The sequence below is a fragment of the Capricornis sumatraensis genome, chromosome 8 (genome assembly GCF_032405125.1).
Source record: "Capricornis sumatraensis isolate serow.1 chromosome 8, serow.2, whole genome shotgun sequence".
Taxonomy (NCBI): domain Eukaryota; kingdom Metazoa; phylum Chordata; class Mammalia; order Artiodactyla; family Bovidae; genus Capricornis; species Capricornis sumatraensis.
Window position 1 is genome coordinate 18362 of NC_091076.1, and position 60948 is coordinate 79309.

A 60948-nucleotide genomic window follows, 5' to 3' on the forward strand; every position below is an offset into this window, starting at 1 on the left:
CCAACGGTGGGCGCAGCCCGCATGGTGGGGGGCAAGCAGTGTCAGAGGAAGGCCCCTCAGCAGCTCCCCACGCCAACACCTGCCCCCAAACCAGGGCAGGCCTGCCCTTTCCTGGGTCCTTGGACCCCCAACAGCCTTCTTGTGCCTCAGTTTCCCCAGCTCAGCAGTCTCAACTGGGGACAGGATCGAGCAGGTTCAGCTCTGCCCCTAACAACCTTTCTCCTTGCCTCGCTGTGCTGGCCCCGGCCCTCGCAGTCCCCTGCCTGTCCTCTGCGCTCTACCCTGAACCCTGCAAAGAGGAGCAAAGCAGAGTCTTGGTCCTGAGCCAGGCACGGTGTGGGTGGAGGTCCCGCGGGCTGAGGCCATTGTCTCCATCACATAGACAGTGATCTAGAATCCACCGTCGCACAGAGCCACATTCTAGAGCTCAGAGGCAGGGACACCTCCCCAATTCTTGATGCCCCCAGGGGGAGAGAGGAAGCCTCCCTCTCCACGCTCCTTTCCTGGAACACCCTGGCACCAAGGCTGGTGCGACAGGACCGCCTCTGAGAAGGCTCAGTCCACTGGTCGCTCTGAGTGCTGCTCCCAGACCAAAGAGGTGAGGGCCCCTCCAGAGCGGCCCCTCCCGACCCCAGGGCAAGCCTCATGCGAGAAGTTCCCCATCTTTGCCCACTGCTCCTTACCCAGCCACACTCAGGGTCCTCTGGGCAGGAGGAGCCTGCCCAGACCCCCTCAGAGCCGCTGTGGGCAGGTCCCCGAGCGCTAAGACAGCTTCATGGGCTTGTCTGTGAGGCTCTGATGCTCCTCCTCTTGGGGGTGGGTGCAGGAGAGCCAACCCACTGCTCTAAGCAGAGGCCCCGAGTGATCCTTGGTCTGGGCCCCAAGGCGAGACCCCACTGAGGAGGCACAGTGCCTGCACTTCTGCCCGCCAGTGCGGGCAGAGGCAGTGACGGAGTGGAGGGCCCAGGCCCTCCAGCACTCGGTCACCCTCCCATCCGTGGACAGAACCAGTCATGGCGGAGGAGGTATGGGTGGGCTCCTGGAGGCCCCATCGTCCCCGGGGGCCCATCATGGCCCTCTACAGCGGCCCTGGACCCAAGTACCTGGCTCCGCCCACCACGGGTAAGCCCCTGGGAGTCTGGGAGGGCGGAGCAGGGGAGCAGAAGCCAGGTCTGGGGTGGGCCTGCGGCGGGCCTGGGCTCCTCTCTCGCTCCTAGCCCATCAGCTCCTCTAGGGTCAGTGGGGGGCTGGGGGGAAGCGCAGGGTCTGGTACCAGGCCGCTCAGAATCCCTGCCCCACAGGCTTTGTGAAGCACACGCCCACCAAGCTGCGTGCACCAGCCTACAGCTTCCGTGGGGCTCCCATGCTTCTGGCAGAGAACTGCTCCCCAGGGCCCCGCTACAGCGTGAACCCCAAGATACTGAGGACTGGCAAGGACCTCGGCCCCACCTACTCCATCCTGGGGCGCTACCACACAAAGACCACACTGACCCCCGGCCCTGGTGAGGGCCCCCGGCCCTGGTGAGGGCCCCTGGCTCAGCCCCAGCCCTGCCCAAGCCTGCTGGTGGCCTCTGCAAACCTAGAGGCATGAGCACGTGAGGGGTGCAGCCGTCCTCACCCTCCCAACCCACCTTCTCCTCACAACAGGGCAACGTCAGGCCTAGTGGGGAGCTGGGACCCAGTGCAGCCTCTGAGACTCTGGCGCCCAACTCTGATTGAGGGCCTTCCTTGTCTGATTGAGTCACCACCCCAGGCTCACATCAGACTCGCTCTCCAGGCCCCTCTCTAACTCCTGCAACCAGAGTTTTCAGACCGGACACCCCTTGCAAAACTACGGTTGCCTCTCACTGGGGCCCAGAGGCCCCATACCTGCCACGTTGGGGGTCCTCCTGGAGTTGACCAGCGCCAGGCATCGGTTTTGATCTGTAGGATCATCCTTACCCTCCAGCAACCACATTTTCCCCCCACCCCATCCCAGGCGACTACTTTCCAGAGAAATCTACCAAGCACGTGTTCGACTCGGCGCCCAGCCACTCCATTTCTGCCCGAACCAAGACCTTCCGAGTGGACAGCACCCCAGGTCCGCAGCAGCCTCGGTGGCCCATGGCTGACTGGGTTGGGGGCCCTGGTAGGGTGGGTGGGGGGCGCCACCCTGACGGCTGGTCTCGTGGAGCCGGAAAGCCCAGGGAAGAAGCCAGTGGAGACTCGGGCACAGGGCCCCGTCCAGCCTGAGACTCGACGCTGGTACATCTGCAGGCCCCGCAGCCTACATGCTGCCCATGGTGATGGGCCCCCACACCGTCGGCAAGGTCTCCCAGCCCTCTTTCTCCATCAAGGGCCGCAGCAAGCTGGGCAGCTTCAGCGACGACCTGCACAAGGCAAGGGGCACCTGGCTGGGGCACAGCACTGCTTACCCCCTAGAGAGATGGCCCATCTGGCCCCTTCCCCTAGAACCCAGGGCCTACCGGCCTGACCCCCATCCTCCCGAAACTCCGAAGCTCTTCCTCCTCTGGGAGCCTGCCGCCTATCTGGCCCCACCCTCACTGGGCTACATTCCAGAGGTGAGGAGGGGCAGATGGTGGACAAGGAGGAAAGAGGTTAAGACTTGGCCAGGAGGCTGACAGTGCTGAGCAGTGATGAAAGCAACGGGTGTGTGGGTGCTGCCTGAAAGGCGAGGAGAGTCTGAGACAGCGCAGCACGCAGGAAGAAGCTGAGCAGAGGCGAAAAATGAGCTGTGACGTATTTGGGGGAGGAGGGCTCTGGCTCCAGGAACAGCCAGCACAAGGGCCCTGAGCTGCTTGGGTGCCTGGCATCACGGCACTGCCGATCTCACCAGCCCAGCCCGTGGCCCTTGAGTCCCCGGTTGGGAAGGGGCCTCTCTCACACACACTCATGGCAGGGAAAGCCTGGGACTGGCACAGACTGGGGTGTCACTGCCATGGTGAGGCTGAAGAGAGGGTGACGTCCACACGGAGACGGGCCCACAGCACTGGACCGTCGCCCCACGGTATGGCCATCGTTTGCAGCCAGAGGAGGCCCCAGACACACACACACACAGTGACTCGGGGCCTGAAACCCAGTGTCTGATGCCAGCCCCTGCCCTCGGAGGCCCCACACTCGGGCAGGCCGAGACTGTCTGAGCCTCTTTCACCTTGCAGACCCCAGGTCCCGCGGCCTACCACCAGACTGACGTGCAGGTGACTAAGTTCAAGGCTCCACAGTATACCATGGCTGCCCGGGTGGAGCCTCCAGGGGACAAGACCCTAAAGCCAGGACCAGGAGCCCACAGCCCCGAGAAGGTCTGGCAAGAGCACGGCCCAGACGGGTGGGGTGGGAGCAGGTAGGGGTGGCATGGCCCAGAGGGTGGTGCGGGGAAGGGCCTGCAAGCCGGCAAGGGCCATGGAGGCCGGGCACCCTGAGGGCTCGCGCAGGCAGCAGCAGCCTTCTCCCCCGCTGGCGGCTTTGGTTCCCAGACCCCCAGACACAGGACGGCGAGCGCTGCCGAGCACGCACCACACCCAGGCTCTGCAGTCACGCCTGGCAGAGTGGACTTCCTGCTGGTCACCTTGGCCCAGGGTTTCGGGGGTGCAGCAAAACCACTGTCAGCAGCCCCAGCCAGTGAGGGCAGAGCCTGCGGGGTGGGGCAGCGGTGCTGGCTCCTTACAGCCTCTCCTCTCCCAGGTGACGATGACCAGGCCCTGCGCCCCTGCTGTCTCCTTCGGCATCAAACACTCTGACTACATGACGCCCCTGGTCGTGGATGCGGACTAGCCCCGGCCCCACCCCCACGCTGGAAGCCTCTGCACATCGCCCCACTAAGAGATGCCCCGAGCTGAGGGCTGTGGGCGCCTCCTCCTCCAGCTGGGCTGCAGCCGGCCCGGCCCTGGAGGGCAGAGCACGCTCGTTTAGCCAATTGCAATCAGTTATTTTTTCTATGCGTTCCCATTTGCTAACCTTGTTTCTTGCTGTGCCCAGATATATAATAAAATCATGGATTCTACTAGCAATGGTCTCTCTTGGGGGAGGATCCAGCTTTTCCAGAAAGAGGCCCCCATAGGCGATCACGCCATCCCATGTCGAGTTCCAGGGCCCAGGGTCTGAGCCGAGAGGAGGGCTCGTTCTGCCTCCATCCCTGCCCTCCACGCTCTGTCGTATCCTCCAGACGGTCTCTCCAGGAGGTTTCTCCCTGTGAGACTGACTCTTCCCTGCTGAGACATGGAGTCTGTGCCCCTCCCCTGGATTCTAGAATAGAGCCTGTGGCCATCCTGAATAATCATGCTGCTGTTATTGACTTCTGAAGCCAGGCCACACAACATACAAAGGGTTTCTGCCTGGACAACCCCCTTCTTTGCTCATCCTCCCATCAGCCACCACATTGTGAGCAAGCTCAACACACAGCAAGGCAGTGAAGGCAGGTGGGCCCTCAGCTCACATTTTGCAACCACCTGCAGATTTGTGTTGAGCCTGCAGGGGGTGGTAGTGCCAGCCTGTCTCCAAAAGGCTGTAACTAACATCCTAGAGCAGAGAGAACCATCTCTGTCTCAAACACAAGTAGTCCCCATGAGACATAGTCCCCTGCGACGACACCTGAAGGTGATCTGTTATGCATCAAGCCCAGGAGCACAGCAGGGTGTGGACAGGGAAGGGGTGTCTGAGCTGGGATGAAGAGAGGTGTTTCTAGAGGGCACCCTGGAGTCCAGGGCCAGCCTTGAGGAATGATTCTGGTCTTCACCCCAGCCCTGAGCAGGCAGCCCTGTCGCGCCTGTGCCGGCAGCTGCACAAAGGACATGACCACTGCTGACCCTCGCTGAGCGGTGCCCGTGTCAGGCCACTTGTTCTAAGTACTCACGTATATTCCCCCAATCCTGGCGCAGTAATGCTATCATCTTTCCATATGAGTCACAGGAACCTGGGCAAACAAAGGTCCAGGAGCAGGAACTGTCAAGCCCACATCTGCTTGCCCAGGGGGATGTGTGAGCAGCAGAGTCAAGACCACCAGTGCCCGTGGCCAGCTTGTAGATCACGGTCAGTTCCAGACAAACCTTTCTGAAGCCCCCACAGAAATGGAAACACCAAAGGCCATGTTTACTTTGATGCTGTTTATTTCGAGTTTTTCTTGCTAAATGCCTTGTCTTTGACTTAAGGGATAGAGCCTGGCTGTCTGTCCACACGTGACCCCAAAGGTCCTCAAGTCCTTCTCTGCTTTATAGTCTCGGGCTCAACGTCAGCAAACCCCACTCACCCACAGGACTAGGCGCTCAGTGTACAGGGCTGAGGAGAAGGGTGAAGGCCCCACAGGAAACCCTCCTGACACAGCACAGCAGAGCTCCATGCCCACTTCAGCTGTTCATCTAACACAATGAGAAACAAACACCCAGACCCCGAATAGCTGGGAAGGCTACAGAGTCACAGAGATGGAGAAGCAGGGAGGCACAGACGGCAACCTGAGGCAAACCACACAGCAGAGATGGCGAAGTCCTCCTCAGAGAAGGGACTTCACCGACAGCCCAGTCGGTAGAGACCCTGGCTGCAGTGCAGGAGAGCTGGGTTTGTTCCCTGGGATGGAAAGACTCCCTGGAGAAGGGAAAGGCTACCCACTCCAGTATTCTTGTTTGGAGAATTCCATGAACTACAGTCCATGGGGTCAGAAACAGTCGGACACGACTGAGCAACTTTCACTTTCCTCAGAAAAGACCACCCTGAAACACGAACTCCAAATTCCTGGTCTGCTTTGGAGCGGGGCAGTTGAGGAGGGCTGCCCTGGCTGAGCCACTTTCTCAGGAAGCAAGGTTAGCAGGCCCAGAAAAGGCAGGGGCCACGGAGTTCAGGTCTGGGGGTATCTGCTGTGCCTGCAGTGAGCAGATGGAGACACTCTATGGGTAGCAGCTTTGAGCCTGGTGACCAGTGGACAAGTCCCTGTGACTAGGTTCACTGTGAGAGGGCAGAGGGCGAAGTCAAAGCCGTGGTACACAGAAGAATGGGGGTCAAGGCACGGCCACAGGGTCCTGTGGAGGGAGGTCAATGAGGACAGAGAAACACCCAAGCCCCAGGGACACAGAGGCAAGCGAGCCAACCTTACTGTGTGAGAAGCACGCACTGGAGGGATGCTGACCGCCAGGCAGAGCACTCAGGAGGCCAAGGGCCCAGCCAAGTGCAGTAGAGAGAAAAGGGCTCCATGGCAAGCGTCTGAGGAGAGGCCAGGCCTGCTGGGCAGGGAACCAGGGAGAGGAAGGGGAGCGGCAGGGCCAGAAGGCGAGGTCCGCACGGGCAGAGAGAGCAAGGTGGCGAGAGGAGCTGATACCCCACACGCGGCGCGAGTGTGCGGGCAGCTGGACGGTCAGGGTAAGGAGCGTAACCAAGAAGAGGGGAACAGGAACCAGGAAAGACACAGAGCCAACGACTTCTGACAAGTGCTTTTTATGGGAAGTCAAGGACACCGGGGACTCACAGGGAGGTACAAAGAAGCCACTGGTTTGGCTGGGCCTGTTAGTTCAGTCCATAGGAGCAGGGGACTGACCAAGTGGACACTGAGGGCCCAGGGAGAGGTGGGCAGACATTGCAGGGTTAGGGTTAGCTTAGTGGAAACTGCCCACAAACCCTCAAAAAGTGACCTACAGTTCCTAAGAAAAGTCATTATCCAGAAACCTCCCGCGTACACCGACAAAAGCCCCGCCTCACACCGGGCCTGACTCTGAAGCGTCAGATGGACATGTCTCTAGAGGTCTAGTCTCCTGGAAGCAGGTCTCTGGTGCTGGGCAGATCCTGAATCCCATGAAAACATTAGCTTCTGCTCCTGGATACATGGCTGGGAAATTGCCAGGATCTGGACCCCAAGTCTTCAGCCAACGCGGCAGTTCCTTCCTCCATCCACATCCCCCTGCCCATCCCTGGGGGTCTGGTTTCAGTTGTGGGATTGGAGGGCAGGAAGAGGCCACTCAGCAGGACCTTTGAATCTCTCTGGGTCATGGATGACCAGCAGCCCTGGCCAGAGAAACTGCAATCTCCGGGCTGAGGACACTCAGTTGGAGGTGACAGCAGTGATTTGAGCTTCACAGCCACACCCCCTTCCTGTGTCAGCTCCAGGCAGCTCAAACATCAGACACAGCCTCATCCAGACCAAGACAGCGCAGAGAAGCCTTGAGACGCTCAGAACCTCGAGGGCCGAGGGAAGGACTGCTGCTCACAGGCGACCGTGTCCAGGATTCCCAGATGCTCTGCTTGGACCCAACACTGCTGGGGCTGCTAGAGCTCAAGGTGGCAGAGGGAGCTGGGCCTAGGCTACCCCACACGGATAGGGCCCTTGCACACACAGAACCAGCTAACAAGAGCTCACTGGGTTAGAGGCTCCCAACCACGCAGAAAAAACATTCCTAAGCCATGATCCTCATTTCAAAGGAGTATTTTGAAAACAAGTTCTCTGGAGCCCAAAACACCAGACAGAGGAAGATCCTGGTTGCCCCAGGCACCCACAGAAGCCAGCTCCCATTGGCTCACGTCCTTGCCCTCGACAGGAGGTAGGAGAGGATGAAGAAGGCCACAATCAGGCCCACAGCCATACCACAAAGAAGCTTCCGGTTGTCTCGCCCAGATCGCGCCATTGTGGAAAACCGCTTCACACTCCCTGTGAGTAGACCCGTCATACTTGTGAAATCTGAGTCCTGAGGGAGAAATTTCAACATTGTCACAAAGGGACAGTGACTCCACAACACACACACACAGATGGGGGCTGCAAAGCAGGTGGTGGGGAGCTGAGCTGACCGTGACACTTGCAAACCGCAGGCCCTTACCATGCCGTCCAGGTACCGGTTCTGGTCCTCCGCATCCCTATCGATGTCCAGAGCCAGCTGGTCAGGACACAGAGGGGGCAGGGTCAGACCCGGACAAACAAGATCAACAGAAGTCAGAAGGTCCAAATGCCACCTGGGCCTCACACAGATGAGTATGCCACGGGTGGGACAAGGAGAACGGAACTACCTGAAACCCATCCAGGTCTTTACTGCCCGCTGACCCCCCCTCCAGATGCCAGGTGGAGCCAAAAGGAGAGGACCACCACTGACCGATTTGAGCCTGGTGACCTTGGAGGCCAAGCTGTCAGCCATCCGCTTGTTTTCTCGGTCTAGAATCTCCTCCACAGCACCAGGGCTCTGAGCTGTGAGGAGAGAGAGAGGCTGAAAGCATGACTCCGCTCATGAACATCCCCGTGACCCCTATACCTCGGCCCTTTGTGGCCTCCGGCCTCCAATCCCATCTGGCCCAGTCAGGCATCTAAGGGGACCGGGCCTCTGTGTGTCTGCTGAGCAGGCCCCACCCTCACCCAGGAGCCAACTTCACACATGAGGCGGACTGTATAAACAACAGTGTGTGTGAGCACAGGTCCTGTGCATGTACCCAGGCTGGGATGGGTGGGCGGGCACCTCCAAAGGGCTCAGTTCAACCAGTACTTTCAGACATTCTGTGACAGAACTTGTACCATCCCTCCGCAGGTGTCACTAGCAAGGTACACAGAACCTGTTCTCAAAATAAACCCCAATGAGCTCTGGTAAGACTTCCAGGGCTTGAGACTGATCCCACACAGGGTCTTGTGTGTCACCCAGAGCCTGGTACCCGCTGAGAACTGGCCCGAGACAGGCGCTGGACCTGGTGATTCAGAATTACCATCCTATCAGGCTGGTGAGAACTGTTTCCCACAAAGTTCAGAGTGCATATTTGCCTCGAGCCAGATGCCTCAAGGAGACTCGTCAAAAACGGGCACAGTCTAGGAACCATGGATATTTACAAACCCCAAAATAAGAGGTGTAAAGGTCCTACCAACCGATTGTACCCTTAATTCCTGAAAAGTCACAACAGCCCAGCGAAACAAGCATCAGCATCCCACTTCGCAGGTGAAAAGAGACTCCCAGAAGGCAAGTGGGGTACTAGGCATGCTTGGGCCCTCCTATCACGCGCAGCTCTCACTCCGAGGGGGTCTAGCCTCCGGGACCCGTCAACCAGGAGACCCGGCCGAGGTCCCGTGCAGAGTCATCTCCCAGGGACGAAACGGGTGGGGACTGCGGGCATCCGGACCCCGCAGTTTCACGCAGCAGCTGGGCAGGAGCGCCCAAAGGGACCCAGCGACTCATCCACAGCGCGGCGGGCTGCACCCTGGCCGCCCTGCCCAAACTACGCCCGCCCGCAGTGCCTTCCCAACAACGCCACCTAGTGCCGCGGAGAAAGGCGAAGGCGGTTCCTAAGAGCAGCGGAGTCGGCCCCTGCGAGCCCCGTAGCCGGCCCCTGCGAGCCCCGTAGCCATCCGCCTCCGCCCTTCCGCGCTCACCCCGAGCCCAGTCCGCCATCGCGTCCAGCTCCGACCCCAGGGTCCGTCACCGCTCGATTACAGCCTCCTCGGACGTGGCGCAGTCGCCGGAAGGGGCTTCCGGCCCCACCCCTTCCGCCTCAGGCCCCCCACTTCCGGCCGCGATCTGGCAGACAGACTCGGCGGTGGGAACGGGAAGGATCTGACGTTTCTTCCGTCGTTTGACTTGGGGATGGGGCTGGCGTTTGCTCTCGGGACTCCTGGATGATTTGTGGTTTTAGAGGCCACTATGGTGCCCACAGACACTCCAGCAGCCATTCCCGCCTAAGGCGGTGTCGGGGTCCTAACTGGGAAGAACACACGGGCCTTTCCCGGGCCAAAGAGGCTCCTCGCCGCGACCCCGCCGGGGTTGAGGCCCGGAGCGAACTCGGTGGGAAGCCCGGTTCCAGTTACTGCCGGCAGGACAAACGAGATCAGTGCCTGGAACGAGCGAGCGGTGCAGAAGTCGCAGGAGTGAAGCCCTCTGAAGAAAACAAGGAACCAGGAAGAGGGGTGGGAGCGTGAGGGGAGTGGGTACGGGAGGAGCCAGCGCTTTTTGACCTTGCACGCGGTGCTGACAAGGGGCCTGACAAAGTAGATGCTTAACAAAGCCTTCTTGCCCGGTGGATGGATTATATTTATAAGTTACCCACCCACCGTAATGGAGCAATTGCTGTGTCATGTACTCGACAATCCACTGAAATGGAAACTTTTATCGTCTCCGCTTTTCAAAAAAGGAAACAGCCCAAGCAGACGAGCAGGTGTGCCTGCTTACACAGCAAGGAAGTCACCGCACACAGTCAGACTTTGTCTTCATCCTGACCTCCCCCCCCACCCCCGTCTCTCTTTTCTCTCAGCTCCAACAGTGATGTTTCTCTCTCCCACCACGGCCATTCCCACCCTCGCACTGGCCACTCCTGCCTTGCAGAACCTTCCTTCGGAGCCTTTCCTGGCTCACTCCCTAGGCTCCGGTCTCAGCAAAAACTGACTGGCACTTCTTCAGATCTCCTTGCAGCCCATCAAGCCCCTTTTTTTATTCAATCACAGCACTATAGCTGCCTAACGTCGTCTTGTTTGCCCGTTTTAGTCTTCACATCCGGCACATAAGCGCCAAGAAGGCAGGGACCTGTGGGTTCTATTCACCCGCATCCCGGCTCCTCGTGTGCAAGTAGGCACTCAAACATCTGTTTAGAAACCAAGTGGTCCGGAGGTTGTAAACTCCTTTCCACCTCGACTTTTCCCTGGACGTTTCATTCGTTCTGTGCATCAAGAGCGGTGTTGGTGTGCATGTGATGGAGGGGTGCGGGGCTGCGGCCCTCTCCTGTCAGGAATCCTAGCCCAAGGAGTGAGGCTCACTGCTCGGTTCAGGGCGATTCCGGCCCATAGGTCGGACGATCACCGATCCGGAGTTTAAGGCCAAAGCTGACTCGGCAGCAAAGCCTTCAAGTTCTATCCAGCTGTTCCAGGCCTCGCCCCTTTAAGGCGCCACACACACCACACAGCTCTGCGCCCGCCGGGTCCCGGCTTCCCCGACGCGCAGCCCAGGCCACACCCTGTGGCGCAGCGCACGCCCCGTCCCGGCCTCCCGCGCGCGCAGCCCAGGCCCCGCCCCTTTAAGGCTCCGCGCAACCCAGAGAGCTCGGCGCCCGCCCCGTCCCGGCCTCCCCTGCGCGCAACCCAGGCCCCGCCCCGCGGCGCCGCGCACGCCCCGTCCCGGCCTCCCCCGCGCGCCGAGCCTGGGCGGGGCGGGCAGACGCTTGCCCGGAATCGCGAAGCCGGGAGCCTCCGGCCTTCCTGGCATCGGGTCCTGAAGGTGCCATGGAGCCCCGTGCAGTTGCGGATGCCTTGGAGACGGGGGAGGAGGACGTGGTTATGGAAGCTTTGCGCGCGTACAACCGGGAGGTGAGCGGGAGTTGTAGACTTGGGACGTGCAGAGAGGAGGTGGGGCCGGGTGGGGCCCGCGCTCGTAGCCGGCAGGAGGGGCGGCGAGAGCGGTGAGCGTGGCAAGGGGCTGAGGGTGGAAGGGAGAGCGATGGGGAGGAGCACCGACTCTCTGAGGAGTTGCGAGGGTGCTGGTGTGTGGGGCTGGGGCGCCATTTCTTCATAGAGGTGCCTTCGGCCTCAGGCCCCCATCCGCGGAACCCGGGTTCTGACGCGGTAGGCCTGTGCCTTCTAGCCTCTGGGTTTCTTTGCAGAACTCCCAGAGTTTCACGTTTGATGATGCGCAACAGGAGGATAGGAAGGTGGGTGCTCACCGGAGGTAGAGGGGCATGATTGGGTGGCCCAGGTAGAAGGACCTGGTGGAACGGCTCTTCTCCCTGCCCGCAGAGGCTGGCGAAGCTGCTTGTCTCGGTCCTGGAGCAGGGCCTGCCACCCTCCCGCCGCGTTATCTGGCTGCAGAGCATCCGCATCTTGTCCAGGGACCGCAGCTGCCTGGACTCCTTCACCAGTCGCCGGAGCCTGCAGGCTCTTGCCTGCTATGCTGGCATCTCCGCCTCCCAAGGGTCGGTCCCTGAGCCGCTGAACGTGGATGTCGTACTCGAGTCCCTTAAGTGCCTGTGCAACCTCGTGTTAAGCAGCCCCGGGGCACAGGTCCTGGCGGCAGAGGCGGGGCTAGTGGTGAGGCTCGCAGAGCGCGTCGGACTGCACAGCCGGAGCAGCTTCCCGCACGACGTCCAGTTCTTTGACTTGCGTCTTCTGTTCTTGCTAACTGCACTCCGCACCGACGTGCGCCAGCAGCTGTTTCAGGAGCTGCAGGGAGTGCGCCTGCTGACCAGGGCGCTGGAGCTGACGTTGGGAATGACTGAGGGCGAGAGGCACCCTGAGCTCCTGCCTCCCCAGGAGACTGAGCGAGCCATGGAGATCCTCAAAGTGCTCTTCAACATCACCTTCGACTCCATCAAGAGGGAGGTGGATGAGGTGAGGGCGGACCTCAACCTGTGGGTGGGGTTTAACAGCTTGGACATTTCCTGCACATGCTGCTTTGCTGGGTTCCTTCAAATTTCTGGATTAGGTGTGCTTAGCCAGTCGAGAGAAGCAGGGAACACCTATCTTGGACGGGTCTCACGGAAGTTTTCTGAGGGAGTTGGAGAGCATAACTGGCTCTTGCAGCCTGGCTGGAGGGCTGTGTGGTGTGCAGGGGAGGCTGTGAGATTCTTCATGGTGAGACTGAGTGGGGCTAAAGCACAGAGCAGCTGTGTGCCAAGGGGATCCATTGATTTTCTTAACCGAGAGTTCTCTTGAGGTCTCCTGGGAGAGGACAAGCACCAGGGTGTGCAGTAGAGAAGCGTAGCTGATGCGTGTGGTCTTGCAGGGGTGTCCAGAAAGTAGACTCTCAGTTGGCAGCAGTGGGGCCAGTGGGGCGCGCTCTCACAGGAACTCCTGTCTGTCTGGTCAGGAAGACACTGCTCTATACCGGCACTTGGGGACCCTTCTGCGGCACTGTGTGATGGTTGCTGCTGCTGGAGACCGCACAGAGGAGTTCCACGGGTGAGGGGGGTGCCTGGCATGCGGGGGGGGTGGGGAGGAATGGGGGTGGTTTGCTCACAGGTCTCTGTGGTGGTTCCCAGCCTTAGAGAGTCTTCATCCTTCTGGGTGAAACCAGACAAAAGTGTGTTTCTGGGGCGCTCTAGCACTTACGGTCTAGGATCGGAGGTGTGAGTCCAAGGCAGGACGGCGCCAGGGGGCCTTGGGTAGGGGCAGCGGGCGCTGTGGTATCAATAGGGTGGTGTGCTTTCTCATTTTCCTTCTTGGTGGCCTATGCCTCGGCCGGTTCTCAGTTTTAGCTGTGGTGCCTCAACCTAGATATGTGGTGGGTTGGGCATTTACAGGAAGTAGTACTCTTGGCTCCGGTACCTCGTTCTGCTGCTTGGGCCCCCAGACACTGGTTCATGGCATTTACGGCCCCAGCAGCTGGCAGCAGGGGTTTGTATTTACCAAGTGCCCCTTTCATCTGTCCCCAGCCACGCAGTGAACCTCCTGGGGAACTTGCCTGTCAAGTGTCTGGATGTTCTCCTCACCCTGGAGCCACACGAAGGTTCCTTGGAGTTCCTAGGAGTGAACATGGATGTGATTCGTGTCCTCCTCAGCTTCATGGAGAAGCGTCTTCATCAGGTGGGCAGGGGGACTGCTGTGGCTTTGGCCCAGGTTTTCCCAGCTACTGTGGTCACTGTGTTTTTGCTGTCCACGCTGGTGAGGGGAGATCAACTCCCCAGTGTGATTCAGGCAGCTCCTCCAACTTCATGGTCAAGCCAGACCTTCCTCCCTGAGAAGTCTGTGGGCTTCATCTCGAGGGCTGCTTGTGCACAGGGACAGTCTGAGTCCAGGGGCACAGAGAGGGATGAGGGGCAAAGTGCTTTCAGAATCTGGCAAAGGACTCATTTCTTAGACCTCTTTGTGAATCCTCTTGAGGAGTCCTGAGAAGCCCCCCACCCCTACCCCCTTGAAGTGCCACCACGCTCCCCATCCCTCTCTGTGCCCCTGGACTCAGAATGTCCTTGTGCACGAGCAGCCCTCGAGATGAGCGTCAGCTGTGCCATGGTTTCGCTCGGAGGACCCACAGGCCCTTGAGAGCCAGCGGCCCCCTGCTCCCTGCAGCTGCACCCTGGGACGCTGACCGGCCGGCACTCTGACCAGCTTTTCTGGGGGTTTGCCGGCGTCGTGCAGGCTGGAGCACGGCAGGCCTAAGATTCAGTGCTTTGGGAGCGGTCTTGTGTGCTGGTGGTTAATGACTTTAAACACGCTGTTTTCCACCCCTCATTTAAAGGTGGGGAAAGTACGTGGGGTTGCCCAAACATACAAATGGCCTTCTGAGTTAGGGTCTGTGCCTGTTCTTTTTGAAGCGCATACAGACACCCACGGCTCGCTCTTGGTCCCTCAGCTGGGGCCACTTCCCAAGTGCCTCCCACCAGGATCATCTGGGGCAGGTTCCTGGCCCCCGGCCTTGAGTAAGGGGGCCCAGTCCGGTGACCGAGGCTCCTCTGCAGACACACAGGCTGAAGGAGAGCGTGGCCCCTGTGCTGAGCGTGCTGACGGAGTGTGCCCGCATGCACCGCCCCGCCAGGAAGTTCCTGAAGGCCCAGGTATGGGGTAGACGGGCTGTGGCTGGGCCCTGGTTGGAGACCCTGGTCCTTCCAGGCCCAGGCTGAGAGACAGCTGCCTCCTCAGGTGCTGCCCCCGCTGCGGGACGTGAGGACCCGGCCTGAGGTGGGGGAGCTGTTGCGGAACAAACTCGTGCGCCTCATGACGCACCTGGACACTGACGTGAAGAGGGTGGCAGCCGAGTTCCTGTTTGTCCTGTGCTCCGAGAGCGGTGAGTGGGGGGCCTGCCCCTGCCTGCCCCTCCCCAGCTACGCTTCCACACTGACTTCTGCCCTGCCCTTCAGTGCCCCGGTTCATCAAGTACACGGGCTATGGAAATGCCGCCGGCCTCCTGGCTGCTAGGGGCCTCATGGCAGGGGGCCGGCCTGAGGGCCAGTACTCAGAGGACGAGGACACAGACACGGACGAGTACAAGGAAGCCAAGGCCAGGTGTGTGCTGAGACTCTTACTCAATGCCCCCATCCCTGTTACCACACCCATTTGAAGCTGCAGGGTGAATGGGATACGGGTGACCGATGGGTAAACCCTTACAGAATCAGGCCTCTGCTTTTAAGGGCGTATTCTGACACCAGGGTGTTCCATTGAGAACACAGGGTGAAGAGGTCTGAACAATGCGGGGGGTCAGGTGGTCCAGGCAGCAGGAGCTGTGACCTGCTGCTCCTGGAAGGAGGTCCTTCTGCAGCTCCTTTGCCTTCCCTGCACCCAAGAGAGTGAATTTCTTGCCCTTCCAAACCCAGGCAGGAAGATGGGAACTCCACCCACCCCACGCAGCCTTCCTGTCCTGGAGTCACTAATGCATTCCCCACACCTCTCTCTTGTGAAACAGCATAAACCCAGTGACTGGACGGGTCGAGGAAAAGCCTCCCAACCCCATGGAGGGCATGACAGAGGAGCAGAAGGAACACGAGGCCATGAAGCTGGTGAACATGTTTGACAAGCTTTCCAGGTGCGTGGCGTGGCACGGAGGGCCTGGGCCAGGACAGAGGAGGACCACCCATGCCCCATCATGCGAGCCGAGGAGGTGGGATCAGAGTGGGATGTAGGTTCTGGCAAGACTGCGTTACTGATGTTGGAAATCCTCTGTCTTGGAGAAAGTTCTCTAGCAAAAGAAGACTAGGACTGAGGTAAGTATTATGTTCATTTTTCAACTGATGAAAACTGAGGCCCAGAGACAGTAAGAAACTGCTTAAGTCTCAAAGTATAGGTAGCAGCGAGGATTTAGGCCTGACCAGGACAGTTCTCCTCCAGGGTTCCCCAGGCCACAGGAGCAGCTTGGGGGGGAGCAACACGCCACGGCAGGGGGACCCCTGCTCCGCCTGCCAGGCCCCCTTTCCCATCCCCACCACCTTCTTCCCACAGGCACAGGGTCATCCAGCCCATGGGGATGAGTCCCCGGGGCCAGCTCACATCCCTGCAGGACGCCATGTGCGAGACCATGGAGGGGCAGCTCTCCTCGGACCCTGACTCGGACCCTGACTGAGAACGGACGCTCTTCTGCTCCCCTTCAGAACCGGTGCTGCTTCCAGAGGCGTCCTTGGGGCCAGGACGTGGGGAAGCTACGCCCCTCCCTCCAGCTTGGAGGTCCCTTTCTCTTTACTTCCAGAGCTCTATTCATGATTTGCCTCTGGTCCATTTTTTTCTCTGCAGGACTGAGAGGCTCTTGTCCTGCTAGGACTCTGGGAACCCAGTCTTTGTTTCTGTAAATGAAGTGGTTTCTTTTGTGTGCCTGAGAGCAGGGTTTAACTGAATGCAAAGGTGTACATGCGTTTGGGAGGGTGGGACTGAGCGTGGGAACAGGCAGACAGCAGGAGCACAGCCGGCGTGCTGGCCCAGAGCTGGTGTTGAGCAAGTACCGCATTTCACAGGGCAGAGAACTTACTGGAACTTTATATGCTAATGCCAGAAACACACTTCTGATCTGCTGTGTTTGTCCCCACTGAGTGCAGAGCTGGTAGCCTCTTGTATTTTTTGTCCTGGCTCAGTGCCCAAGTTATCAGTGGCTCTGAGAATCTCAATCCTTCCTGTTGGCTTAGATCATTAAATATATGAAGGAAAATGTCTCTCCTGAAACCGTAAGTCTAGATTTCGGTTGTGTACCACAGAGCTTCATGAAAACGCCTTTTTGAAATAGAGTCCCAGGCGAGGATGTGTGCGTGCGCATGCGTGCGTGTGAATACGTGTGCAGAATAGAAAGGAAAGGCACGTTAAGTAGAAGCAGAATCACGTCTTTCTTAGAATGCAGCTCTTCTCCTGGATGACCACTCATGTATCAGGCCACCAGGTCTCCTGAGCAGTTTGTCAGTGAAATCTGCTCCAGGGGGCTCTAGCCTAGGGGTCCAGTGGGGAGGTAAGACTCCAAGGAGGAGGGAGCACTGAGGGGCAGGAGCTGCGCCTGGGGCAGCCCCAGACAGGGCCTGTGCCAAAGCAGGAAGACCCCAGTAGGTTCTGCCCAAACAGCAGTGTGGCTGCTAACAAGTGAGCAATGCCTTCTGTCTTAGAGGTTAATTCACGCAGCATTAATGGGAAAAGGCCTGGTTGCGGGGGAAGGCTGCTAGAATGGTCTGAAACAGATGAGTTTCTGGGGTTGATGTGAAAGGCCTCAGGGAAAAGGGTGTGTTGGGTGCCCTGAAGGGCCTGTGGATGTATTCAGGGACAAATGTTCTCGGTCCTCAGGCAGTAGAGGAGAAACACCCACACCTCGAAGTTTCCCCATTCCTGTCCCGTTTAGGTGACAAAAATGAAGGAATGCCCAGTTTCTGTATTAAAATTTATTTCATGCCAGAAAAGGACAGACTAAAAATAAGCCTACTAAAGAGGCCAGGGTGCTGGAAGACTCGAGTGCATTACCTGGGACCCAGACCCACTCCCGGGAGATGGCTGGGGCTGCTCGCCCCGGTGGACAGACGTTGACCCTGCCCTTCAGATGGATCCCAACTTGGGGTTCTAGGCAGTCTGAGTTCAAAAGATTCACCGTCAGAAGAAAGCTTTTGACATTAAGAGCTTCAGCAGAGTGAAGAGGTAAACAACAAAGTCAGCCCAGGCAGCGCCTTCACATCTGTGACGAGTGACCCTGAGTGCACAGGGTTTACGACCCAGGAAGACACTCCAGGGGCAGCCTCGGGTTGCGTCTTCTGGTTCGGCCTTAATTTGTAAATGTGCCCGAGCTGTTCCTCAGGCAGAAGTCTTCATCAGAAATGGGCAGTGACTCCCAAGTAACCTCTGGTGTGAGAGGCATTCCTCACAGTCTGTCCCAGCCATCAAACTGGAACACAAAGAGGAAATTGGTTACTGAGAACACACTGGGCACATGTGAGGGCCTGGAATCAAAGTTTCATTAAATGGAAGCTTTTCTGTCTGCAAATGCTATTTAACCAAGTTAAGACGATGCCAAGCAGGTCTGGGCAAAACTGGGTGGCTAAAAGGGCTTTGCTTAAGTAACCAATATAGACATACTGAGGCTCACGTGCTCAAGAACACTGACTATTTGGAAAGGTGATCCAACTTTCACTTCCATTCACCCCTTAGTGTTTACTCTTGGGCAGCAACTCTTAAAATAAACCCCTAAAATTGTACACTACACAGATTTCTCTGGAACTAGAAAATGGCTCAGGTCAAATCATATAGGACTAATTCCAAAAGCCCATAGCGGGTACTTGTGCTTATATGAAAGCAGGCAGTCAGTCCCTAGGTAAGGAAAGGCTCCTGTGTAAGCTGCCAAGTGGACATGACCAAGGCCTCTACTCCCCTGGGAGGGCGGCATCTGCTGCTGTTCCTCTGGAGATGCAAAGTGAAAGCGTCGTGTTAGCTGGACTTGCATCAGGTGATAAAGCCATGTGACAGGCATGACTATTTCCTCCAGTGAACTGAGAAATGACACCGCCCTGCAGCTTATCCCTAAGAGCCAGACTCTGGATTGAAGGGCAGTGACGTCTAACTCCATGAGAACAATGTAACTGCGAGTTCTCGTAGCCTTAAAAAGCCTCACGTTCTCACTTTGGTCCAAGCTGGTAAGAAAAGAGCCTGTAGCCAAAGGCTGGGGGCTTTTGCCAGTGGAGATGAGAGGAAAGGGCTGACCCATGGTGCTAAAGCCCTAAGGCAGGCACAGCCAAAGGCAGGAAGGTTTCCCGAGGCGAGAACAGGAGCATTCTGGTGACACCTGGCTGTAGTCGTAAACAATCCTCTTGAGAGACAGACTTCAGACGTTTAATGCTGCCCCCTGTAGAAAATCAGCCCTCACATAAAGGCTATACATGCTAACTGATTCTCGTGGGAAACTTCACTTGGAGGAGGTTTGATACCTAGAGCAATGAAGGCTCTGGCTTTCTACCGCCAGTAGATAAGTCAATGGCTCTCACACTGTCCTAAAAGCATCATCCCATACTGGTTCTAAGAACTTGAGAACCACGTCTTAGCCTGAAGCTGTGTGGTGCTCCTTCATTTTAGGGCACAGAGAGCTGAAGTGGGATGGCTGTGGAACGACAGCCCCGTGGGCCTGGACCCTCATCTGCCACTCGGAGCAGGCACAAGGCGGCAGTTTCTTCATGTCTAAATGGCGGGAATAACAATCACAGCACCTCATTAATAAGCACACAGACGGCCCGCACAGTGCCTGGTGCAGAGTTAACAGCAATATTACCTGTTACTGTTACAGTGTTAGCCAAACAGCGCTCTGCTCAAGGTCAAGCAGACCCCGGAGCAGAAGAGACCCCTCCTGTGACTCTGCAGCAGGCCATACCTTTCCAGTTTCCCTCTGGATGAGGTCCTGGATGTCATCTGTCCAGCCGAGAAGCTCCACCAGCCTTTTCACACCATGGACCACGTCCCCCAGCTGGACCACGTCCCTGCCCCGAGGATTCCTAGCCAAGGACCCCACCAAGTCCCGGTTGATGAGCAGTCGGGGCACCGAGCTCCGCACGGCATCAGACAAGCTGGCAAAAGGTTCCACCTGAAAAATTGCCCAAAGGTGAGGAGCAGGGTGCGCGCTTTCCCAGGCCCTCAGGACCTTTGCCACAGTCCCTGAGGCCCTGGAGGTGCAGCCTGACCAAGGCCAGACCTTGGGTACGGAGAAAACCCAGCACCGCTTCCGTTCCGCAGGAGCGCTCCCGCTGCGCGGTCTCAGCCCGTGCGTCCCCCTCCCCGAGCCTCCCTCTCATCCACGCCCGTCTCTCCTGCCTCTCCTGGCTCCTGCAGGTCCCCCTGCTGAAGTTCATCCACGCATCTCACCTGCCCTCCCCATCCACTCACCAGTGATGTGATAGCCCATCTATCTGTTCCTGCTCCCTGAGGGCAAGTGCCCGACCCCTCAGAGGGACCGCCACTGAGGGGCTCCTGATGCACCCGCTACAACGGGGCCTGGCAAACTCGGGGAAAACACACACAGCTCTGGGCCTCTGGCTGGTTGGAGGCCTGGGCACAGGTCTTTCTGGCTCCTCTGCCCCCGTGGTGCCTGAATCCAATCAGGCACAGTGCCTTCAGGGTCTCATCACAGCCTTTAGAAGCTTCCCAAACGTCCGGTCCAGATGCATCTCCCAAGCACCTCAAAACGCATGTGCAGAACTGAATTCGGCAACCCCAATCCAGACGCCTCAGCAAAGGCCCTGACCTCCCACAGGAGAGACAGACACCTCCCTCCTCAGTCCTCGAAGAGACGCCAGGCTCTAAGTCCAGCCCTCCTCCCCTCTGCCATCTCTCACAGTCCCCAAGTCTGACTATGCTCAGCCTCCTGGATATGTGCTCAATTCATCCAGTTCCCAGATCTCTCTGATCTCCAGGATGACCAGATACAGCCCTGGTCTCACTGCTTCTACAGAAAACCGGTCTCTGTGATAGATGCAGCCTTGGGAGCCTGCTCCTGCCTGACACCGTTGCCCTCACGCGTCGTGCCCACCCGCACTCTGGACACCTTCCTCCCCCCCGTCCTCCCATGCAGACTGCCGCTCTCTTGGCCTGGACCACTACTGCCTCCTCACATGATGAATCCACTCATATTCCAAAGGCAGGGCCCCAGAGTGTCCCACCAGCCCTCACTTCCTCTGCCTTGTCTCGCTAGCCTCCTCCCCACACATCTGTGCACCATTAGGCCTGCTGACGAACCTCCAGGGAGGTCCCAAGGATGAGCAGCAGGTCTGCCATGGGGAAGTCAGCCAGATGCAGCAGGAACCTAGCAGGCAGCGGCTCCCCGAAGAACACGATGTCAGGCTTCGTGACGCCAGAGCAGACGGGGCAGCGGGGGACCCTGTCCACCATCACGTCGGCCTGGGTGACACAGGGAGAGTGGTCTGAAGGAGCCATACGGCACACTAGAAAAGGCAAAACCAACTTCTTACTGAGCAAGTGTCAAACAGTCCCAACAGCTGAGACAGAAGCACAGTGACGCCCGTGTGTGTGAAGAACCCAGCTTCAGCAGTTACTAACACTCTGCCAGCTTTATTCCCTATAGCACCCAGAACCTGGGGAGGTGGCAGGATTTGAAAACAGATCTGGGATACCACACGACATCTGACACACTGACCACTATGCTCTGCGCCCTGCAGGAGTGCCTGTCAGAGGCGCTCAGCTGGTGAGGAAGCCCAGCTGACCCTCAAACAACACGGGGGCCGGGGCGACAATCCTTTGCACAACGGAAATCTGCACAAAATTTAGGTTAAGCCCTCTGTACACATGGTTCGTCCATATCTGTGGTTCTGTATCTGTGATTCAATCAGCTGTGGATCATATAGTCCCAGAGTTCACAGTTATTTTCTTAAAAATCCACATATGAGTTCAAACCACAGTTCAACCCACACAGTTCAAACCCATGTCCAAAGTCCACTGTACTAATTAAAGAGTCCTCAGCAGTGCTCTGTAGGCATCTGGCTTACAACAGGTGCTACTCAATGAAAGCAACAGTATAGATTTGTCCCTGATTTTAGCTGAAGTGATCCTGACGGGACCTTAGCCCTGAAGACATTCAGGTCAGCTTGAACTCACTGGCTGGACTTATGACTCTCAACACTATCCACAGACCTCCTACTTGCAGGCCAAGGTGAAGCAGATGTGAGTCATTATATCCTGCTACACTTGTTCAGATCATGAACTCCTTATTACCAAATTCAGACTGAAATTGAAGAAAGTAGGGAAAACCGCTAGACCATTCAGGTATGACCTAAATCAAATCCTTTATGATTATACAGTGGAAGTGAGAAATAGATTTAAGGGCCTGGATCTGATAGAGTGCCTGATGAATTATGGAATGAGGTTCGTGACATTGTACAGGAGACAGGGATCAAGACCATCCCCATGGAAAAGAAATGCAAAAAGGCAAAATGGCTGTCTGGGGAAGCCTTACAAATAGCTGTGAAAAGAACAGAAGCGAAAAGCAAAGGAGAAAGGGAAAGATACAAGCATCTAAATGCAGAGTTCCAAAGAATAGCAAGGAGAGATAAGAAAGCCTTCAGCGATCAATGCAAAGAAATAGAGGAACAGAAGAGAATGGGAAAGACTAGAGATCTCTTCAGGAAAATTAGAGATACCAAGGGAACATTTCATGCAAAGATGGGCTCGATAAAGGACAGAAATGGTATGGACCTAACAGAAGCAGAAGATATTAAGAAGAGGTGGCAGGAATACAAAAAGGATCTTCAAAACCCGGATAATCATGATGGTGTGATCACTCATCTAGAGCCAGACATCCTAGAATGTGAAGTCAAGTGGACCTTAGAAAGCATCACTACGAACAAAGCTAGTGGAGGTGATGGAATTCCAGTTGAGCTATTTCAAATCCTGAAAGATGATGCTGTGAAAGTGCTGCACTCAATATGCCAGCAAATTTGGAAAACTCAGCAGTGGCCACAGGCCTGGAAAAGGTCAGTTTTCATTCCAATCCCAAAGAAAGGCAATGCCAAAGAATGCTCAAACTACCGCACAATTGCACTCATCTCACATGCCAGTAAAGTAATGCTCAAAATTCTCCAAGCCAGGCTTCAGCAATACGTGAACCGTGATCTTCCTGATGTTCAAGCTGGTTTTCGAAAAGGCAGAGGAACCAGAGATCAAATTGCCAACATCCGCTGGATCATGGAAAAAGCAAGAGAGTTCCAGAAAAACATCTATTTCTGCTTTATTGACTATGCCAAAGCCTTTGACTGTGTGGATCACAATAAACTGTGGAAAATTCTGAAAGAGATGGGAATACCAGACCACCTAACCTGCCTCTTGAGAAATCTGTATGCAGGCCAGGAAGCAACAGTTAGAACTGGACATGGAACAACAGACTGGTTCCAAATAGGAAAAGGAGTACATCAAGGCTGTATATTGTCACCCTGCTTACTTAACTTCTATGCAGAGTACATCATGAGAAACGCTGGGCTGGAAGACGCACAAGCTGGAATCAAGATTGCCGGGAGAAATATCAATAACCTCAGATATGCAGATGACACCAGCCTTATGGCAGAAAGGGAAGAGGAGCTAAAAAGCCTCTTGATGAAAGTGAAAGAGGAGAGTGAAAAAGTTGGCTTAAAGCTCAACATTCAGAAAACGAAGGTCATGGCATCCAGTCCCATCACTTCATGGGAAATAGATGGGGAAACAGAGCAAACAGTGTCAGACTTTATTTTGGGGGGCTCCAAAATCACTGCAGACGGTGACTGCAGCCATGAAATTAAAAGATGCTTACTCCTTGGAAGAAAAGTTATGACCAACCTAGATAGTATATTCAAAAGCAAAGACATTACTTTGCCAACAAAGGTCCGTCTAGTCAAGTCTATGGTTTTTCCTGTGGTCATGTATGGATGTGAGAGTTGGACTGTGACGAAGGCTGAGCGCCGAAGAATTGATGCTTTTGAACTGTGGTGTTGGAGAAGACTCTTGAGGGTCCCTTGGACTGCGGGGAGATCCAACCAGTCCATTCTAAAGGAAATCAGCCGTGGGATTTCTTTGGAAGGAATGATGCTAAAGCTGAAGCTCCAGGACTCTGGCCACCTCATGCGAAGAGTTGACTCATTGGAAAAGACTTTGATGCTGGAGGAGATTGGGGGCAGGAGGAGAAGGGGACGACCGAGGATGAAATGGCTGGATGGCATCACAGACTCGATGGATGTGAGTCTGAGTGAACTCCGGGAGTTGGTGATGGACAGGGAGGCCTGGCGTGCTGCGATTCATGGGGTTGCAAAGAGTCGGACACGACTGAGCAACTGAACTGAACTGAACACTTGTTCATACTTGGGCTAGACACCAGAAGAGGAAACTAAGGGAAAAGACACTTGCCTTATAAGGTAAACCTTCACCGCTAATGCAAATGTGTTTTTCAGGCTGAACCCAGTAAGGAGCAACAGAAACAACAGACAAAAGAAACGGACTATTCAGGGACTTTAGATATTTGCAGATCCAGATGAAAACTGTATTATGCTTAAATTTTTTAAAGGACAGGTCTGAAATACTTGTTGGAGATAAAAAGCTATACAAAGTATTGCAGTGGATTTGGAAAGGAACCAGATAGGACTCGAAGTAATAAAAAGTAGAGTACTGAAAATTAAAGCTCAGAGGAGGGGCTTTATCCTCTATGGAAAAACAATGTATCAATAAACTGGAAAGTAGATCAGGAGGAAGACTCAGAATGCAGCACCCAGGGGAACAAGACAGGATGTAGAAAAGAGTGGCCAGGGCTTCTGGGCAGAGCGTGAGGCAACCTCAGAGGTGTTTAACCCAGGGTCCGAAGAGGGAACACAAGGTCCACAGGCATGGGGCAGCCACTGTCCAGAGGAATCACCATGACTGAGGGCTTGGGTTTTTTAAGCAAAAATCAAAAAGATATCAAACAGATTCGGGAAGCTCTACAAAGGTCCATAGGGTCACAGAGGGTCAGACACGACTGAGGGACTGCACAGCAGCAGCACAGAGACAAAGCGCAACTACGTGCACGGCTCCAAAGACAGAAGCTTTAGATCATCAGAAAACAGCGAAAAGGAGACCCTACAGTTCATGCAGAAAGCAAGAGGCTCGGACCAGCCGATACGATACGGAAAAAGATGATCACTGAGAGAGCGATGCGGTAAAGCAGACCTCCCTCGTTAAAACGAGAAACTCCTCCTCTGCGAAAGACAACATCAAGAGGACGAGAGAAGTCACAGAGGAGGAGAGGACACTTGCAGAAGACAAACCTGATAGCGCAAAGAATTCTTAAAGCTCACAAGAAGAAAGCAGGCAACTCAGTTTAAAAATGGGCCCAAGACCTCACCAAAGAAGATACAGATGGCAAATGAGTATGAGAAACAAGTTCCACAGTATATGTTGCTGCTGCTGCTGCTAAGTCACTTCAGTCGTGTCCAACTCTGTGCGACCCCATAGATGGCAGCCCACCAGGCTCCCCTGTCCCTGGGATTCTCCAGGCAAGAACCCTGGAGTGGGTTGCCATTTCCTTCTCCAAAGCATAAAAGTGACACGTGAAAGTGAAGTCGCTCAGTAGTGTCCAACTCTTAGAGACCCCATGGAATACAACCTACCAGGCTCCTCCGTCCATGGGATTTTCCAGGCAAGAGTACTGGAGTGGGGTGCCACTGCCTTCTCTGTTATGTGTCACTAGGAAACTGCAAATTAAAACAATGAGATACCAGTATCCACCTACAAGAACGGCCAAAATCAACACCAAGTGCTGTTGATGCAGAGCAACAGGAATTCACATTCACTGTGGCTAGAAATGTGAAATGGGGCGGCCGCTCTGGAGACAAAGACGAGGCGCAGTCTTACCATAGGGCCAGCAGGCACACTCTCTGGTATTCACCCAGAGGAGCTGAAAGCACATCCACAGAAAACCTGCATATGGATGTTTGTAACAACTTTACTCATAATTACCAAAACCTGGAAGCAACCAAGGTGTCCTTCAGTAGGTGATAAACAGACCGTGTCACATCCAGACACTGGAATATTCAGTTCAGTCCAGTCACTCAGTCGTGTCCAACTCTTTGCAACTCCATGAATCACAGCACGCCAGGCCTCCCTGTCTATCACCAACTCCCGGAGTCTACCCAAACCCATGTCCATCAAGTCCGTGATGCCATCCAGCCATCTCATCCTCTGTCATCCCCTTCTCCTTCTACCCCCAATCCCTCCCAGCATCAGAGTCTTTTCCAATGAGTCAACTCTTCACATGAGGTGGCCAAAGTATTGGAGTTTCAGCTTCAGCATCAGTCCTTCCAATGAACACCCAAGACTGATCTCCTTTAGGATGGACTGGTTGGATCTCCTTGCAGTCCAAGGAACTCTCAAGAGTCTTCTCCAACACCACAGTTCAAAAGCATCAATTGTTGGGCACTCGGCTTTCCTCACCGTCCAACTCTAACATCCATACATGAGTACTGGAAAAACCATAGCCTTGACTAGATGGACCTTTGTTGGCAAAGTAACATCTCTGCTTTTAAATATGCTATCTAGGTTGGTCATAACTTTCCTTCCAAGGAGTAAGCATCTTTTAATTTCATGGCTGCAATCACCATCTGCAGTGATTTTGGAGCACCCAAAAATAAAGTCTGACACTGTTTCAACTGTTTCCCCATCTATTTCTCATGAAGTGATGGGACCAGATGCCATGATCTTAGTTTTCTGAATGTTGAGCTTTAAGCCAACTTTTTCAACTCCGCCTCAAAAAAAAAACCAAACAGCTATCAGGCCATGAAAAGACATGGAGGAACCTTAAATACATAATACTAAGTGAAAGAAGTCAATGAGAAAGACCGCTTACTGTATTATTCCAACTCTATGACATTCTAGAAAAGGCAAAATCACGATCACCAACGTACACGGAATGCTGACACGCTGACAGAGGAATGGATAAAGACGACGTGGCACAGACACCACACGGAATATCACGTGACCGTCAAGAAACAGCAGAGACGCCTGAGGCAGCACAGACGCGCCCAGAGACTGCCGCACGAGGTCAGACACAGACAAGCACGACAGGCGTCACGCGCCCATGGGGTCTGACTGTTTATAGGATACAAATGCACTCGTTCACAAAGCAGAAAAGACTCACAGGTTTCAGAAACAAACTGATGGTCACCAAAGAGGAACTGCGGTAGGGAGGACTCAATCAGGAGTTTACCGTATACACACTAGTAAATATTGGATGTCCAACAGATAACCAACAGGGACCCACTACATAGCGCAGGGCAGTCAATGCTCCATAAGAGCCTATATGGGGGAGGAGTCTGAGAAAGGGCCCACACGCGTGCACTGAGCCACTCCGCTGCACACTGGGAACTAGGACAGCACTGCCACACTAGTGCTAAACACACTCAGACACTGACACTACACACACTCATACAACACTCACACTAATACTAGCCCTAACACAGCACTGCCACACTAGTGCTAAACACACTCGTACACTAACACTACACACACTCATACAACACTCACACTAATACTAACCCTAACACAGCACTGCCACACTAGTGCTAAACACACTCGTACACTAACACTGGATATCCTAACACACTAGCACTGAATACACTAACACACTAACACTAACACTAACACACTAATACTAACCCTAACACAGCACTGCCACACTAGTACTAAACACACTCGTACACTAACACTACACACACTCATACAACACTCACACTAATACTAACCCTAACACAGCACTGCCACACTAGTGCTAAACACACTCAGACACTGACACTACACACACTCATACAACACTCACACTAATACTAGCCCTAACACAGCACTGCCACACTAGTGCTAAACACACTCAGACACTAACACTACACACACTCATACAACACTCACACTAATACTAGCCCTAACACAGCACTGCCACACTAGTACTAAACACACTCAGACACTAACACTACACACACTCATACAACACTCACACTAATACTAGCCCTAACACAGCACTGCCACACTAGTACTAAACACACTCGTACACTAACACTGGATATCCTAACACACTAGTACTGAATACACTAACACACTAACCCTAACCCTAACACAGCACTGCCACACTAGTACTAAACACACTCAGACACTGACACTACACACACTCATACAACACTCACACTAATACTAGCCCTAACACAGCACTGCCACACTAGTGCTAAACACACTCAGACACTGACACTACACACACTCATACAACACTCACACTAATACTAGCCCTAACACAGCACTGCCACACTAGTGCTAAACACACTCAGACACTAACACTACACACACTCATACAACACTCACACTAATACTAACCCTAACACAGCACTGCCACACTAGTACTAAACACACTCAGACACTGACACTACACACACTCATACAACACTCACACTAATACTAACCCTAACACAGCACTGCCACACTAGTGCTAAACACACTCGTACACTAACACTGGATATCCTAACACACTAGTACTGAATACACTAACACACTAACCCTAACCCTAACACAGCACTGCCACACTAGTACTAAACACACTCAGACACTAACACTACACACACTCATACAACACTCACACTAATACTAGCCCTAACACAGCACTGCCACACTAGTACTAAACACACTCGTACACTAACACTACACACACTCATACAACACTCACACTAATACTAACCCTAACACAGCACTGACACACTAGTACTAAACACACTCGTACACTAACACTACACACACTCATACAACACTCACACTAATACTAACCCTAACACAGCGCTGACATACTAGTACTAAACACACTCGTACACTAACACTGGATATCCTAACACACTAGTACTGAATACACTAACACACTAACACTAACCCTAACACAGCACTGACACACTAGTACTAAACACACTCGTACACTAACACTAAACACACGAATACACTAACACTGACACTAATGCAACACTGATACACTAACACTAACACGAAGACAGCACTGTGGATCAGCTATTGCTGTTCGCTGCTCAGTCACTAAGTTATGTCCAACTCTTTGCAACCCCATGGACTGCAGCACACCAGGCTTCCCTGTCCCTCACTATCTCCTGGAGTTTGCACAAACTCATGTTCATTGAGTCTATGATGCCATCCAACCACCTCATCCCGTCAGCCCCTTCTCCTCCTGCCCCCTATCTTTGCCAGCATCACGGTCTTTTGCAATGAGTTGGCTCTTCATGTATCAGATGGCCAAAGTATTGGAGTTGTAGCATCAGCATCCATCCTTGCAATGAATATTTAGGGTTGATTTTGTTTAGGATTGACCGGTTTGACTATACTTCAATAAAATAATATGAATAAAGATCTGTGGTTGCTAAGGGCTCGGGGTCAGGGAGGGAATTAAGGTTGATTACTGGATACAGGGTTCTCCTGTGGGTCATGAGAATACTCCAGAGGTAGACAGAGGTGGTGGCTGCACAGCACAGTGAAAGCACTAAATACCAATACAGCATGCACTGTACAATGGCTAATTCTATGTGACGCGAATTCACCTCAAGAGTGAACACTGTACAATGGCTAATTCTATGTGACGTGGATTCACCTCAATTAAAAAAAGACAGGATTCTGTGCCATGTCGTTATTTCAGTTTCACCTTTATTTAAGATTTTCCACTCTACCTTACTCTACTTTAAAACAACAAAAAAAAGCCATTCTAAGATTCAAAAGATACGGTATATATATATATATATATACACACAAAGGTGTATCACTCAGCCATTAAAAAGAATTAAATAAAGCCATCTGCAGCAACATGGATGGGCCGAGAGACTGTAAGACTAAGCAAAGGCAGACAGAGAAACATGAATACCATATGATATCACTCGTATGTGGAATCTAGAATACAACACAGGGAAACCAGAAGCTACCTCCAGAACACGTGCTCACAGGCTGCAGGTCTGGCGATCACACCCGGATGAACCGCTGTCTAGAGCAGAGGAGACGCGGTGTTTGCCTGCCTTTAGCCCAGGCCACTGTGTGAGGTCCTCCAGCGTCCATGTGGGAACTCTCCCCAGACCGCGTGTTACAAGCCCCGGGCTTGGGCCTGCCAGTCCTCCTCCACCCAGGCCCTCTCTGAGACAGCACTGAAGATCAAGCCCCGAGCCTCTGGAGTGGGAGCGCTGACTCCAAGACGCTGACTTACAGAGAACTAGCCCTAGGGCGCTTCAAATAGTGAGAACTCACACAAAGGAAACCACCCGAATATAAGACCTGGCATCGCACAACCACCAGTAGCACCCTGTGCAGAACACCCCATCTAAACAACAAACAAAGCAAAAATACAAACCCGACCATCAGCAGACAGGATCACCACCTCACTCAGCCCTGCCCATCAGAGGAAAAACGAGCCAACAAACAAAAAGAAAACACCCAGCAGTGTCTCACCCCACAGGAAGCTCACACAGACCACTGGACCAACCGTGGGAGGGCAGAAACCAAAAGGAAGAAAGAATTCAACACTGAAGCCCGGGGAAGAGAGACTTCAAACACAGTAACCTTAGAAAATGATGAAAAGTCAGGGAAACACTACACAGATGAAGGGACAGATGAGAAACACCAAAGTCCAAACACGTGAAGAGCAAACAGGCAAACCACCTGAGAAAGGGTTCAGAATAATTGTGGCAAAGATGATCGAAACCCTGGAAAACAAAATGCAGAAAATGCAAGAGTCAATTCACAAAGCCCTGGAAGAATTACAGAGCAAACACACAGGGACAGAGAACTTGATTACTGAAGTTAGACATGCTCTGGAAGGGATCAATAGCAGAATATCTGAAGCAGAAGGATGGATCAGTGGCTGGAAGACAAAATGGTGGAAATAACTTCTGAAGAGCAGAATAAAGTAAAAAGAATGAAAAGAACTGAGGACAGTCTTAGAGACGTCTGGACAATTTCAAATGCACCAACGTTCCAATTATAGGCATCCCAGAAGAAGAAGAGAAAAAGAAAGGATATGAGAAAGTTTTAGAAGAGATCATAGTTGAAAACTTCCGCAACATGGAAAAGGAAATAGTCAATCAAGTCCAAGAGGCACAAGGAGTCCCACAGAGGATCAACCCAAGGAGAAGCGCGCCAAGACACATGCTGATCAAGCTGTCGGAGACTAAACGCAAAGAAAGAATATTAGCAGCAGCAAGGGAAAAGCAACAAGTGACGTTCAAGGAAAGCCCCATGTGCTGAATAGCTGATCTTTCAGCAGAAACTCTGCAGGCCAGAAGGGAATGGCAGGATATGTTTAAAGTACTGAAAGGGGAAAATCAACAACCAAGAATACTGTACCCAGTGAGGATCTCATTCAAAATTGATGGAGAAATAAAAAGCTTTTCAAACAAGCAAAAGTTAAGCGAATTCAGTACCACCAAACCAGTTTTACAACAAATATTAAAAGGATTTATATAGTCAAGAAATATAAGAGAAGAAAAAAGATAAAAAATCAACCCCAAACAATTAAGAAAATGGCAATAGAAACATATATATCAATAATTACTTTAAATGAAAATGGATTAAATGCTCCAACCAAAAGACACGGACTGGCTGAATGGGTACAAAAATAAGACCCATACATATGCTGTCTGCAAGAAACGCACTTCAGACCTAAAGATACATACAGCCTGAAAGTGAGAGGATGGAAAGATATATTCCATGCAAATGGGAATCAAGAGAAACCTGGAGGAGCAATCCTCATATTAGACAAAATAGACCTTACAATAAAGAAGATTACAAGAGATAAGGAAGGACATCACATAATGATCAAAGGATCAACCCAGGAGGAAGACATAACAACTGTGAATATCTATGCACCCAACACAGGAGCACCTCAATACAGAAGACAGACACTGGCAGACAGAGAAGAAACTGAGAGAAGGGCCTGTAACACCCCCCACGCCGCGGGCAGATCATCGAAGCAGAAAACTAACAAGGAAACACAAGTCTTAAAGGACACACTAGATGAGCTGGGTCTCATTGACATCTTCGAGACACTCGACCCAAATGCAGAAGAACACACCTTCTTCTCACGTGCACATGGAACATTCTCCAGGACAGACCATATCTTGGGTCACAAATCTAATCTCAGTGAATTTAAGGAAATTGAAATCATATCAAGTATCTTCTCCGACCACAAGGCTGTGAGACTAGATATCAATTACAAGAAAGAACTGTAAGAAACACTTGGAGATTAAACAACACGTCTCTAAATAAGCAATACGTTACTGAAGAAATCAAAAGGGAAATCAAAAAACTTCTGGAAACAAATGACAATGAAAACACAACAACTCAAAGCCTACAGGATGCAGCAAAAGCAGTTCTAAGAGGGAACTTTATAGCAACACAATCTTACCTCTAAAAACAAGAAAAACACCGAAGAGATAACCTAACATCACACCTAAAACAACTCGAAAAAGAACAAAACAAAATTGGTACGGAAATAAACCATATAAATGAAAAAGAAATGAAAGGAAAAATAGTAAAAATTAATAAAACCAAAAGCTGGTTCTTTGAGAAGATAAACAAAATTGACAAAACATTAGCCAGACTCAACATGCCAGAAGATCTGGAAAACTCAGCAGTGGCCACAGGACTGGAAAAGATAAGTTTTCACTCCCATCCCAAAGAAATGCTTTGCCAAAGAATGCTCAAATTAACGTGCAATTGTGCTCATTTCACATGCCAGCAAAGTAATGCTCAAAATCCTTCAAGTTAGGCTGCAATAGACGGTAAAGTGTCTGTCTACGATGTGGGAGACCCGGGTTCGATCCCTGGGTTGGGAAGATCCCTTGGAGAAGGAAATGGCAATCCACTCCAGTACTCTTGCCTGGAAAATCCCATGGACAGAGGAGCCTGGTGGGCTACAGTCCATGGGGTCGCGAAGAGTCGGACACGACTGAGCGACTTCATGTTCACATTCACGTTCATGTTCAAGCTGGATTTAGAAAAGGCAAAGGAACCAGAGATCAAATTGCCAACATCCATTGTATCAGAGAAATCAAGGTAATTCCAGAAAAGCATCTACTTCTGTTTAACTGACCACTCTAAAGCCTTTGACTGTATAGATCACAACAAACTGTGGAAAATCCTTAAAGAGATGGGAATACCAGACCACCTTACTTGCCTCCTGAGAAACCTGTATGCAGGTCAAGAAGCAACAGTTTGAACCATACATGGAACAATGGACTGGTTCAAAATTGGGAAAGGAGCACATCAAGGCTGTGCGTTGTGAAAAAGCTGGCTTAAAACTCAACATTCAGAAAACCAGGATCATGGCATCTGGTCCCATCACTTCACGGCAAATAGATGGGGAAGAAAATGGAACAGTGACAGACTTCATTTTCTTGGGCTCAAAAATCACTGTGGATGGTGACTGCGGCCACGAAATTAAAAGACACTTGCTCCTTGAAAGAAAAGCTATGAAAAACCTAAACAGCGTATTAGAAAGCAGAGACATCACTTTGCCAACAAAAGTCCATATAGTCAAAGCTATGGTTTTTCCAGTAGTCATGTACAGATGTGAGAGCTGGACCATAAAGAAGACTGAACTCTGAGGAATTGATGCTTTCAAACTGTGGTGCTAGACAAGACTCTTGTGCATCCCTTGGACAGCAAGGAGATCAAACCAGTCAATCCTAAAGGAAATCCACCCTGAATACTCATTGGAAGGTCTGGTGCTAAGCTGAAGCTCTAATACTTTGGCCACCTGATGCAAAGAACTGACTCATTGGAAAAGACCCTGAGGCTAGGAAAGACTGAAGGCGGGAAGAGAAGGGGCAACAGAGGATGAGATGGTTGGATGGCATCACTGACTCAAGGGACATGAGTCTGAGCAAACTCTGGGAGATAGTGAAGGTCAGAGAATCCTGTCGTGCTGCAGTCCACGGTATCACAAAGAGTCGGACACGACATAGTAAATGAAGAATAGCAACGCTCTACAGTTAACTAAAAACAGTAAGCAGAGCTGTAGTTACCGACACAAGATATCTATGAAATTTTGCTCAGGGACAAAGCAATGTGAATATTAGTTATCCCATTAGTGGAAAAAACTCACTGTGTGTGGGTGTAGGTACATAGAAATGTGCACGTCTGTTTATATACACACACAGCAAATGGGCTACAGGAACTGGCAGAAGGCAGACTCACTTTTCCCTGCATATTTTGTATTTCCTTAATATTTTTAATCTGCAAATATCCTGTGGCCCAATAAGTTTATATTCATAGATCCTGGGAGTTAGGACTTGCACATTAAAAAAATACTGAAGTATAGCTGATTTACAACATTGCGTTAGCCTCATGCGTACAGCAAAGTGATGTGGCTGTACATATATCTGTCTGTGTATTTTTTTATTCTTTCCCCTTACAGGTTATTAAAGATACTGAATATAGTTCCCTGTGCTGTACAGTAAATCCTTGTTGTCTGTACGGCCTTAATTTTGACAAGTAAATATTAATTTTTTTTAATTAAAGAAAATCATTTTCATAGTATCACTGTTCTGTTGTCCTTCCAACACAATGCTTATAAAGTGCCACTTCTCCAGATCACGGCCAGTGAGAAGTGCAGCGGGAAAGAACTCTCTGTGACAACTTACCCAGAAGTCCTCCCCTGGGTAGGGTCTCCGGCAGATGGTGCAGGTGGCCGAGGCAAGGGATCCATGAGCTTCAACGAGCTTTGAGGCAGGGATGCCAGATGCTGAAATTCAAACCGAAGCTAAGTGCTGCCGCCTCTGGGGTGGGCACACAAGCCCCTCAGTGTCACCTCTGGGTGTGGCAGGCCCCCAGGAGGAGCCTCAGCCCTTCCTCCGTGGAAGCCTTGCCTCTATAACCCAGACAAAACCCCGCTGATCAGAATAAGCTCAGTGATAAGGCTTTGACAAGGAGCCAACTCACAGTTAAAGCAAAGCACATGGAATAAATCACCGACATGGCTCATAATTGTGTGTGTGTGTGTGAGTTGCTCAGTTGTGTCTGGCACTTTTTGCAGCCCTATGGACTACAGCCCACCAAGCGCCTCTGTCCACTGGATTTCCCAGGCAAGAATACTGGAGCGGGCTGCTATTCCCTTCTCCAGGGGATTGTCCCAACTCAAGGAGCAAACCCAGTCTCCTGCATGGCAGGCAGACTCTTCACCATCTGAGCCACCAGGGAAGCCCGTGAAAAGATGCTCAGCATCGCTCATGACTGAAAACATGCTCCAAGAGTGCAGCGGGTCACCAGCTCACAGCAGTCAGACAGCCGTCGTCAAAAAGCCTACAGCAGTGAACACTGGAGAGGGTGTGGGGGAAAGGGAGCCCTCTGACACAGTTGGTGGGAATGGACACTGATACAGCCACTACGGAAAACAATACGGAGATTCCTAAAAAAACTATGAATAAAACTACCATATGACCCAACAGTCCCACTACTGGGCGTAAACTCTGAGAAAACTGTAACTGGAAAAGACACAAGCACCTCAGTGTTCACTGCAGCACTATCTACAAACAGCTAGGACATGGAAGCAGCCCAGACGTCCACCGACGGACGACCAGATGAAGCAGCTGTGGTACATGTCTACAGTGGGATATCAGCTCTAAAAAGGAATGTGCTCGAGTCAGTGCTAATGAGGGGATGAACCTAGAGCCTATTACACAGAGTGACGTAAATCAGGAAGAGAGAAACAAACATCGTGGGATCCGGAAAGAGAGTACTGATGGACCTCTTCACAGGGCAGCAGTGGAGACGCAGACATGAAGAGCAGACTTATGGGCACGGGGTGAGGAGGAGGAGAGGACGGGACAGATGGAGACAGTGGCACGGAAGCACATCCACCGCCACTGTGGCCTAGACAGCCCGCGAGACTCTGCGGGATGATTCCGGGAGCTCAGCCAGTGTCCGTGGCAACCTACAGGGGCCGGAGGTAGGGGGGAGGTTCAAGAGGGAGGAGATGCATGTATACCTGTGGCTGATTCCTGTTAATGTCTGGAAATTTTTTTAATGAATGAATAGCAAAAGAAAAAAAAAAGCCTGTGAAAACACAGTAGAAAAACATCTGACGTAAGTCTAGATCAAATTACACCCAACACCACGAAAACCATTTTCTGTGCTACAGACACCAAGAGTAAGAAAATACTGCTAATATAAAGACATTTCCTAAAACCTGTGGAAAAGCAAACAAAAGGAGACTTATCGTGCAAGTGCTGTTGCCACCACGAGCTTTGGAAGGCCACGGCTATGAAGACCTGGCCCCTGTGGCCGTGTTCCCCACCGTCCCCACTCTACGCATGTGACGGTCACGGCCGCACACTCCCACTTCCCACAGGCCTGCGCTGCTGCACTCCAAGAAAGAGATCATCCCCATGGGGTGTTCACTACTGCCTATGTGGTTCCAGGTTGTAGAGTCCTTCTAGCAAGTAAACATTTTCCTGGAGTTGAGACAGCTCCTTTTTTCAATTCACAAGACATCTGTAGCCTGGCTGAGCTGCTGCTGGCTTGCTGAGAGCTGCCCGTCAGCACCTGCAGAAAAGAAACGGCCCAGCAACTGCTTCTCCAGAGTGCACGGCCAGAGGTCAGCATGACCCATGAGTCACTCCACGCGGCCATCAGCTAGGTACAGTCAAGAAATCACCACAATGAATTTGATATTAAGGAACTGTTAGTGATTTCTTTCTGTGATAATGATATCACAGCTGTGTTTTAGAAGGCTTTACCTTCTAAAGATATCCATTGCTGGATTTATAGATCAAATTTATGATGAGAGGGATTTGCTTCAAAATACTCAGGGGTGAGAGAAGATGGGGGTAGGACATAGGTTAAACAGGACTGGCCGTGATGAGATAATGAGGCCATGAGTGTTCATCACATTCCTCTCACTGTGTGCTCAAAAAATTCCATAATGAAAACCTGAAAAAGGAAAGCCATCAGATCAGTAAAACCAGAAGCTCCCAATGCCAACTTTAGCTCTATCACAAACTCACAACCTAGAAAATGGGTCTGCCAATGAGGTCCTAACAGTGATACTTAAAACACCAAGAGGACATTTTTGGTGGAGATAATGGCAAAACTTCTTGGGTCAAAATCAGCCACAAGGATGGGAAATAAGCACTAGGCCTCAGCCCTACCCAGAAACAGGCACCTGAGCCTTCCCTGCAGGAGCGAAAAAGTGTGAAACAGGACAGAGGCTCACCTCTCTCAAGCCCGTCGATGTTCTGTGTGTAGAGCCGCAGAAGCAGCCCCTTCTCATGTAGCAACCGGAGGAAGTAGTGAGTAGCATTAGGCCTATAGTTCCCAGGGTACAGCTTCTTGGCGAAAGTGAAAAATGGCTTGGGGTCATGAAAGAAAAATGAGAGCTCAAAAATGGCCTCAGGGTAGGGGAGCCTGTACTGCTGGAGGATGCTGTAGTAGCCAACCCCTGGAGACCTGCAGAGAGAAGCGAGAGGCTCTGAGCCCAAGAGACAGCAGGGAGTGGGGGGAGCTGTGGGACGAGCTCTGGGAGCGCAAGGCACCTGAAGTCTGGGATACCGCTGGGCGTGCTGATGCCGGCCCCCACCATGACCACCACCCTCTGGCAGGCTCTGGTCTTAATCAGCTCAGCGATGTCCTGCAGGAGAAACTTCTTCTGACCGTGGCCTCCACCTCCAGTGTCACTTGAGGCACCAGCAAAACAAGATACGGACCATCCTCCACCTGGAATACTGACAGAAAAGGAGAACAGCCAGGCAACCGCTGACAGCCGAGCTGACGCCGGCAAGAGCGAGCAGTGTCTGCCTTCCACCAACCCCACCACCAAGAGTGACCACGCTGCCTTCCCGCCCCACACACGACCATCTTTCTTATCATGGATAACACAGAAACTCCAAAATCAAGATCTATTTGGGGGCAGAAATTTCAGGTTAATGGGGACTGTGCAATTCAGGAAAGTATCATTTCACAATTCCTGTTATCGAAAGCTGGTGAAGGCTCAAGCTAGAGCCAAGACAACTTGGGATGCTCTCTGCAGAGCCAAACACCCTAACATAGAAAGGATGTGATAAATACTCAGTGACATTTAAAGCAAATTAAACATCTCAGACTTTTTGCCAAATATTCAGTTCAGTTCAGTCGCTTAGTCGTGTCTGACTTTTTGTGACCCCATCAACTGCAGCACTCCAGGCTTCCCTGTCCATCACCAACTCCTGGAGCTTGCTCAAACTCATGTCTATTGAGTCGGTGATGCCAATCAACCATCTCATCCTCTGTCATCCCCTTCCCCTCCCGCCTTCAATCTTTCCCAGCATCAGGGTCTTTTCAAATGAGTCAGTTCTTCACATCAGGTGGCCATAGTATTGGAGTTTCAGCTACAGCATCAGTCCTTCCAATGAATACTCAGGACTGATTTCCTTTAGGATTGAACTGGCTGGATCTCTTTGCAGTCCAAGGGACTCTCAAGAATCTTCTCCAACACCACAGTTCAAAAGCATCAATTCTTTGGCACTCAGCTTTCTTTATAGTTCAACTCTCACATCCAAACATGACTACTGGAAAAACCATAGCTTTGACTAGACAGACCTTTGTTGGCAAAGTAACATCTCTGCTTTTTAATATGCTGTCTAGGTTGGTCATAACTTTTCTTCCAAGGAACAAATGTCTTTTAATTTCATGGCTGCAGTCACCATCTGAAGTGATTTTGGAGCCCCCCAAAAGATAAAGTCTCTCACTGTTTCCATTGTTTCCCCATCTATTTGCTATTTGCTATTTGCTATTTGCTTATGTGCTATTAAGTGATGGGACCAGATGCCATGATCTTAGTTTTCTGAATGTTGAGCTTTAAGCCAACTTTTTTCACTCTCCTCTTTCACTTTCATCAAGAGGCTCTTTATTTCTTCTTCCCTTTCTGCCATAAGGGTGGTATCACCTGCATATCTGAGATTATTGCTATTTCTCCTGGCAATCCTGATTCCACCTTGAGTTTCATCCAGCCTGACATTTCTCATGATGTACTCTGCACATAAGTTAAATAAGCAGGGTGACAATATACAGCCTTGTCGTACTCCTTTCCCAATTTGGAATCAGTCTGTTGTTCCATGTCCAGTTCTAACTGTTGCTTCTTGACCTGCATACAGATTTCTCAGGAGGCAGGTAAGGTGGTCTGGTATTTCCATTTCTTTAAGAATTTTCTACAAGTTTGTTGTGATCCACACAGTCAAAGGCTTTGGCATAAAGTAGAAGTAAATGTTTTTTTGGAACTCTCTTGCTTTTTCGATGATGATCAAACCAGTTTGGTTCCTCTGCCTTCTCTAAATCCAGCTTGAACATCTGGAAGTTCACATTTCACGTACTGTTGAAGCCTGGCTTGTAGAATTTTGAGCATCCCTTTGCTAGCATGTGCGATGAGTGCAATTGTGCGGTAGTTTGAACATTCTTTGGCACTGCCTTTCTTTGGGATTGGAATGAAAACTGACCTTTTCCAGTCCTGTGGCCACTGCTGAGTTTTTCAAATTTGCTGGTATTTTGAGTGAAGCACTTTCACAGCATCATCTTTTAGGATTTGAAATGGTTCCACTGGAATTCCATCGCCTACCACTAGGTTTGTTCTTAGTGATGCTTCCTAAGGCCCACTTGACTTCACATTCCAGGATGTCTGGCTCTAGGTGAGTGATCACAGCATCGTGGTTATCTGGATCATGAAGATCTTTTTCATATAGTTCTTCTGTGTATTCTTGCCACCTCTACTTAATGTTTTCTGTTTCTGTTAGGTCCATACCATTTCTGTCCTTTACTGCACCCATCTTTGCCAAATATTAACAGGATGTTAATTAAGTAGGTTCAAGACACCATTTCAAAAAGGAACACTCATATCCTGACACTGAGGGATTCAAACTGCTGTAGAGACTCCATCTTCTATGTTCACAACCATTCAGGAGGCTGCTCATTTTATATAGCAGCCAAATATATGATACAACCCAGGCAAGGCGGGAGCCGACTGGAGCTGAGGGTCACCCCGCAAAACTCCAGGAGTCTCAGGTCATCTGCAGAAGCCAGGAGCTGAGACTCTCACAATACTGACTGTTTGGAGTATGAGATGGTCTTCCACAAGAAAAAAGGAGCAAGACACACAATAAAGATGCCACCGGCTTGCTTTGGACAGGCATCAGGACTCAGCAAGAGGCTCCACAGCCAGGAAGCACCAGAAAGAAGACAGAGACAACACAAACTGCACGACAGGAGCAGCACCTGAATGCATCCACCTGAAGCAAGTGTACGGCCACGGGCACACAGGCAGAGCCCGGGGTGGGCCTGAAGGCTCTGGGCTTCCTGATCTGCTCTCGGGGCCTCATTCGGCATCTACCTGAGCCACACAACTTCATCACCAGCTGGTAGCATGCTGGCAGCCTGTGCAGAGTTCAAGACGGCCGGCCCCACTGCACAGAGCACTGCCTCTCACCCGAAGGCTGGCAGCCACCATGCCCATCTTCCAGAAGGCCCCGATGCCCCACAGCTAGGACTTCGGCCCTCGGTATAGACCCCTTCCTGACAGGAAGAGATTAAACAAACTGAGACGAAAACCCACCCCAAATGATTGATAAATCTAAACTGAATACAAACACAAAAAGAGGAAACAGAGTATTTATTTTACTCATTCGTGATTCAGGTAAGAAATCAGCACTCTAAAAGCACATCTTCAGACACAGGTCAGGACGACCCAGAGCCTATCTTCCAGGAGTGTGGTCCGAGCTCACTGTTTGCCCATTGCCTCTGGTTTTCCTTTGCTCCTGCACAATCTGCACACTCACCTGCTTACACCCTGCTGCTGAGGTTCTCCCTGATGCCCTCGGATCCCACAGCACCAGAGCATCTTAGCACCACACACCCCCCTACAGTGACAGTTTCAGGCCCACCACTCCCTCATGGACCTCTCCTTTCCTGGTTCTGTACTCACTCTAAACCCAGCTCCTTTTGCCCCTCAGCATGTCTAGAGTCTCCCAGAGCCAAGGCCACCTCCTTCATGAAGCCACTGCTCAGCCCAGTAAGAAGGCACCTTCGCCCTCCTCTGAAGAGTGACAGTACTGGCTCCCCTTCTTCCCGTTAGGGTGCCTGTCGCCCTCCCTCCTGAGGGCACACTGCACAGCTGCCTCTCACAGTCCGGGGCCGAGGACAGTGCAGCTCAGGGGCTCACTGGCCACTCGGTCCACCTGCAATGCCTCTCCTGGCAGACCATCGTCTTGGCTTCCAAAGAACAGGCCTCAGAGAAGTATGTAACGAGAAAGAGGGACTGGCAAGGGAAGGCAGGGCTGAAGGCACCAAAGGGGGAGTCAGAGCCCTAGTCACCACCGCTTCATTAAGTCGCTCAAGCACCCTGAGCCTTGGCTGCCAGAGCCAGAAGCAACAGAGCCAGAGATGGTTCCAACAGTCTCTTGAAAGAATCCACAGCTGTAAATCTCCCAGCAGAAAGTACAGGAGACACAGCAGGGAAACAATGCTTTCCCACTCCTCTCCATGCTCTTCCAGAGATGCCCACAGATTCTGCAGAAAGTTCTCCTCCACCCAAGTCTTCCATAAAAGCACCAGACAAGGCAGCTCTCCTGAGCGCACATCAGTGAAATCTCCAATGGGGTTTTCCATTTGGTTTCTGAAAACCATAGTTAGGAAGGAAAAAGATGGCTCTGGCTACAACCACAGCTATTAAACGTCCACTTCACATAGCGTCGAGAACATCTGTTCACTTAAGGTCCTCAGCCAAACATTTCTGTGCTCCTTCTAAATGAAAATTATGGGAAATACAAAAGGAATGAGAGGAAAGTTGTGATATTGTGATTTAGAATTTTTTGTTGTTGTTGACAACGTAGAGAATTATATATATATTCAGTTCAGTTCAGTCGCTCAGTCCTGTCTGACTCTTTGCAACCCCATGGACTGCAGCACACCAGGCTTCCCTGTTCATCACCAACTCCCAGGGCTTGCTCAAACTCATGTCCATCAAGTCAGCGACGCCATCCAACCATCTCATCCTCTGTCTACTCTTTCTACTCCTGCCTTCAATATTTCCCAGCATCAGTCTTTTCCAGTGAGTCAGTTCTTCACATGAGGTAGCCAAAGTATTGGAGTTTCAGCTTCAGCATCAGTCCTTCCAATGAATATTCAGGACTGACTTCCTTCAGGATTGACTTTGAATCTCTTTGCAGTCCAAGGGATGCTCAAGAATCTTCTCCAAAACAGTTCAAAAGCATCAATTCTTCGGCGCTCAGCTTTCTTTATAGTCCAACTCTCACATCCATATACGACTACTGGAAAAAACATAGCTTTGACTATATCTAACAATATATACTTTTGGTCTTAGTCCCAGAACCCTTAGAATTTCCTAAGAGCAATGGGAACACCTTTTGTTACAGTATTTGGTCTTTTGGCCTCAGGCCCTGAAATCCCTTCAGAGCTATGAAGTGAAATGAGTGTCCTGTTATTCATAACAAGCCTCTTACAACTAGGCTGAGTTTATGTTAATGAGGTGATTATTGGAAATCCCCTAAGGATGCGGTATGGTTGCCAGGGAAACCAACCACAATTAGAGGGTTGGAATCTCCATGAAAACCCAAAAGCAAGTGGTTCAGAAAGCTTCCACGGGCCAGGCCCCAAACCCCACGGGGACAGAAGCTCCTGCATTTGGAGCTCTCCCAGACCTCAGTCTGGGCGTCTCTTTATCTGGCTGTTCATTCATACTTTTTAATAGCCTTTATAAGAAACTAGCAATCTACCCAGGGAACCAGTTTCTTGAACTCTGTGAGCGGCTGTAGATTAATCACATCAGAGGAAGGGTCACGGGCAGCTCCAATCTGTAGTCAGCTGGTCAGAAGCACAGTGGACCTGGATCAGTGGCTGAAGTGAGGTTAACCGCCCTTAACCTGTGGAATCTGGTGCTATCTCCAGCATGACAGAGTCAGAATTCAGTTACATCTGACATCCGGTTGGCGTCTGTGGAAAACTGAACAGCTACTCGCTGGTATTGAAATAAAACCCACTGTCGAGTGCCTACTCGAGTGCAAGGTATCACTCAGGGTACTCAATGTGGACTTTTTGTTTACACAAGTGAACCGTCTGTCACTGAAAAACACACAGACAGAATTCTACCAAACATCTAGAAAATACTAAGCAAATGCTACATGGAATGAGATTTACTGAGAGCAGGGGTAAGCTGAGGAGCAAGCACAGACACTGCTTGGAAAACGGAGACAAAGGGCACTTTCAATCAGGAGCCCCTAAGATACAAGCTCGAAAGCAGAAATTCCAAACCGTAGACAGCCTGTGCAAGCACACTGCTCTCCACGGGGCCGTCAGGCCTCCAGTCTGGGCCGCAAGTGGTAGCAAGGACTCACTGATTGATAAGGTCACTATTTAGCCATGCCCCAACCACACAACTGCCTGCAGATTCTGAAACTGAAATAAGCTCCATGGAGGCAACAATGTGACCCCTGCTCCATCACTGCACCTGGAACAGTCTGGTGGATGATAAGTCCAACAAAAGTTTCCTGGATGAAAGAAAGACTCCTCCTTGGTATCTCTTTATTAAACTCTTCAGTATTTTTGGTAGTTGTGTAAGAAGGCATTAAGTGAATGTACCATTATTTACTGAAATATTTGTCCATTATTGGGCATGAAGTTAGTTTCCTAACAACTGTGATTAACAACTATGGTCTTAAGATTTTTCCACTTGTACGTCTGATTTCTAGACAAGGATTCAAAATGTGCAGTTACTGTGTATGAACCTCAGTAAGAGTATGAACATATGCTGGTGGGAGTATTCATTGCACAACGTTTATGTGGGGCAATAAAATCTAGACACAGGACTTCCACTACTAGAGATTTATCCAAAAGGTGGAGTACGAACAAGGTTATTGAACACAGCACTATTTCTAATAACCAAAGATTAGAAACATTTTCAACACGAGACTGGTTAAATTAAGTATGAAACGTCCAAAGAATGGAATTCTACAGACTAGCATAAAACACTGAGAAAGCACTTAAGTTTAGAATGGAAGTAACTCCAAAACACGTTAAGTGGGGAAAAAAAAAAGAGAGAGGTACAGAACAGAATCTAACTAAAACGGGGGCCCGGTGTCAAGAACGAACATTAAGTGTTGTTTACACACGTCCAAAATACCCTTGGAAGAAACGAGAAACCGTTGCCATCGGGACTCCAGAACGCCCTTCAGAGCCGCCTGAGCCGCGACTTGCCATTTTCAGCTTCTCCAATCGTCCCGCTGACCACGCATGGGGAAGCCTGACATCCCTGCTCGCCTGAGGGGGTCGGTCTCCTCCCTGGGCCCCGCCCGGCACCACAGCCGCCCCCGCCCGGAACGAACCGAGGCCAGCGGGTCCACGCCCGCGCACCTCGCAGGCCCCAGAACCTGAGGGCTGGAACAGCTGAACAAGGAAACAGCGCCATTCTCCTCCGCAGCGCGCAATGTCAGGTGCCCAGGGGGCCCGTGCGCGCCCCGCCCCCCCGCGAGCGCGCCCCGCCCCCCCGCGAGCGCGCCCCGCCCCCCGCGAGCGCGCCCCGCCCCCCCGCGAGCGCGCCCCGCCCCCCCGCGAGCGCGCCCCTACCTTAGCCTCACGCTCTTTCCCCGCCCCGGTGCGTCTTTCCTGCGCGTCTTTCCTGCGCGTCTTTCCTGGCCGTCCCGCTCAGCTTGTCCCGCTCCTCCAAGCGCACCTTCGCCAGGTCTTCGCGAGCCCTTACCCTAGCCTCACGTTCTCTTTCCCCGTCCCAGCAGCCCAGGTGGAGGTGGACGTCAGGTGGGGGCGGTTCCCTATTCTGTTGAGTTCCCGCCTCTGGTTCCCAAGACCAAACCTGGAACCTGCATTTCTCTACCCTCGCTCTCAGCTTTTTTCTGTTGAGATGGAGATGAGAACTATCAGTTTGGGGGACGCTTTTTGTGGTCAGGCATCATATTTATACTTAGTCCTCGCAAGCCCCTACTAGGAAGGTGGTATTGTTAACCCGACTTGAATCAAGAACATTGCGTCACAAAGGTCACAAAGCCAGCTCGACCGAGGCGCCCGTACTCTTCAATGCCTCAGTAGCACGGCCAGCTCCGAGGGGAAATCCGTTACAAACCCTGGAGGGAACTGGGTCCAAAGCCAAGAGGCGCGGTTACTATGACAACCAGCCGGCGCCTAAAGCTAAGCATAGTGCTCCCAGCTTGCCTCGCGTGACGCAGCGCCGGAAGTGAGTGAGCACTTCCGGCGGCCTCCTCCGCGCCCTGGCATCGCCGCGATACTGCTTTCCCCGGTTGTTCCTGCAGTCATGAAGGACGTATCCGGCTTCTTACAACAGAGTCAGAGCTCCGGGCCCGGCCAGGCCGCCGTGTGGCACCGTTTGGAGGAGCTCTACACCAAGAAGTGAGCGCCGAGCCGAAGGGCCGTGGGCCTCCTGGAATAGGAGAGCGACGGGGGGACGGGGTGGGCCTGGATCTTGGTGGACTGAGGGCGCTCGGACCCGTGTGGATTGAATGGGGACAAGCTAGACAGAGAAGGTGTGCTGAGGGACCCAGAAGGCAGGACCGAGGAGGGAAAAGGGTGACATCTCGCAGGGCTGAGGAGAGCCAGACTGGGTTTTGGGATCTAGCGTTCGCTGCCTTCTGGACCTGTGACTGAACAGATACCGATGTCTTATAGTTAGCCTTGTCATAACCTACTGTTATTTTTCTCAGCAGTCTGGAGAAACGAGACCAACCAGAGACCAGGGCATTTTTTTCCTCTGTTGATTCTGCCGCTAGTTGATAGTGGTTGCTGGCGTGCAGCCCCTTCGCGTGCCATGGCCCGTGCGTTCCATTGCACTTCGTACTGGGCTTTGTGCACCTAGAAAGATCTTAGAGTATGGGTTTGTTTAGAACCAGGATGAATTTCAGAACAGTATCAGTTGCTAAACACCCACCTCTTTTTGAATGAGTAGGATAAAGCGTTAGCAGCGGGTTAGTGACTTTTCACGGGAAACACAGCTCTTGTGATGCTCCCCTGTTAACACCCTTGGCCTTTAACCTTGAGTCTTTTCACGGATATTCAGTGTGTTTTGATGATAGCAGCCTTCTGCTATTAGCAGATTTTGAGGGAGAAAAATCTTAGTTTTTGGCAAATAATTGCTTGTGTAGCCCTTTGTACTTTTCATCCATTTTACTTGCATTCTTAAAAATTAGCCTTTGGTTTCAAATGCGCTGTGTCGTTGTTCTAGAGATGTTCTGTATTAGCTCGTTCAGTCCTTCATCCTGTTCATAAATGAGGAAACTGAAGCCCAGTTTAAGCTCCTTCCATGAGGTAGTCAGCTAATAAGTAGAAGAGCCAGAATTTCAAATTCCATACATGTGATTCCAAACTCCTTGTTTCCAGTCGAGCCTTGCAGTAACCCTTTGAGGTAGTCTAGAAAGATGTTTTCCATTTATAGCTGAGAAAAGAGAGTGATCTCTCGGTGACATAACCATTGAGTGGCAGAGACAGGGAAAGAACTAAGCTTTAGAAAGCATCTGCTTTAGCTTTCTTGTGTTAAACATTAGAGATGATGCGTGCTTGTTATTTGATAGGACCATCGCAGGTGAAGGTGTCTGTGGCTGGTGTTGGGTTACAGGTCTTAAGAATCTTGTGTCTTTCAGGCTGTGGCATCAGCTGACACTTCAGGTGCTTGATTTTGTGCAAGACCCCTGCTTTGCCCAAGGAGATGGTCTCATTAAGGTAAGTGATTTGCCATGCTGTGTCACAGTATTTAGATATGCTCAGGTACTTTTAAAAATAAAAGGGGGACTTCTCAGTTATATATATTTATATAAGTCTACTCAGCAATCACTTTATGTCAGGTACCATTCTGAGTGCTTTACACATTTATTATCTAAGGGGACGACCGAGGATGAGATGGCTGGATGGCATCACTGACTCGATGGACACGAGTCTGAGTAAACTCCGGGAGTTGGTGTTGGACAGGGAGGCCTGGCGTGCTGCAGTTCGTGGGGCCACAGAGTCGGACACGCCTGAGCGCCTGGCTAACTGAGCTCCTCACAGCAGCATTGGTAGATCAGCACTGCTGCTGGTCTGTGTCCTTCATGTAGAGGCAGACGCCAGCAGCTTCAGTGACTGGTCATAGCTCACAGCTGATTAGTGACAGAAGAAGACTCAAGCATAGACATTCTAGCTGCTTCTAGAATCCCAACCTTGTCGACGTCTGTGCTTGTCGACAGTTGTTGTAACTGCCGTCTCTCCTCATCCCCTTTCCCCCGCTGACTGCTTGTTTCCCCCAGCACTGTGTCCTGGGCAGTGTGGGGATGTGCTTCACTGGGGAGTGGGAGGCTTAGTATCATGGAATGCTGCTTAGTATCATGCTGCCTCTCATAGAGCCTTGTAGAATTTTGTCAACAGGAAAACACACTCTGCCTGAGCCTTTCCCAGATCCCCTGCTTTCCACCCCACAAACCCCTCCCTTTGCCCAGATTTGTTTACTGGTAGACTGCTGACTCGGAGAAAGCAATGACACCCCACTCCGGTACTCTTGCCTGGAATATCCCATGGACGGAGGAGCCTGGAAGGCTGCAGTCCATGGAGTCGCTGGGGGTCGGACACAACTGAGCAACTTCACTTTCACTTTTCACTTTCATGCATTGGAGAAGGAAGTGGCAACCCACTCCAGTGTTCTTGCCTGGAGAACCCCCGGGACTGGGGAACCTGGTGGGCTGCTGTCTATGGGGTCGCACAGAGTCGGACATGACTGAAGCGACTTAGCCGCAGCAGACTACTGACTTGATGAACGTGAGTTTGAGCAAACTCCGGGAGTTGGTGATGGACGGGAAAGCCTGACCTACTGCAGTCCATGGGGTCACAAAGACCTGAGTGACTGAACCGATCTGAGACTACTCTTTGAAATCTTTCCTGATATCTTTCTCCTTGGTGTCTTTCTCTTGGGTTCTGAATGAATCAGAGGTGTATAAGTGCACTGGAACTGAAAGCTAGTTTGTAATGATAGTTTCAGTTATTTGCTGTAATTGTTCTTATAGTGAAGCTTACCACTTTGATATTCCACCATCTGGGCTTCTAAGGCTTTCTTGTGGTCTATATCTATCGGTTTGACATTTTACTACTCAAAGGAACTTGTAATCTTCTGTAGCCTGGAGATTTTGCTGGCCATGCTATCTTCTAGATTATGTGAAAAAATGATAAATTACAGCTATCTCAATATTTATTCCCTGAGGTTCTATATCATAGTGGTAATTATGAGTGATAACTCATAATTGCTCATTTCTATTCTTTGGTTTCTTATCTTCAAATCACTTTCACCTCATAGCAAAATATTTGCTCAGCCTTTTGGGAATGTGACATCATATTTAGGTCAGTAGATTTGTTTACTGTTTCCTTGGACAAAATAGACCTTTAAAAATTATTGGGCCCCAGCCCTCATCATTCTCAGATAGATAGTGTTGACAAAAATGCAAATTAATAATCAAAAAGGAATAGGGAGGATTTTATTTGAGCCAAATTGAGGATTATAACCTGGGAGACAGACTCTCAGAAAGCTCAGAGAACTATGCAGCATGTTAGGATAGAAACCAAGCCCCGGTCAAAAGCCCAGTCATCCATATCTGAGACACAGGGTAGTACGTCAGAATGACACACTGATATTTCACATACAGTCCATCAAGGGTGCATGACCAGGTGAGGTCATGCAAAGAGAGCAGCAAGTCACCTTGACCACTGCAGAGCTGGGAAAATACGCCCTTCATTTAAGCAGTTACATTGTGAGAAGAAAGGAAAAAACTGGTGTTTATGGTGGAGCAGGCGCCCTAACGCAGATGCGCAGTGCGGGGGAGGAGGAGGCCCAGAGAAAGAAACTCACATGTCATTTTTCTTGTCCTGCTTAAAAATATAAGTTGTTTGTATTAATATTCTTTATTCAGTTTTAAGTTTATATATTTTAGTGCTTAATATAAATTTATTTCATCAATAGTATTGATGAATTTTCAGTCACCAGAAACAACATTGATTTTCGAGACTTAGTGAACTTTTTGCCTTAGAGAGTTTTTTTTTCCTTAGGTAATTTTTTAGGTAAATCATAACACATCAGAGAAGTTGAAACACTCCCTCTCAATGATAAAGGTATCTTTCAAATAGTTGTCTGTGATGAAACAGCCATCTTATAACGTTGGCTCTTTGCCAGGTGCCTGATATAAATATCTAACTGGCTGCTACAGGTTCATTTTCCCCCCTGAGTTTTATTGAGAAATAATTGCCACCTATGGACATGGGTTTGGGTGGACTCCAGGAGTTGGTGATGGACAGGGAGGCCTGGCGTGCTGCAGGTCATGGCGTTGCAGAGTCGAACACGACTGAGCGCCTGAGCTGAGCGTTGTCTCAGTTGACGCTGTCCAGTGTAATGATCTGATGCACGTATGTATGCAGAGTGGTCACCACAGTGAGGCTGGGTGGCGCACCGCCTCACGTTGGCACTGGCTTGTTTTCCTTGTGATGAGACCTTATGAGATCTCCTCTCCAGGGACTTTCAGGTCGACTGTGAGGAGCAGTTAGCTGTCGTCACAGTGCTGTGCACTCCCTTCCCCAGGACTTAGTTATCTTACAGAGAGGAGTTTGCACCCTGACCTGTTGGCCACCTCCGCCCCTGCTGGCAGCCACCATTCTGCTTTCTGTAGGAGTTAGCGTCTTAGGTTCCACGTGTAAGTGAGGTTAAACAGTACTTGTCTTTCTCTGACTCACTTTGCTTCACGTAACGCCCTCAAGGTTCATTTGCGTTGTCACAGGTGGCAGGATTCTCGTTGTTTAGCCTGAGTGATATCCCATTGTGTACATATATTCACCACATTTTGTTTCACAGACATTTCCACCTTTCAGTCTTCATACCCAGAGGAACCTTCAACGCTCCTTATCCAAAGCTGACTTGTCTGAAGGTTCCCTCTCCCAGCCTTGCCCATACTGGGCGCTCCCTTTGCCACCCTGTTGCCCAGCTGTGAGCGCAGAGGTTGTCATCAGCTCCCCCGTGTGACCTGCCCATGCGGAGCAGGCCTGGCTCGGCTCCTTGCAGGTTTCTCAGACTCTCTGTCACCCTCACCGCCTTTGCCCCCCTCTCTCCTGTCATGGTTGGAGAAGGCAGTGGCGCCCACTTCAGTGCTCTTGCCTGGAGAATCCCAGGGACAGGGGAGCCTGGTGGGCTGCAGTCCATGGGGTCGCTAAGAGTTCGGCACTACTGAGCAACTTCACTTTCATGCATTGGGGAAGGAAATGGCAACCCACTCCAGTGCTCTTGCCTGGAGAATCCCAGGGACAGGGGAGCCTGGTGGGCTGCAGTCCATGGGGTCGCTAAGAGTTCGGCACTACTGAGCAACTTCACTTTCATGCATTGGGGAAGGAAATGGCAACCCACTCCAGTGTCCTTGCCTGGAGAATCCCAGGGACGGGAGCCTGGTGGGCTGCAGTCCATGGGGTCGCTAAGAGTTCGGCACTACTGAGCAACTTCACTTTCATGCATTGGGGAAGGAAATGGCAACCCACTCCAGTGTCCTTGCCTGGAGAATCCCAGGGACGGGAGCCTGGTGGGCTGGCATCTGTGGGGTCGCACAGAGTCAGACACGACTGAAGTGACTTAGCAGCAGCAGCAGCAGCTCCTGTCATGACCGCTGGTGGCCTCGGCTGGTCTGTCTGCTCAGCCCTTTTCCTTCCCGTCTCCTTTGCATCCAGCTATGTGTGTAAAATACAAATGTGACTGTGTATGTCCGCTGGGATAGCTTTGACTTCAGGGTAGAGACCAAGGCCCCTTCTCTGTGTCCTTCAGAAGTGCTTCTAAAACATAATGCGGTTGCTGCTTTGGTGCTTTTGCGTATGTTTGTTCCTGTCTGGAATGGTGTCCCAACTGCCGCCTCTACCACATCAGAGTTGTCCACCTCTTACTGCTCTTCATCCCTTAAAGCTCAACTATCAGTTTCTGAAATAACCTTTGCAGTCTCTCTCATCAGCTAATCCAGCTGTGTGCTTTTTTTCCTTGCTTTATAAGTCACAGTGTTGTCATTTATTTGCTTGCAGGTCTGGCTTCTCCGCGAGGCCAGAAGCTCCTCAGAAGTTCAGTTTTCATCTTACACATTCTGTGCTGTAGTACTTAGTAAACAGTCACGATAAGTGCTCAAGTGTTTGCTGAATGACTGTGATATTGGATAATGGGGCATAATTAGCCTGCAACCTTCTGACCTCTGTTTAGTTAGTGAGCCTTTCAAACAGATAGTCTGTTTTATTCAGAGAATACTTTGGAGGACAAATAGATGAATTGGTCCTTGGGAGAGTCTCATGGGACAAGGTTCTAATTCTAAACGCTAGGGGAAGAAAAAACTAGCTTTTTTCAGTAGTTTATTGGTGATCATTTTAGAATTATCTGTCTATTTGGCTGTGTCGGGCCTTAGCTCTGGCACTCAGGATCTTTCTGGGGTCGTGAAGACTCTTTGCTGAGGGACACAGACTCTCTAGTTGCCGCATAAGCTCGGTTGTCGCCACGCATGGGCTCCATTGCTCTGCTGCGTGTGGGATCTTAGTTCCCCAACCAGAGGTTGAACCCATAACCCCTGCGTTGCAAGGTGGATTCTTAATACCTCGACCACCAGGAAAGTCCCTAGTGGTGATCATTTACGTGAGCTTAATAAGCCCCAATTTGGGTCTTCTACTATTCAGCACACACTTATGCAGTGCCTGCTGTCTGACGGGTATCATGCTAGTGTCTAAAGTCTTGATTTTGCAGAATGAAAGACGTCTTATAATTACTCTCCGTGTTTGGGTTCCACAGCTTTATGAAAACTTCATCAGTGAATTTGAACACAGGTAAAAATCTTCTGTTTGTTTTTGTTTTTGAAAATGAATACATTGATTTGTTGACGTTCAAAGACTGGGTTTTTATTTCAGGGTGAATCCTTTGTCCCTGGTAGAAATCATTCTACATGTAGTTAGACAGATGACTGGTGAGTCTCTTTGTTTCATAAAGGAGCAGATCCTAATGGTAATTAAAATGATCTCAAAGTATAAGTTAATTGAGCTTTTGGATTTCAATAGATAATATAAAATTCTCAGTCTTGTATTTTATGGTCTAAGCCTAAAGATTATCCCACCTGTAAAGATGGGCACTTTACAGGTACAACAGGATACTCCAGTGCTGATGCTCCTGACTTTGGTCTTTCTTTTCTAGATCCTAATGTGGCTCTTAGTTTTCTGGAAAAGACTCGTGAGAAGGTAAAATGAAGTTTGAGCCATCTCTTTTAAAACATACATGAATTACAGTTTGTGTCTGTGCCCACTGTTCACAACTCTGGAGACCAGTGTGTTCGTAGTCATGCAGGTTAGGTCAGTGTACAGATGCCTTCCGTGTTACTCCACTGCCCACACTTCTGAGGGTCCCTCATTTCTGATGTCTCTAGGTAAAAAGTAGTGATGAGGCGGTGATCCTGTGCAAAACCGCGATTGGAGCTCTGAAGCTAAATATCGGTGACCTGCAAGTTACAAAGGTGAGATTGCCACAGTACCGGTTTATCATTGTTTAAAACTGAAGGGGAAAGAAATCCTAATTTTCCTCTTTGTTTAGTTTTAAATAATTTTAAATCACAGGAAAGTTGCAAAAATAGCACAGAAGACCCTCCTTTGCCCTCACCTCGGGGTGCCGTTCCCATCGCTCCTCTTGGCCCCGTCATTCTGTGCTCTGTGTGTGTGCATGTAGGTTCATTTACCTTTTTTTCAAAGCCCCTTAAGAATGAGTTGCTGATACGATGCCTGTTACCCTTAAACAGAGTTCTCTCCCTGTGAGCGCGTACATCCAGCAGGATACCGCACAGGACGAACTGAAGTTTTCCATTTTAATGGAGCCAAATTTATCGGTCTTTGTGGCTTATGCTTTTCGCCTTGTCACGTTACTTGGAAAACGTTTAGGGTAGAAAGCATTCTCGCTTCCTGTGTGTAGGAGACTATCGAAGATGTTGAGGAGATGCTCAGCAGCCTCCCTGGGGTGACGTCCGTTCACAGTCGTTTCTACGACCTCTCCAGCAAGTACTATCAGACAACTGGGAGCCACGCGGCCTACTACAAAGACGCGCTGCGGTTTCTGGGCTGCGTTGACATCAAGGACCTGCCAGGTAACACGGCCAAGAGGCCTGTGTCCCCGGAGGAGCTCGCTCACACGGCCTAGGAGCTGTGACATGCCTGAGGCACCTGATCTCAGAAATTACCGGGATATGTTTATTTCTTCTAGAAGAAAGCCCGTGTGGTAGGAAGAGTTGTTTAAGCCTTAGTTTTCGCGTTTGTTTTCAGCCTTTAATTCACTGACAGTGAGGCTGACCCTCATGGCCCTTTACTGTTCCTGCTCCGGAACTGCTCCTTTCTGTGGTCTGCGTCAGTGAGAGGGAGGGTGATGTGAATGCCTTGACCCCCTGCAAGGCACCGTGGCCGCCCTGAGCCTGGGACTCTTGTCATGAAATGGAAGTGCTACACCCAGGGCAGTTCAGTTCAGTTCAGTTCAGTCGCTCAGTCGTGTCCGACTCTCCGCGACCCCATGAATCACAGCACTCCAGGCCTCCCCGTCCATCACCATCTCCCGGAGTTCACCCAGACTCAGGTCCATCGAGTCCGTGATTTCATCCAGCCATCTCATCCTCCGTCGTCCCCTTCTCCTCCTTGCCCCCGATCCCTCCCAGCATCAGAGTCTTTTCCAATGAGTCAGCTCTTCACATGAGGTGGCCAAAGTACTGGAGTTTCAGCTTTAGCATCATTCCTTCCAAAGAAATCCCAGGGCTGATCTCCTTCAGAATGGACTGCTTGGATCTCCTTGTAGTCCAAGGGACTCTCAAGAGTCTTTTCCAACACCACAGTTCAAAACCATCAATTCTTCGGCGCTCAGCCTTCTTCACAGTCCAACTCTCACATCCATACATGACCACAGGAAAAACCACAGCCTTGACGAGACGGACCTTAGTCGGCAAAGTAATGTCTCTGCTTTTGAATATACTATCTAGGTTGGTCATAACTTTTCTTCCAAGGAGTGAGCATCTTTTAATTTCATGGCTGCAGTCACCATCTACAGTGATTTTAGAGCCCCAAAAAATAAAGTCTGACACTGTTTCCACTGTTTCCCCATCTATTTCCCATGGAGTGATGGGACCAGATGCCATGATCTTCATTTTCTGAATGTTGAGCTTTAAGCCAACTTTTTCACTCTCCTCTTTCACTTCCATCAAGAGGCTTTTTAGCTCCTCTTCCCTTTCTGCCATAAGGCTGGTGTCATCTGCATATCTGAGCTTATTGATATTTCTCCTGGCAATCTTGATTCCAGCTTGTGTTTCTTCCAGTCCAGCGTGTCTCATGATGTACTCTGCATAGAAGTTAAATAAGCAGGGTGACAATATACAGCCTTGACGTACTCCTTTTCCTATTTGGAACCAGTCTGTTGTTCCATGTCCAGTTCTAACTGTTGCTTCCTGACCTGCATACAGATTTCTCAAGAGGCAGGTTAGGTGGTCTGGTATTTCCATCTTTTTCAGAATTTTCCACAGTTTATTGTGATCCACACAGTCAAAGGCTTTGGCATAGTCAATAAAGCAGAAATAGATGTTTTTCTGGAACTTTCTTGCTTTTTCCATGATCCAGCGGATATTGGCAATTTGATCGCTGGTTCCTCTGCCTTTTCTAAAACCAGCTTGAACATCAGGGAGTTCACGGTTCACGTATTGCTGAAGCCTGGCTTGGAGAATTTTGAGCATTACTTTACTGGCATGTGAGATGAGTGCAATTGTGCGGTAGTTTGAGCATTCTTTGGCATTGCCTTTCTTTGGGATTGGAATGAAAACTGACCTTTTCCAGTCCTGTGGCCACTGCTGAGTGTTCCAAACTTGCTGGCATATTGCGTGCAGCACTTTCACAGCATCATCTTTCAGGATTTGAAATAGCTCAACTGGAATTCCATCACCTCCACTAGCTTTGTTCGTAGTGATGCTTTGTAAGGCCCACTTGACTTCACATTCCAAGATGTCTGGCTCTAGATTAGTGATCACATCATCAGGGCAGTAAATTACAAAACTCTTCCAAGGATTTGGGGGTGGAAGAAAAGTGGCCAGTGACTTTTGGGGTTAGTGCAAGAAATGTGTGTTTACAAAATAAATTTTACCCTATTTTAGCATACTTCAGCTGTTTCACAGTATACTGTTGAAGCTAAGGAGATCAGCAACTCCTAAAATTGTTAGTGCAGTTTTAATTGCTACATTTCAAGAAAACTATATTGGAAAAAGCAACTAATATGGTCAAGAAAATAAGGGAACAAAATGTAGGGTAATTCTAGTCAAAAGAGGCTAAATATGGTGGCTCTAAGCTGGATAAGAAATGGTGCTGCTTCCACAGCAGGCAAGGGGGGTGAGGAGCACACCCCACCAGGCAGTAGCTATACTGAAAATACAAGTAGATTCACATACAGTGAGGTAAAAACAAGCAATGAATGCCTTTCCTACCAAAGCTGCATATATGGTTCCAGGTACAGTCTGAGTCAATCCAGTACTTGAAACGAGAGAGCTGATGTTAGGGCTTTGTAATATAGCCATTACAGAAAACAGTTTATTTTCTATGGGATATTTCTAAAGCAAAACAGAACTGATTCTCAGGCCTGGAGTGTAACTGGAGGTGTGTTGTTGCCATAGTGTCTGAGCAGCAGGAGAGAGCTTTCACGCTGGGACTGGCAGGACTTCTTGGCGAGGGAGTTTTCAACTTTGGCGAGCTGGTAGGTGGACCGGGGGGCACAGATTCCTGAGCCCGGGGAGGCTGAGGTGCTGTCAGCTGACCATGTCTGTCCTCGCAGCTCATGCACCCTGTGCTGGAGTCGCTGAGGGACACGGACCGGCAGTGGCTGATCGACACCCTCTATGCCTTTAACAGTGGCAATGTAGAGCGATTCCAGACTCTGAAGACCGCCTGGGGCCAGCAGGTCAGTCCCGTGGGATTGGCTGTGCGCTTGCGGAGCTTGTTCACGATGTGTCTGTTGGTTTATTGAGCACCTTCCTTCCACATGCTAGGCCCTGGGGTCCCTTTGCTCTCTAACCCTAACCCTTCCTGCCTTTGCTTGTGCCAAGAGTCCTCTTGAAGCGCCAACATACACCTTGTGGTCCTGCCCCCTGGTGCTCGTGACAGCGGCACAAATCTCACTCTGTAAATTCTTGGTCTTGGAAAACCCTGGGTCTTCAGCTAAGCACTTTCCTAATGATTTCCTGAGAAAAATGAAGGTCCGTTCACTTGAAACTAATAAAGACCCTCAGTGGTCTCAAGCGGGAAATGTCCGGGCCCCTCAGTGGTCTCAAGCGGGAAATGTCCGGGCCCCTCAGTGGTCTCAAGCGGGAAATGTCCGGGCCCCTCAGTGGTCTCAAGCGGGAAATGTTCGGGCCCCTCAGTGGTCTCAAGCGGGAAATGTTCGGGCCCCTCAGTGATCTCAAGCGGGAAATGTCCGGGCCCCTCAGTGGTCTCAAGCGGGAAATGTTCGGGCCTGCCCACTTTTTTTTGCCCTACTGACGACTGTAGAAAGAATTTCAGAGCCCAGGTCAGGTAACTCATGTTGCGTTGCTTTGCAGCCTGATTTAGCAGCCAATGAAGCCCAGCTTCTCAGGAAAATTCAGCTATTGTGCCTCATGGAGGTGAGCAAGACCAGGGCCTGCTTGGCGATCCAAGACCCTGCCGGGAGCCTCGGCCCTACAGGCTCTGAGGGCTCTCGGGGTGCAGCTCATGCTGTGGTGGTGTGGTTCTCCTGACCCCGCCCCCCAACCACCTCTGCTCTTCCTTTGCCACCACTTGCCTTTTTCAGTTTGTGTTTGAGCCTTAGCTTCGGTGACCCCTTCTCAGGATGGGATTCCCTGTCCATCTGTGCTGAAAGAGCTGTGGCCGGCCTCTCTTCATCTGCCCGCCCTCTGTCCTGCACTGGAGCGTAAGCTTCTGGACCGGAGGCACTTTGTGTTTCTGGGTCGCCGCAGTGTCGCCAGCTCCACGCACAGCCCTGGCACGTGGCAGCCTCGAGTACTCATTCAGGAAATGAGTAATGACTGTTCTAGAAAACAACCGTAAAGCCTGTCTCACCTTCTTGTCTAGGAATGGGAAGCTTAGTCTGAGTTAAGATAAGATATGTGACTAATACTAAGAATATTTTAGTATCTGGGGTACTGATAAGGTCTATGTTTTCGGAGCAAGTATTGACAAAAATATCTTTATCAGTTCTCTGACTTACAAACATTTTTTCCAGATGACTTTTACACGACCTGCCAATCATAGGCAGCTCACTTTTGAAGAAATTGCCAAAAGTGCTAAAATCACCGTGGACGAGGTATGCAGCTCTCACAGTCAGGGTGCTGCAGCAGCAGAGCTGCCTCCTAGGGTGCAGACCCCTGTGTGAGCTCACCGCCCCTCGACTCGGGCCACAAAGACGCTGGGCCCCTCGACTCGGGCCACAGAGACGCTGGGCCATGCTCCCCTCGTGTTCCACGGCTGGCGGGGTCCACAGGGATGTGCCTGTTGGCGCCAGAGTGTCTTACACAAGCCCCCTCTATGCACAGGTGGAGTTGCTGGTGATGAAGGCCCTCTCAGTGGGGCTGGTGAAAGGCAGTATTGATGAGGTGGATAAGCGGGTTCACATGACCTGGGTGCAGCCCCGCGTGTTGGATTTGCAACAGGTAAAAATGTGCTTGAAATACAGAGTTCACCTCTCTGGGTGTTTGGGGTTGTATCTGTGCTGTCTTAGTTTCATTTGGATGGGAGCCATTTGGGAATAAAGCATTGTTAGGCAAGAGATTTCAGAGAATGAATTACTGCTCTATGGACTAAGGGCTTTTCAAAGAACCTAGTTTAATGCAAGCTTGAGATTTGAACCCTGCATTTACAGCTTACTGTGATAACAGTGCTAGTTGTGCTCGACGACGGCTTTTAATCTTAAAATTGGTACTCTGATTAAATATGCTTCTGGATCTGTGATTTGAGCTAATCTGTCTTACTTATATTTTCTGGAAATTTAATCCTCTGGATTTCCTCCATTCTTGCCTGTTTTCTTTCATGCAAGTTTTTCTTACTGTCCTTCTGGTAAGAGTTGACGGGGACAATCCCATCTCACACCCAGCTCACCCAGCTCTGATGTCCTTTTTAATAATGCTGCCCTAGAGAATTAGCTGGACATTTAGGACTGCCCCATCAGCTGCCACGATGCCCAAGCGCCTTAACACACATGTGTGCTGGCTTGCACGCAGATCAAGGGGATGAAGGACCGCCTGGAGCTCTGGTGCACCGACGTGAAGAGCATGGAGATGCTGGTGGAGCATCAGGCCCATGACATCCTCACCTAGGCTGCCTGGCCCCAGCCTGTCTGTGGAGAGGTGTTTCGTGGCTGATGATCCAGGCAGCTGAGAAGACCTGCGTTTAATCGGGGGTGGGAGTGGGATTCAGTTTTGAGTGTGGACTGTTCTTACTGTGCAGATTGTCACAGAGGACTGTCATTGATGAGGGAGCCAGCCATAGGCAAAAGCCTCCTTTCTGGATGCCGCTGTAGCCTGCAGTGGAGAAGGGTCACTGGGGCTCAGGTGAGGCAGCAGGAATGTACGGGTACCTCCAGGAATGGGGAAGAAAACCCCTCGTAGGTGGAGGGCCCCCATTCCAGCATCGGCCCCCACCGCACCCACACGTGTGAATGGCTTCTCCAGTGCAGCTTGAGGGTGTTTCTGTAATAAATGCCTTGCTCTGTCCTTGCTGTGGTTCTGTTTCCTTAGGCTTAGCTCCCAGGTTAAGTGTGTGCCTGAAGTGGTTAAAAAGCAGGAGATGGAACCTGGTGGAAATTTGGCTTCGGTTCTCACCGTCTGGGAGAAGGCATCCCTGACCACACTGGCCATGGGGCAGAGCCAGAACAGAGGGTGGTGGGCGCAGCAGCCAAGGAAGCGAGTCCTGCCTGTATTGTTGCTCAGGGAGACGTGGTGTCTGTTTCCTTCTAACGTGTGTCCACCCATTGCCACCGAGCCAGCAGCTTCTATGGCCTGAGTACCCCGATGCTGACAGGAACCAGCCTGTCGGCCCAGGGTGGGTCCGACAGCCCAGTCCTGGGCCTCCAGGGGGAGTGGGGGAGGTGCACGATGCGCATACAGAGAATCACCAGAGACGTGAGGAGAGAGGAGGGCTTTAATCTGATCTTCCTGTCTGTGCCTGGTGTGGCGACCGCAGAGCCTTCATGCTGCTGAGCTCTTCTTGTAGTGATCCAGGTGGTACAGGACCCAGCCGGCAGGAAGCAGGAAGCTGAGGAATGTCGCAGAGAGCGCGATGGCCTGCTCCTGGGTCGGGAAAATGCACATGAGTCCACTTGGCCCAGGCCGACTGCCTCTGTCCCTGGGACTTAACCAGAGCAGGGTGAAGAGCTAGACACGCGGCCCTGCCCCTTGGCGCCCCCTGGACCCTTGGCCCAGCAGTGTTCGCTCCATCTGCCCGACAGCCTTATCTGCAAGATGTGAGCAGTGACCACTGCTGTTGTAACGGAGGACAGCCTATTGGACTGGATTCTCTGGGTGGGGCCTTTTATCACAGCCCCACCCTCTGCCCGAGAGACTGGCCTGCTCCTTGACCTTGAACTCCTTCCCACCCAGCGTGCTGTGCACCCTCCGCTCTGGTCACCTGCGGACTTGTGCACACCAGGTGTGGTGTCAGCTTGCTTGGAGCAAGTCCAGGGCCCTTTCTCTGAGTGGTGGTCCTGTTCAGAAGCTTGGGTGGGATTCCCTATGGGTGTGTGCACGCGCGTGCATACGTGTGTGTAGAGGCCACGGCACCGGCACCCTGTGTTCTCAGTGGCTGCGCCCTTGGAGCCCAGTTCCAAAGCACCAGCTATGTCTCACCTTCATTGTTTCCTCCTGAAACAGCCAAGACTAGCCGCCCCACCCCTCCCCAGAGTGAATCAGGACGCCGGTGTGAGACCATCCTTCCTCGCTGACTTTTCACTCCCAGAGATTTAAGCAATGTTGGCCTAGAGGAGGGACTGAAGGCTGGGTTCAGATCGAGTCCTACGACCTTGGGCAGTGACCTTGGCTTATTTATGCTTAAAACAGAGATACGTTGTTGACTGTCCTGGAGCCCCAGGGTCGCAGGTTTGCATTTTCACCTGGTCTCTCACAGACCCTCAAAGCAGCCCACTCTTTCCTTCTAATGGGTGGTAAAGCGAGATGCCCTGGGCACCCCCCGAGCTCGGCAGCCGCACTGCTGTTTACAAGTGGGGCCTGAGAGCAGAGGGCCCCCGCCCACTGACTGACTGCGGCTAAGGGAGCCTGGCCTGCGGCCGATGGCTGCGGGGACCCCATTTGGAAACTTGGGACACTGTTCCAGCCAAGGGTCTGAGACTGAGCGCCAGGGTCCCCTCTGTAAGCAGGCCAGAAGGAAGCCCTTCTCCTCTCTACATCCTGCCCCAAACCCACCTCATCCTGAAAACAGGACCATCCACTCGCCCTGCCTGGGGTAGGGGCCCCCCACCGCTCACCCCCCACCCCTCACCCCCCCGACTCCCCACTGCCTTGGTGGGACCTACCTTCGGAGAAGTGGGTGTTTTGGCTGGCTTGGCAGTGATGTGTGCCTTAGGGACCACCCAACCCCCTAGCGGGGCTTGCAGCAGCCTGATGGTGGGAGCCAACCTCAGCATGGCTGCAGGGCTGAGCTCCTTAGTCTAGTGAAGTTCCGGGTGTGCACACGGTGTGCCCTTTGGTCGCTGGAGCTTTTTATAGCTCGCGGAGGCAGCTGCAGCTGTCCCCTCCTGTCACAGGGCTTGGCAGAGGGAAGCCTGCTTGGAACTGGGAGAGAAAGGGCCTCAGACCAGCAACTCCAGGCCCAGCCCCTGCTATGGCTCCTGAGGGGCTTCAGGCTGCTTGCATTCAGGGAGGCCTGGCCTCTGGAAAGGACGTCCACTTCTCTGTGGGGAAGGAGCTCAACAAAGAAGCCGGACCAGAGAAGTTGGTTTGAGAAGGCAAGAAGGGAAGGCGACATAATTTAAGAGTTAGCCCTACATATCTGGGAAGTCAGCAGGCAGTGCGCTGTGGAGCTACTGTGAACTTCTCTGACACCAGAATTCCTGGTTGAATGGTCAGGCTTTCTCTACCTGAACGTACCGGGTACTGGGTGGCCCTGCTCTACCCTGGGCTCAGCCCGGGGCTAGCCCAGAGGCCGCTGTTCCTCGGGGGCTGGGCTGCGGAGGAGCAGAGGGGAAGTTCAGCAGACAAGACACTCTGAGGATCTGCCTCCAGGCCCACGTGCAGGGACAGGTACTTAGGGCTGAATGCACTGAGTCGGCACCACCTGCTGGCCTCCGGGAGGTCGCTGTAGCGTTGCCAGTCACTGCATGTGAGCTCGAGCCTCTTTCTCTTCTGCGGGTGATGAGCTGTTCATTCCCTCCCACACCAAACACTGGTTAGTGAGTTTGTTTTCACGCTGAGTCTTCCACATTCCTTCTGTGCAACACGCCCTCAGCCCCTGCAGTAAGAACCCTGTGCTAACTTCTCCGAGAGAATTGAAGTGCCGGAGGAGACCACTACCTGGCCCTGGAGAGCAGAGAGCCACCTGTGGGGCCCAGTCAGCCTGTGCCCTCAGACCGCCTTCTGCCA

The 60948-nt window shown here is 51.4% G+C and overlaps 6 protein-coding genes across 12 annotated transcripts; 3 read left to right on the forward strand and 3 right to left on the reverse strand.

The window, feature by feature from the left end:
* The first annotated feature begins 1013 nt into the window (after positions 1 to 1013).
* Positions 1014 to 3771, forward strand: CIMAP1A (ciliary microtubule associated protein 1A). Of its 2 annotated transcripts, XM_068978773.1 has the most exons (6): positions 1014 to 1122; positions 1302 to 1502; positions 1979 to 2080; positions 2257 to 2378; positions 3159 to 3299; positions 3682 to 3771. In XM_068978773.1, the coding sequence occupies exons 1-6, from the start codon at positions 1014 to 1016 to the stop codon at positions 3769 to 3771; spliced, it is 765 nt and encodes a 254-aa protein (XP_068834874.1). The 2 variants fall into 2 exon arrangements, with proteins under 2 accessions (XP_068834874.1, XP_068834875.1); XM_068978774.1 differs by lacking the exon at positions 3159 to 3299.
* Positions 3772 to 5123: 1352 nt separating this feature from the next.
* Positions 5124 to 9409, reverse strand: BET1L (Bet1 golgi vesicular membrane trafficking protein like). The gene is made up of 4 exons (XM_068977637.1): positions 9314 to 9409; positions 8058 to 8149; positions 7788 to 7844; positions 5124 to 7658 (listed from the first exon to the last, which is right to left on the reverse strand). Exons 1-4 carry the CDS (start codon positions 9330 to 9332, stop codon positions 7491 to 7493), a joined length of 336 nt encoding a protein of 111 aa, XP_068833738.1. The 5' UTR covers positions 9333 to 9409; the 3' UTR covers positions 5124 to 7490.
* Positions 9410 to 11108: 1699 nt separating this feature from the next.
* RIC8A (RIC8 guanine nucleotide exchange factor A) lies at positions 11109 to 16364 on the forward strand. 5 transcript variants are annotated; one of them, XR_011145180.1, is made up of 10 exons: positions 11109 to 11233; positions 11527 to 11574; positions 11660 to 12250; positions 12729 to 12820; positions 13294 to 13444; positions 14317 to 14412; positions 14498 to 14642; positions 14716 to 14860; positions 15258 to 15555; positions 15791 to 15906. XR_011145180.1 is itself a non-coding variant. In XM_068977798.1 (10 exons), the coding sequence occupies exons 1-10, from the start codon at positions 11150 to 11152 to the stop codon at positions 15909 to 15911; spliced, it is 1611 nt and encodes a 536-aa protein (XP_068833899.1). In that variant the 5' UTR covers positions 11109 to 11149; the 3' UTR covers positions 15912 to 16364. The 5 variants fall into 5 exon arrangements, 4 of the variants coding, with proteins under 4 accessions (XP_068833899.1, XP_068833898.1, XP_068833900.1 ...); XM_068977798.1 differs by having other exon boundaries at positions 14480 to 14642; positions 15258 to 15377; positions 15791 to 16364; XM_068977797.1 differs by having other exon boundaries at positions 15258 to 15377; positions 15791 to 16364.
* Positions 16365 to 17233: 869 nt separating this feature from the next.
* SIRT3 (sirtuin 3) lies at positions 17234 to 43754 on the reverse strand. Of its 2 annotated transcripts, XM_068976819.1 has the most exons (7): positions 43672 to 43754; positions 36844 to 37032; positions 36525 to 36757; positions 33955 to 34055; positions 20525 to 20686; positions 19167 to 19376; positions 17234 to 17693 (listed from the first exon to the last, which is right to left on the reverse strand). In XM_068976819.1, exons 1-7 carry the CDS (start codon positions 43752 to 43754, stop codon positions 17670 to 17672), a joined length of 1002 nt encoding a protein of 333 aa, XP_068832920.1. In that variant the 3' UTR covers positions 17234 to 17669. The 2 variants fall into 2 exon arrangements, with proteins under 2 accessions (XP_068832920.1, XP_068832922.1); XM_068976821.1 differs by lacking the exons at positions 36525 to 36757; positions 36844 to 37032; positions 43672 to 43754 and having other exon boundaries at positions 20525 to 20730; positions 33955 to 34060.
* Positions 43755 to 44574: 820 nt separating this feature from the next.
* PSMD13 (proteasome 26S subunit, non-ATPase 13) lies at positions 44575 to 58027 on the forward strand. The gene is given in 12 exon segments (XM_068977100.1): positions 44575 to 44707; positions 51120 to 51217; positions 51220 to 51291; positions 51516 to 51559; positions 51745 to 51831; positions 52281 to 52452; positions 55000 to 55079; positions 55158 to 55283; positions 55921 to 55983; positions 56583 to 56663; positions 56893 to 57009; positions 57577 to 58027. Coding segments are annotated over 12 exon segments (1131 nt in total). The 5' UTR covers positions 44575 to 44612; the 3' UTR covers positions 57673 to 58027.
* A 465-nt stretch (positions 58028 to 58492) lies between these two features.
* On the reverse strand, positions 58493 to 60018 carry COX8A (cytochrome c oxidase subunit 8A). Its single transcript, XM_068979014.1, has 2 exons — positions 59883 to 60018; positions 58493 to 58644 (listed from the first exon to the last, which is right to left on the reverse strand). Exons 1-2 carry the CDS (start codon positions 59991 to 59993, stop codon positions 58543 to 58545), a joined length of 213 nt encoding a protein of 70 aa, XP_068835115.1. The 5' UTR covers positions 59994 to 60018; the 3' UTR covers positions 58493 to 58542.
* Positions 60019 to 60948: the final 930 nt, after the last annotated feature.

Coding starts and splice junctions, on each gene's coding strand:
- CIMAP1A (XM_068978773.1), top strand. CDS start 1,014: ATGGCGGAGGAGGTATGGGTGGGCTCCTGGAGGCCCCATCGTCCCCGG. Junction 1,503..1,978: donor CACACTGACCCCCGGCCCTG/GTGAGGGCCCCC, acceptor ACCCCATCCCAG/GCGACTACTTTCCAGAGAAA. Junction 2,379..3,158: donor TCAGCGACGACCTGCACAAG/GCAAGGGGCACC, acceptor TTCACCTTGCAG/ACCCCAGGTCCCGCGGCCTA.
- BET1L (XM_068977637.1), bottom strand. Junction 7,845..8,057: donor AGGTCACCAGGCTCAAATCG/GTCAGTGGTGGT, acceptor TGTCCTGACCAG/CTGGCTCTGGACATCGATAG. Junction 7,659..7,787: donor ACCGGTACCTGGACGGCATG/GTAAGGGCCTGC, acceptor TTTCTCCCTCAG/GACTCAGATTTCACAAGTAT.
- RIC8A (XM_068977798.1), top strand. CDS start 11,150: ATGGAGCCCCGTGCAGTTGCGGATGCCTTGGAGACGGGGGAGGAGGAC. Junction 14,413..14,479: donor GGAAGTTCCTGAAGGCCCAG/GTATGGGGTAGA, acceptor GCCCAGGCTGAG/AGACAGCTGCCTCCTCAGGT. Junction 14,643..14,715: donor TGTCCTGTGCTCCGAGAGCG/GTGAGTGGGGGG, acceptor CCTGCCCTTCAG/TGCCCCGGTTCATCAAGTAC.
- SIRT3 (XM_068976819.1), bottom strand. CDS start 43,754: ATGGCGCTGTTTCCTTGTTCAGCTGTTCCAGCCCTCAGGTTCTGGGGC. Junction 20,687..33,954: donor ACCCAGGGGAGGACTTCTGG/GTAAGTTGTCAC, acceptor TGTGTCACCCAG/GCCGACGTGATGGTGGACAG. Junction 19,377..20,524: donor TCCTTGGGACCTCCCTGGAG/GTTCGTCAGCAG, acceptor GCAATTTTTCAG/GTGGAACCTTTTGCCAGCTT.
- COX8A (XM_068979014.1), bottom strand. CDS start 59,993: ATGCTGAGGTTGGCTCCCACCATCAGGCTGCTGCAAGCCCCGCTAGGG. Junction 58,645..59,882: donor AAACACCCACTTCTCCGAAG/GTAGGTCCCACC, acceptor TTCCCGACCCAG/GAGCAGGCCATCGCGCTCTC.